The following is a 72,089-nucleotide window of genomic DNA, read 5'->3' as shown; positions in this document are numbered from 1 at the left end:
GAGGGCTTCTGCTCACATAGTCAATATGGCCTTGATGGTTGAGATTATGAGAGAAGTAAAGGAGCCAACTGACTTAGAAGAAGCACTTACAGATCCATCATGGAAGACTTCTATGCAGGCGGAGTATGACAGCATAATGAAGAATGACACTTGGGAGCTAGTGGATCGACCAGCAAAACAGAAGGTTATTGGCACCAAGTGGATCTAGAAGGTAAAGTACGAGGTTGATGGTACCTTAGAATAGTACAAAGCTAGACTGGTTGCCCAAGGATTTTCACAAGTTGAAGGGTTTGATTTTCAAGAGTCATTTGCCCCAACTGCCAGAATGACCACTATTCGCACGGTACTTGCAGTGGTTGCCCACAAGAAGTGGCAAGTGTACCAAATGGATGTTAAGTCAGCGTTCTTAAATGGTGACCTCAAGGAGGAGGTGTACGTGGCTCAGCCACCAGGGTTTGAGGCCCCCCATTTTGAGAACAAAGTGTGTAAACTGAAGAAGGCATTGTATGGGCTGAAACAAGCCCCCAGAGCATGGTACCAGCGGATAGATAGGTTCTTTTTAAACCTAAACTTCAAAAGATATGCCTCAGATGCTAACTTGTATGTTTACAGGGATGGTAAAAAGTCTGTAGTGATTGTCCTATATGTGGACGACCTTCTTATTACAGGTGACTATGAAGATATGATCAACCAAACTCGAAAGGCTTTGAGTTCTGAGTTTGAAATGACAGACTTGGGCTTGCTACACTATTGTTTGGGAATTGAAGTCTGGCAAGATCCAGGAAAGATCTTCATCTCTCAGAAGAAGTATGCATGGGAGATCTTGAAGGCATTTGGCATGACCGAGTGCAAGAAGATAGCTACACCTATGGAGGTGAATGCAAAGTTATCAGTCGAGGATACATCAGCACTAGCAGACATTGGGAGGTATAGGAGGTTGGTCGGCAGTCTGATCTACTTATGTAACACCAGACCAGATATCAGTTTTGCTGTTGGTGTTTTGAGCATGTTCTCAAACAAACCTCATGAGAGTCATTGGAAGGCTGGGATGCGAGTGCTCAGATACTTGAAGAAAACTCTTGACTATGGTATCACATACAGTTTCGGAACTTCTATTGTGGGGAACTGTGACTCAGATTGGGCAGGAGACATTGATTCCAAGAAGTCAGTTTCTGGTTATTGTTTCTCTTTGGGTTCAAGAATTTTCTCTTGGATTAGTAAGAAGCAACCAACAGTGGCATTGTCTTCTACCGAAGCAAAGTACAAGGCAGCTTGTTTTGCTGCATGTGAGGCTGTATGGTTGAGAAGGATTCTATGGCATATGGGAGTGCAGGATGAAGAACCAACTGTGCTGAGATGTGACAATCAGAGTTGCATCGCCATTGTCAAAAATCCTCTGTTTCATGCACACACCAAACATATAGAGATCCAGTATCACTATGTGCGTGATTTGATGGAGGATGGGATAGTGGAATTGGTCTATTGTCCAAGAGAGGAGAATGGAGCAGATATCTTCACCAAAGCACTTACGAAGGATCTTCTTTAAGTTCATCTTTAGAGACTCGGCATTGGGCCGAGGAGATAGTTCACCTATGGGTGGACATTGAGGGGGGGTGTTAGATATGATCAATGCCCCACCCTCATTAGGTGCTACCAATGATCCATGGTACTCAAAGTTGTAAGGCCCCCATTATGAGGAGAAGCCAAATGTGAGCCCAGACATTGGTTGAGTCCTGATTTGTATATCAGATGAGGTCTATGTGACCGGATGGCAAAAAGGTGACTGTTGTGGGTCTAATCTTTGGGTTAGACGGAGTGGTTAAGCTAGTAGCAACTCGAGGCGCATTGCATCGAGTTGTGGTGTAAGGGAGTTAAAAGGAGCCCCTGGCTGGGGGGTCCCAGGGGGCCAGCGGCCCCCCTGGCGGGGGTCCGGGGGCGGCGCCCCCGGCCTGATGGTAAAGGAAATATTCCCTGGCCGACTAGTGGAGGCTCATATGGTAGGTCAGTCAATAGGCCGCGGCCAACAGGCCGACCTAACGACCTTCGCGGGCTATAAAAGCTAAACCCCTTTATAGCCATCTCTCACTCATCTTTCACCCAGTCAGAGTTGTTGTTCCAGCCAGCCTTAAGCTCTTCACCTATCTTCTATCTAGATCCCCATCTAAGCTTCACATAGTGGAAGCGCACGGGTGGATAGAGCCATCTTTGTATCAGTTGTTTGGAGTTAAAGAATTTACTGATTCTCCTCTTATCTGTTATGTACTCTCTATCTCTTTCTCAGATTCTGTTCGTTGCGCCGTGTAATATTTTACAGCTTCTGGGTAGAGGTTTGACTCTTTCAAGAGAGTCGTATCCTCATCTAATGTCCCACTAGAACCAGTGTCCTCCTTCTAAACAGATGACTCATTCGTCTGTTTAGCTTGCTAGAAGGGTATCAAAGCTTTGTTTGCTTTTGTTTGAGTGGTGACCTCGTCAGGACTCAAGGCTTCATCTTCAGAGGATGTGTCGCTAGAGGCCGTGGCTTTGAGAGCTTGGGCTTCTATTGATAAGGGGCATCATCATCATCTTTTCTTTTGACTGAACAGTGAGGACAACAAGAGCCACTGGTGAACTTAATTTTTATGCTTTTAATCCATTGCTTATACAGATTCTGCATACTTTGTGGTCCATTGATCAACCCAAATGGAACCATGGTCGTTCCATCCAGTACCCTGAGATATTCGGCCTCTGAGGTCTCTGTAGGGACATCAACTAAATCATCCTCTATCAGAGGGAATTCCTCATCTGCACTTTCATAGCCTACTTCATTTTTTTCCTCATCATTTTCATCCTCATTCTCTAGAAGCTCTGTCTCTGCTTCTGTAGAGGCTCTATAGGAGAAGAACAGATCTTCCGCCTCTACATCTACTTCTACTTCTATCACTAGTTCTGACTCTAGTTCTGTCTCTGGCTCTGGCTCTATATTTGTTACTGTCTCTGTAACTGTCTATGTATCCGCTCTGTCTCTGTTCTGTAGCCTCTCTGTATCTGCTTTGTCTCTATACTGACTCTACTCTGTAACTGTACTGTCTTTGTACTGACTCTGCTCTGTCTCTGTGACTATCATGTAACAGGGAGAACAGTACATCCATACTTCTATTTCACTGTCAGAGGTGATTTCAGAAGTTAATTCTAGTTGAGGTAGGAGGTATTCTCCCATGGACAAGGATTTTACATCCCATGGCAGTTGGCTTACAATGCCCACTGTTAGGGACTGTGCCTCTATTTTCTTAGGAAATATTTGCTTAATAGCTTCTTCATCTCCTAATGTACCATCTGTTGCCTCGTTAGAGGAGACAGTTATGACTTCAATGGACGTGGATCCATTGCCTTTTTGCGATCCATACAGCTTTAACACCGCTTTATTGGGCCCTCTTCCTAGGGTTAGGGTTCCTTTGAACCAGTCCGTCCTGGCTCTTACTTCAAAAACCCAAGGTCTTCCCAATAGCAGAGGGTATGAAGTCCCATAAGAATTTGGTTTGACCACCAAATATGTCAGCCAATAGTCTCTTCCTGCAAGGGTTGTTTTTACATATGGGAGGATGCCCAACGGTTTGACTCTACTTTGGTCTGCCAATCTGATAAGCCACTGTGTAGGTTGAATTCCTTGCAACCCTAAGTCCTTCATTGTGACATCCATCATTATGTTTACTGATGAGCCTCCATCAATCAATACATCTGAAATGAATCATCCTTCTATCCATACACTAATCTCTGGGGTTCTAGGATCTAGGAAGGCATTAGCCACATCTACTTCCTTTACAGGCTCCGGGGCCTTATTGGTCTTGGCTGGTGTTGAAGGAGTGATTCTTAGTCCACGCCTTCTTGTCAAGATGCTTTTGAATCTCTTTCGGCAACTGGGAGACAGCATCAACAACTGCCGGAATGTTAAGTTTGGTTTAAAGTTGTCTAAGTCCTTGACCAAGTCATAATCTTTAATAGGATCCACAGGCTTCTCCACCTGGCTGGGGAATGGGGCTACACCCATTTTCATCTTTCCTTTTTCTACTAACAATTGCTGCATTGGAACTTCTTCTATTTCTGAAAGTGCTTCTGTATCATCTATCTCTTAGGCCTCTGGTCCTGTCTCTGGGACTGTCTCTGTAGCCTTTTGTGGAACTGTAGTACTCTATACTTTACTGTTCTATTCTATACTACTCTGTCCCTCTGTAGGTAGGTTGAACTTCACAGTCTTGGCAAGAGAGTCATTTCCATTCTGAACCACTAGTTCCTTCTTCTTGGTGTGCGTAACAATGGCAACTTCCAACTCTACCAAATTGGAAGCAGGTTCTTGTACCTTCTATTGGCTATCAGTGGCATTGGCCTTTACACTGGCTGGACTGGGATAGTCCTTTGTAGTGTGGCCTTCTCCTTTGCATCGACTGCATAAGGGCTTGTAATCCACAGATCGTCTAGGGTTTGGACAATTTGGGGCGATATGTCCCTTTTCTCCACACCTATAACATTCCACCTCTGATCCCTAACCACCGCCAGACTGTCGTCCTTTGTAACTTTGAGAGGGAAACCTCCTTAGACAAAAATTAGGACCAAACTCTCTAGGCTTGGATCCAATATCCTGTGTTGTCATTTTGGATTCTAGCAAGTTGAATCTTGCATTTTCATCCTTCTGTCTCCGTTCATGCGTCTCTTTCAGAGAGCAAATATCCTCTGTATGGTTCTTCTGCAAACAGTAGGAACAGAAGGCTCCAGGAATGGTTAGTTTTCGGGTACATTCAGTGGCTAAATGTCCCGCTTGATGACACTTTCTGCACCATATATTAGAGCGCATCACATCTCTTCCAGCTCCCGCAGGAGTGGATATATTGGCGGTATTCACTTTCAGTGTCTGTAGCTGCTCTGTAAATCACATCTAGAAGCTCCTTCTTAATACTTGCAACTAAGTTGGATAAGTAGTCCTTCAGATTTTCACCTCTTGAAGTGCTTGTAGTAGGGTTTTGGGAAGAGTTTGTAATTACTGCATAAACTGGTTGGGTCAATCTAGAAGGTCCTCTGTTATGGCTCTGATTCAGAGCTCCTGTTGTGACTTGGGGTTGTTGATTTCAGTTGGTAGGATTCCACTGTTGTTGAGTCGCCATTGGAGGAATTGTTTGAGGCCACTGTTATTGTGGTTGAACAATCATTTGAGGCACTGTTGTTTGCGGTGACCACACTGGATTAGGTGCATTATACTGCGACATTGTTTGCATCTGGGGATAGGGGTAGGGAACTGTCCCTGGGACTGCATTTGGTGGGTATACCATTCCACGTATATGAGGAGGTAAGACTCCTCTTCCTGGAGTCATTGATAGCCTTGCTTCAACTTCGTCATACAATCTTGCACCTTCCACTGTAGCTTGCAGATTGACTGGTCTTCTCAATTCCACGGACTTACAAACTTCTGGTTGTAGGCCCTTGAGAAACACTTCTTTCTGGATACCTTCGTCCAAATGATGGTTAGTCCATCTCTTCAGGATGGATTCCATTCGCAAGACATAAGCTTCTACTCTTTCTCTAGAGAGCTAACTTAGGTTCACGAACTCCTCTCGCATTCGCTCTTCAAAACCTTCACGCTTGAATTTAGTGAGGAAGGCCAACTTCAGGTTGTCCCATGTGCCAAAAGTTCCTACTGCTTGTCTCTCATACCACTGAAACGCCGCGCCCTTGAAAGTAGTGGGGAATATTACTAACCAATGCTCAGGGGTTCTGGCATTGTTAGCCACACATACTACCATGAACTCTGCTACATGAAGATCAGGGTCTTCATTGTACTCTCCCTTAAAGACTGGTAATGGGACTGCATTTGCTGGCTTGTCATCAATATTTCCAGGACGAATCTAACTAGGAAGGGGACCTTGAGTCGCCATGGGGACTTCTATAAAGAGTGCTTTTAGGGCGTCAAAGGAGGCTTCTACTCTGCAAGCTCATTCTCAGCTTTGATTTTTGCCTTCTCTCTTCTCATATACCTCTGGACTCGTTCCAATGCTTGCCTCTTTATTGTGTCATTCATCAGGGGTTGACTTCAACCAGTTGGTCTGGACTCAATAGGATAGTGTTAGAGGGGCTTGAGTCTCTGATAGATTCTCTGGCCAATATCTCCTCTACTTCCTTCTTCTCAACATCTCTGAATTCAGCTTTCAAACCACTATAAAGGGGAAGATATTCTGTTTTGAAAGTATCAAAACTCATTCTTCTTAGGATCGTTGTTGCGTCATTATAATAATGCCAGTTTCTAAGGGTTTCAACAGTGTATGTTGTGAAAAAAACTATGTCTACAAACTTCCAGTGGGTTGCTAATTGGACAAACAGAAGATTATCAGTGCACCAAGCATCCCATGTATCTTGCTGTTGAGCATCCACAAACAAATTCCAACTCATTTCCTTCTTGTCTTCGTGAACCTCTACAGACCACGACTCTTGAAGCTTCTTCACAATCTCCCACTTGATGATGTCTGGAAACTTCTCAATGAATGCCAAATCTTCCATGGATGGTCATTCTCTCTGTTTCTGCTCTTCAGTTTGTTCCCAAACAGTTTGCCACTAAGATGCAAGTTTATGCTGCTTCAACAGGAAGAGGAAATAGTCCACCACATAGAGCATGCATCATGATGGTAATATGTTTCCGACATTGTGGGATGAACTTCTTGTGGAAAGTGGTATTGATAATGAGAAATTCCAACTCTTTAGTGGAAGAAGGAACTTTACAAACATCCATTGAAATCTTCTCTTCTTGGCAATGCTATTTCCTTCATTTTCAGCCTCTTCTAGTGCTTGTTGATGGCAAGTTTCCCCGGCTGTGCACCAAAAACATGGAGCCCCAAGAGGAACACCAAGGAAAAGGGAATTCTCTTGCAAGAAAATATATCTTGTAACATCAACAAGCTTTTATTTCATTCTTTTGATCATCAAAACAAAGAAAACAACAATTCTTCACATAGCATCATAGTAGATATCTCCCACGGATTTGATAGAATCAACCATATTCTTCAATATCTTCACAAAATCCATCAATATAACAAAGAACACAAAAGAATACACCATCTTTGAATGGAAATCAATCACATATTATTCATCTTCAATATCTTCATAATTCTCTTTCTCAATCTCTCATATACAGTTACATTGTTTTGATAGAATTGACTATCTCTGAATCTCTCTCTCTCTCTCTATCAATAGTACATCGTCTCCTCACTACAATGCTCTCTTAATAACCCTCAATAATCCTTCTTAGGTCGTGGATGTACCTCCCAAGAGGTATGTCTGATATGAACAGTCACCAGAGCCACTACAGTATCTTTTCACAGCTCACTACTGTCACTGTCACTTAGTCTTCTCTTCAGTCTTCAGCAGCTGTTTCTTCCACTTGTTTTAGCTCTTTTGAACTTAGATTCATCCTTTCCAAAGGTTAGAAAACTTTTCCAAAGTCACACATACATTCTACAGAACACTTACAGAAGGTCTACAGAACAGTCACAGTACAACACCAGAACAGCTACAGTACAGTTACAGTATAGAGACAAAGACTCTACAGAGGGTCTATAGAAGGTCATCAAAACCTCATAACTCATACTCAAACCATTCCAAACTCTCAAAAACTATTCAATAATTTTTCACAAGATCTCAATATTCATCAATCATCAATCCATGCTTCATACAAAAGACAAGCAGAACAAAACAGAAGCTATACAGAACCAATCAGAACCTATCAGAACATCATAGAACCTCATATCTCCACTGAGAATCATCATGAACTTCTAAAACATAATCAATATCATCCAAAACACTCTCAAATACTTCCACTAACAATCATACATCACTCTAAATCCATAAAAAATCAATCATTCAGACCTCAAAAACAACAAAAATCAGTCAAAAAATCAGTCTTTTTCCACTCTCAACACCTTATGACCATGAATGGCCCTTCCCACTTGAACACAAGTTTAGCATCCTTTCTGTTATCAAAGCAGTTATCATAGCATAGCACAAGTGATCCTTCCCTTATGTGTTTGCTAGCCAGCTTCTTATTAAATGTCTTCCTCCTCTCTTCAGCTTGCATGGAATAGTATTGGACTGCTGCTTCTCTGTCTAACTCCAGCCTCTCTAGATCCAAGATCCTTTCCTCTAACTTATTATCTTGATTCTTCTCTCGACTGGTTACTAAAACACACAAACTGGCCAATTCCACCTCTATAAGAAGCAAAGCCTCTTGGCCATAGATAAGGTGAAATGGAGTATAGTCAAGTGAGATTCTGAATGAAGTCCTGTAGGCCCAAAGAGCTGCACTCAATTTTTTATCCCAGTTCTTGGGGTGCATGTGTACTTGCTTGGTAATTATCTTAAAAATCAGCCCATTCACTTTTTTGACCAAACCATTACATTGTGGGTAGTAGGGAATTGAATGCTTGTGCTTGATTTTTAGCCTTTCCATTAGCTCCCCTACTAGGTTGGCCCTAAAACTAGGACCCCGATCAGAGATAATTTCCAAAGGTGTGCCAAACTTGCAACAAATATTTTCAAATACAAATTTTCCCACTTCTTGGGCTCTGATCCTACTAGTTGGCTGAAGCCTCTGCCCACCTCGTCATGTAGTCCCACTTCTTGGGCTGTGCCAAACCTGCAACAAATATTTTCAAACACAAATTTTCCCATTTCTTGGGCTGTGATCCTACTTTGCTGAAGCCTCTGCCCACCTCGTCATGTAGTCCACACCCATTATGATGTATTCCTTGCCAGACTGAGTTCATGGGAGTGGCCCTATTGCATCAATCCCGCATTTCTCAAATGGGCCATATGTAGTTATGGGATTTTGTTCCTCATGCACTAGCTTCCTTGGTCCGGCCTTTTGGCAATCGTCACAAGTGCGGCACCAATGTTGCACATCTCGATGTAGACTAGGCCACACAAAATCGGCATGGAGAATCTTCTTGCAGGTTATTTCTTGAGCAAAATGTCCCCCACAAACCCCCTCATGGCAGCTCTTAATCATACCCATAATCTCATTTGTTGTTGGCACCCTTCTAAGCACTGCATCCTTTCCTTTGCAATACAACACATCATTTATCAAGCGCTATTTAGTGGCCTTAGTAGCCACCCACCTTTTCTCACTCTTACTCATATGTGTAGGTGCCTCACCATGCTCTAGAAAATAAAGCACATCTTCTAGTTGAAACTTACCTTGAAGCAAGGGAAGCTTTACTGCAATGATGCTCACCATTACCTCTTTCAAATTTTCAGCTGCTAGAGCATCTGCATTGCCATTTGTGCACCTTGGCACAAAATAGATTTGGGCTTTCTGTAGCTTTCTCATTAGAGTTTTAGCTTCTCTCATTTTCACTACTAAGTTATCATTTTTACAAGCCTAGATTCCTTTCATTTGCTTAACAATTAGCATAGAATCCCCAAAAACATTAAGTCGAGTGACACCATGTGAGAGACACCACCTCAAACGTAAAAGCAAGGCTTGATATTTTGTCTCATTGTTAGAATGGACATCCTCCAAGCTGATACCTTCTCCATAAAATTTTTCACCTTCGAGACTGAACACCACTATTCCTGCTGCCGCTCTACCTTTAATACGCTTCTAGGCCCCATTGAAGTAGAGGGCATGGGCATTCTCCACCCGTGGCGGCTCCTCAAAAGGAGGTGTCTCCTCTTTTACCTTTCCCTTCTCTTTTTCCTTCTTTTGATGGCATCTATGGGTCAAAAAATCAGCTAGGCAAGCTTGAGTAGAATCCTCCACCTTGAAGGTGTAGTCAAACTCTTGGAGTTGTATCACCCACTTAGCGATTCTGGCTAAAACATCCATGTGCTATAAGGCATATGGAAAATGCTCTTCTGTCGTGATCACTGTGAACAGCCTAGGGAGAAGATAAGGACGAAACTTTCTTACAGCAAACATTAGAGACAAAACCATCACCTCCACCATCTTGTACCCTCATTCTGATGCTGTCATTACTCTGCTAGAAAAGTAAAACGGTCTCATTAGGCCAGTTTTAGTATCCCTTTGTATTAGTGCTGCCCCTAGAGCATCTTCCCCAAAACTCGGGTTGACAAAAAACTCTTGATCCCAGCAAGGCTATAAAATTATAGGAAGGGTGCTAAGAGCCTTCTTCACCTCGTGAAAGCACCATTTGCTTTCGTCACTCCACAAGAGCTCCTCAAAGTGGGTCAACAATTGCAGTGGAAATACTAATTGGGAGAGGAGATGAATGAACCGTTCCATATATTGCACCTTTTGAATGAAAGAGGTTAGTTGCTTCACAGAAGATGGTGATGGCACTGCCAATAGGGCCTTAACTTTGTTTGGATCTGCTTCAATGCCCCTCTCACTTACGACATGCCCTAACAAAGTTACACTGCTTTCGCCAATGCGACACTTCTCATGGTTGAACTACCCCCCCATTTGTGTGAGGCGGTTGGAAGCTTCATCCACCTTCCCTAGATGTAGAGCCTTAGAAATATAAATATAAAAATCATCAATAAAGACCCTGATGGATTTCCCAAAATATGGCTGGAAGACATAGTTCATGAATCGTTGGAAGGTAGCTGGGGCATTTGTTAATCCAAATGGCATTACTTTGTAAGCAAAACACCCCCAAGGCGTAATAAAGGTAGTCTTCTGTTGATCCTCCTCAGCTATTCGGATCTGGAAATAACCTGAATACCCATCACAAATAGTGTATCTCTCATGCCCAGCCACCTCGTTGAGTATTTCATCCTGAAAGGGAAGATGAAAGTAATCTCTCTTTGTTGCAGCATTTAGTGGCTTGTAGTCCACACAAATCCTCCATTTTCCATTATTCTTGGGTGTTACCACTACAGATGAAACCCACTCTGAGTCCCCTATTGGATAGATGAAACATGCCTTCAAAAGTTGCTGCACCTCAACGAGTAGAGCGTTTTGTTGAACTACTCCCAACCGTTGTAGTCGCTGCACCACTGGCCTTGCTCCCTCTTTTAGATTAATGTGATGTTGTACTGCTGTCACACCTGTGATGTGTTCATAATCAAAAATAAAAAGTGCAGAGTGTTTTATCACCACTTCCATGTAGGCTGTCTTCTCCTCAACTGATAGATCCTTAGCCAACATTTTTTCTAACCCCTCCTTCTCAACCTTTGGAAGCTGTTGCGAAATTTCACTACTAGAAGGCCCTTTTAATGTAATCCCCATCACTTCTAGAGAGCTTTCTTCCTCCTCATTGGAAGACTCTCCCTCTGTCATAGATGACCAACCCTCGCTGGAACTCCATTCATCAGCGGTAGTCTCTAACACAAGATCCTCCTGTCGGCCCTCCTTCATGTTGTAGATAGTGCTCTTCTATTTTTTCTACAGCCCCTTCTGTGGCCTTAGCTCTAAAGCCCCTGTCTCCCAATCTTGTTTGGCTTTCATTCCCATTAGCCATGGTCGCCCGAGAATGAGTAGATAGCCATCCCCCTTCACTGGCATCACATACATGTCAAGCTCCAATTGCACTCCACACACCTTTACCTTGACTTTCTTTATAACTCCCAAACAATTTACTACTACATTGTTAGCCATTTTGGCCCCAAATTTAGTAGTTTCATTTACCTCTAATCCCAAACAATGCATCAAATTTTCCGTCATGACACAAATCTCTGCAGCTCCATCCACATATGTCTTTGACACTCTCTGCCCATTGATTTTGGCTTCCACTAGAGGCACAATATCTTTCATCTTTCTAGCCTGGATTGCATTCACATGTCTATTCGTCAAGGATCTAATGCTTACCATCTTTGACCATTGTCGCCACACTGTTGGAGATAGATGTAGTAATTGTGGCCATGAAATTTTTGGCCCTTGATCCCTCACATCAGCAAGCAAATCATAAGCTCTAGAACCCAGGGAAAAATCATCTGGCTCAATGTGTTGGCATGAGCGAGCCCTCCTCTTTTTACTGCTCCATGTCTTTGCAGCCTTTGAAGACTTTGCCTCCTCTTCTATATTTTCAACCTCTTTTGGTGGTGTAGGCTCCATTCTCTCAATTCTATGGGCTTTCTTCATCGGCATTGCTTCAACCTCTACTACTTTGGCCTTCCCTTTGACATCACTCTCATCTAAACTAATTATCCTAACATCATGATTCTTTGACGATTGGACAGGCAAGGGCGGCACCTTTGCGAGTGGTCGAGGATGCTGGAGAACTTAAACCTACGGTGGAGGCCCTGGATTTAGTGGAACAAGCCTCTCCCTAGGTGGTGTCACTTGTTGTCCCCTCCTTCTTGGATGGAACCCATTTCCTGGAAAACGCTTGGGATGAGGGCAAAAGTACATACCATGGCCAGTCTCCCTACAATTATAGCAAGCATACTCTCTTTCTTGTCTCCTTGGACCTCGATTGCCTTCATTTATGAGGGGAGAGGGTGGTACTCCTTGCACCAAATTTAATGAAAGGCTTTCAAGTTGATTAGTAATGCGTTGTAGGAGCTCTTGCTGTGGCATCTCCGGTTCACGTGGGGCCTCTGCTATTTCTCTAGGCCTTGGCATGGTTGATAAAACCTGTATGGGCTCAACTCCTCCCTTCAACTGGGCTTGATATTTCAATTTTCTATCTTTCTCCCTCACATAAGTGACTGATTCTTTATAGGATATGGGAAATTTTCCTTTGACCTTCTCCCTTAGTAGAGGGTGGATTCCGGCTAGAAAACAATCTTTCTTAAGGAAATCAGGTACTCTTTCTCCCTCGACTAAGGAGGCTGTCCATTTATCCCACAATTTTATAAACATGCCTTCATAGGCTTGGTACTCCCTTGGTAAGGTTTGGCGAAGATCTAAGAGTTGTCTCCAAATATCTTCAGGTGGCTCTGTATCTTGGTACTTGTGCATGAATGTGGTCTTGAGATCCTCCCAATTACCCCTTGTAGCCTCTGGGAGAGCTTGATACCACACTCGAGCATCACTCTTTGAACTAAAGAGAAGGCCCGTACTTTGGTCTGTGACTAGGAATGCCATCTCTAAGTCATCCAAAAAGTCTAGAGCTTTCTCCCCTTTGTGCCCAAAAAAGCTTGGAAATGCCATGTTGCCTTAGTAGAGTACAAAGATGAACACATCTAGCCTTATATTGTATTTTATGAGGGGAAGGATGAATGGGTTCACAGATGCATTGATTTCAGCAAGACGTCTAGGCTTCTAATAATGCCTTGGAATCTAAGCTTTGTGCTAGCTACAATATGCACAGTTTGCATAGCAAGTGGAACTCGTGGTGATTCATGAGAAACTATTATAATAAAATAAATATATGTACATTGAAGGATGCATTGTAGTCTAACATTGGGAAGATTATAGGTTGTGGTGATACAAGAATCTCCCTTAATCTTTCAGCCCCAAAGTAGATGACAAGACATTGCTGGAAGAAAATCTTCCTACTGATGCATACATTAACTTGGATGTTTTGTATAGAGTGGAAGGTGTAGAAATTCGGGCCATTATTATTATTCATAAGTGGATACTACTTAAGAGAGTAGAAGGAATTCACTTTCTTGAATTATGAAGGATTTTCCCCACAGTGTTTCTTTCTGGAACCCACCAACTTTGCTATATAGAGGATTTGCTCACTAGTGATTGTTATTGCCTTAGTGTGTCCATCCTCGGCAACATAAATTTCATAAGGTGTCATGGTCACCTTTTCAACCACACCTAACCTTCGAACTAGCAACAGTTGAAGGTATTCTCCATACTTTGCACCTCTACAAAACTCCACACCGTTCATGCATAGTTGTCCTCCTTTGATGTTGATTAGGCCACGGGGAGAGAGGGATTTGATGATTTGGAGACGAGGACCTCTCGGAAGGGCCTTCACTTTGTTTGCAAAACACTCACCACAATTATGAGAAGCTAGAAATTGATGGCCATATGATTTTTTCCATTGTGAGAGAATGGAATTTCTAAGGTGAACACCTTTTACCCGCATACGTGCCGTCATCTGATAGGCATATTTCCTTTCTTGGGCTTCCTTAGGAGACCATTGTGGGAGTTGTGGACTTCGACCAGCTTCAAAAAGAGTTGGTAAAGGCATTGGAGAAAAGCCATTTGGAGCACTTGTTGTAGAGGATGCACCACTATGTGTTGTGTCGTCCCGCATAAGGAGGTAGAGAATTGTGGATGAGAATGTCCTCAGTGGGCGCACAAAAAATGAGGGCTGAAATGATGAATGGGTTGCTTCTCACCCATCCAACCTCCAATCCTCACTAAGAGAACTAAAGAGAAGCACCACCTAGCCAAAGGGAGGATGGGCTAGGATATCCCTTTTCTCAAAGAGAATCAAAAGAACTAAGACACAAATTTACAAGAGAGAATATTTGTACTAGACACCATATTAGAATATGAGAGAGAGAGATGAGAGGAGAGGGAGACAAGAGGAGAAGAGGTAGAGGAAGCTTGCCATTATGCTACATGGAATGAGAAGATAAGAAGATAGGGAGATAAGAGGAGAAGAGGTAGAGGAAGCTTTCCATTATGCTACATAATAAAAGAACTCACTCATAGCTCACCTCAAAGAGATGGACTAGCATGAGGGTATTCTAGAGTGCTCTCATGTGCTTGTCATTGTCCATTCTCCCCCCTTTTCCATTTTCCATGGGCTCTTTATATAACCTCCATGAGAGATTAGATTAAGCTAATCTTCTTGATTAACATAATCCTAGATGATGTATGGCATCTTTGAAAATATGGAGAATACTGGATGGGACAAGTCCCCACCTTGGTCATCATGCAAGAAGCCAAGGGTGGTGGTAGACAAAATAGAGAAAGGGAGCTAGATTACAAGCGATAGGTGCCCAAAGCACATTATTATAATATATTTTTAAGAATGATAGAATGAAAAGTTGGTGTGGTGAAAGAGAGAAGAAAATTGCATGTAGCAAGCAGTCTATGCCTTCGTAGCTTCAAATCGGTAAAGAATATGAAAAAAGTTTCTTCTGCAACTTTGTAGACCAGGTCGAAACCGATCGGGTAACGCGATAATTTTCTTGAAATTTTCTTTTCCTTGGGAGTTATTGAGATTATAAAAAATGGCTTCCAAAAGCTGCTTTGACTTTAGTCCCCCATATATATATATAAATACATATAAGCATGTGACAGAAGGGGCCCATGCTTATAAGCTTTTGTGTAAGATCCAAATGACACCATGATGTGGATATTGACTTGTGTGCTAGGGTGAGGTGTCCTCTAATGATGGTGATAGATTCCAAATCTCAGTGATGCAGGCGGAACCCATGTGTAGCTGGAGGTTAGTCCTTTGAAAAATCTATGCACTCTCAACTCTTAGGTGTAATCCATTTCCATCTTCACTAAGATAACCATCCCTTTTACCCTTTACATTGACATCACTCCTAAGAACTTGTTCCTTCCATTTGCTAGAGTTATCATAATCGAGAAGCAATGTAGCATACCTAGTGCTTGAAGAGTAAACCCAAAGTGATATGGTAAAGTTCTTGATAGGGATTTTGGCCAAATTTTGTGGTAGAAATCCAGGTTGTAAAAAACCCGGATCACATGGTAGGTATGACTTCTCTCTAATCTACAATGTGAATATCTCATCTCCTAAATAATACCTAATCTTCTTTGAAAGGGGCCTCCACCCACCATCAATAGTAGGGTTCCTCAGAGATTTCTCCTCATGCCCAGATCTCGCTTTCATTAGCAATGGTAATTATCTCCATCTTTTACAAATACCACTAAAACAAAATCCCATTGTAGAGGAAGAGCAATTACTACTGTCAGGGAGGGGTTTTAACCAAAAGGTCGTATCCACTAGGGATCAGAGAGAGAAGAAAGTAGAGAATAGAAGAGAAAAATAATAGTAGACAAGAGGTACAAAATTTTAAGACAAATCTCAATGAATCAAAGAACTATATATTGATAGAATCTGAGAAGATGAACAAAATCCTTATCTAGGACTACTCGGAAGAAATCTTTAAGCATTAGATATCCTAGAGCTCCCTGGTAGACCAAAAACGTGCACCAAACATTACCTTCTTCTTTGTTGCTCAGATCGCAAATATGATGGCTTTGCTACTTCGAAAGGGGGTGAAACTATAGGACACCTGCTTAGAATTCTCGCAGATCACTCCTTCGTCTTTGCCACTCAAAGTGATGTTTTTTGCCTGTCAACTACGATCACATGCTACACGATTTTACAAGATCTTCTTTTTGCATGAGATCTCCCAAAAATGACTAAATTTTTACTTTTTCTTTGCATGTCACTCTATTCTAGAAGTTTTCTATACCTTTTTAGGATATTTACAAGAAATAATATCCAAAATATCAACAATAGACTAAACTTGTCCAAAAATCCCGTATTTTGAAACTAACCATACTATGGGCACTAGCACTAATGACTAAGATGACATTGATTCTCTAGATTCATAAGAAAGCCAAATGATGACGCACTCGAAAGTTTTTCACACTGTGTCCACATAGTGGCACAACATTCACCCTCTCTGAACCTGCACATCCTCTGGTATGTGCCACTAATGCACTGCCCGGATCAAACACCCATAGCATCAACTTGTCACTCATCATGCATATAAGAAGGCTTCCCCCTTGATCATCGATCAAAATACTCAACATCTATACAACTTTTGAGCCACACCTAGTACATCCTCTAGGGTCATAAGACCTTGGGTGTGCATTATACACTTAGAGGCTATGGAATCTCTATATACAAGCTATCAATGCACCCATCAACAAATGCATAGCAACATGCCTACTCTTTCAGAGTCAAGCGCATGGAAATTTTCTTATACTGACAATTGTGTGTATCACACTAAACATAAAATGTGCATCACTTGCATCCAACACATTCTCACCATCACCAAGAATAGTGAAGTACTCCATATCTTGAAGCATCTTAGAGTTTCCTATCAAGGACTTTGACAAAGCATCTAAAACATTTTGCAATTGTGGTGCATTACATCTAACATACTCTAAAGGCATATCCTCGAGCTCATGAACTATATTAGAAATGATAAATGCATCTTGCAAATCATGTGCATCCAACACTTCATCAATCTTCCTCTGAGTCCTTGCATCAAGTAGAACATGAGCTTCATAAACCTCTTCAGATGCATTAAGAAAATCTACAAATGCAATGATTGGCTCTTCCACTATAAGATCTTCCAAGGCATTTGTGGCTATCTCATTATCAGACTGCAACTTATATCCTAGATGTTTGCCCTCTTGCTTACTATCCTATTCCTGCTCCTGCCAACCTCTTCCATAATATGCTTACCTAGATCATTTGCCATAGCTCCTCCTTGAATAGCACTGCCACTCCTCTTTACCCATGATTACTGTGTTATGTGTGTCTCTCCTTCTTACAATCTGACTCCCACCTACAGCCTATCACCCATGGAAGTGTAGTATTTAGTCCCTCATGTGTCTCTGAGTAGAAACTATATCTCTCCCTCTAAATGCCTCCTCAAAAGCTCCCACATCCAGTCTAAGGGCTTCATTACAGTTCCAAACTACCACTGCAATTTTGCATTTTTTGTTGCAACTAACTCCTGGTAGGCCCATCAAATGAATGCTTTGGACTGATCTCTTCACACACACACACACACACACACACACACACACAAAGAGTGCAAATGAGGGAGAGAGAAATTGCTTGCAATCATACCAAATGATGTTGCACTAAGCTTCTAATTGCAAGGATACAGTTACATAATATGAATACTCACGTATGTAGAAATTTAGAATTCAGAGTGGTAAGTGTATGTATTATTTATGACCATGTGACACACACACACACACACACACACACACACACACACACAGAGAAGAGGATGTGTGTGCAAAGGGTGTGCATCTATGCTATAGAGGCACCTTTGACATCGCTACTTGCATGCAAGTAGCATGGTGTAGTGTATATATTACAAGAAGCAAGCTACAAATTTGTAAGATGAAGTTAGTAAAGAATTTGTTTTAACAGAGACGTAGACTGAGGGAGGGGGGATATGTGGACTATACACCCTTGCTTTATAGGAATCTTGATGTGCACCCACACTTACATTATGGCTCTTTAATGTTTTTACCTTTTTCTTGCAAACATGCATTATGTTGTTGTGAGAAAGAATGAGAGAGCGTATTGTGTTGTTTATGTGTTGTGAGGGGGGATATGTGGACTATACACCCTTGCTTTATAGGAATCTTGACGTGCACCCACACTTACATTATGGCTCTTTAATGTTTTTACCTTTTGCTTGCAAACATGCATTATGTTGTTGTGAGAAAGAATGAGAGTGCGTATTGTGTTGTTTGTGTTGTGAGTATGTTCAAAATTTGGGGTATAGTTAACAAGGAAGGTGTTTAGAGAGAGAAGGGAGGAAAAGGAGAGAGTGACAGAGAGGCAAAGAGGATAAAGAAGGAGGGAGGTGAGGGGAGTATACATGCTTGAAAAGTAATTATTTTGAGAAAAAGTTTTTACTTGGCAAACTGGGAAGCAAGTGAGGCATAGCCTCATGAGTTTTGTAAATGATTCACACCGTGTGACCACGCTAGCTAGTATCATTTAATATAAAATCTTTCACGTCTAATAGGGATAACAATGCAATGTGAATATTGGATGACGTACCTATTTTTTGAGCGAACAAGCTTCAAGGTAAGAAGCATGGGCCGTGGCACCTTGCCTGGGATTAATGCATGTTGTGTGTACATGAAAGCACCTATTTTATCTTGTTCAAATGCTTTGCGCAAATGTCCATCCAACATCTGAAATACTAGTCACGAAAAACATTTTTGATAATAGATATCCAACCTCTAACTCAAAATTTTGGAGAGACTTTTGAATTAAATTACATGTATGTACCATTTTTATAACTAAAAATATTCAAAGATTTAAACCTTATTCTTTAAAATGTCAAGGGTTCTTGAAAGTTTTGCAATTCACTTTACAATGCCTCTGTTTTGGTGAACGCTGGTCCGGATTCCGGAAGTTTTGGTAAACGCTGGTCCGGATTCCGGAATAGTGAAATTTGACGCCAACGCGAAGGCCCGGTTAGAACTTCGCAGAAGTATGCGAAGTGAAAGCACGTAGGACTTTCATGAACGACCTGCAAGTTGTCGTTTCCCTTTCGAACCAACCAACCAAGAACTCACAAGTGGCAACGAACGCGTCAGCTCTACGTACTGAAGATGGGCGTTGCGCATTATACGCACAGGGTAACGTCATTCACGCGCGCTCCCTCCACGACTTTGATGATTGGGGGACGGCGGGGGACGACGGAGTCAATCTTCGGGAAGTTAAGTCTCCCTCTTCTCTCTCTTTTTCTCTCTCGTACTGATTTCTCAGAACACACACCTCTGATCTCTCTCTCGCACTGATTTCTCTGAAACCCCCCCCCCCCCCCCCCCCCCTCTCTCTCTCTGGTTGTGTGTTCCTCATCGATGACCTTCTCACTATTGTGGCGCTTGTTTTTCTCGATCAATTTCTGTTGCCTCGTCACGACGTTGTATTGGTCAATTCCCATGATTCCCTCAGCGTACGCGGCAGATGAACAACAGAGTACCAGCAGCAGCCGGTGCAGCTCCCTGATGGAGGGGGCCGGGCAGTTATATCCGCCAGGGCGCGGGACGGCAGAGGAGGCGGACCTGAAGGTGCTGGTGCCGCTCATCGACACATTCCCGCAGTTCGTGAACTGCTCCGACCCGGCCCACGTCACGGGCTGGTGCGTGGAGGTCTTCGAGAGGGCCCTCTCTCTCCTTCCCCGTCCCCCAGGCAAGCCCTCCTTCACCCTCAACTACACCTGCCTCCCCCTCTCCAACGTCCATCCCACCGGCGCCCACAACACCACCTACGACTACATGATTGAGATGCTCAACCTCGAGGTTAGCGGTCTCTCTTCTGCAACCATGAGCTCTTACGCCAATTATGCTTCATATAGTTTACAATGAAGGTCTTATGGTTTGTTTACAATGATGTTGTATCCACAACACTCAGTCAAGTACATTGGCAACCATCCTTTGCCTTCTTATTTGATCATTCTTGATTACCTCTTCACACGAAAGGCATGGTCTCATTATATAGTACGTTTCCTTTCGATCTTTTTAGCTTCATAATTTTGGTGTTAAAGTTGTTTTAATGAAATAGTCTAAGTTTCACAAATAGCATGGATTCTTGGCATTGGAAGTAGAGGTATCATCCGAGTATTTGCCATTATGCCCACGTTTTGAGTATTCGAAGTTCACATATTTATAAGATTAAAACTACATTACCTTGTAGTATTTGCAAGGTTAATGTTGAGATCTCAATCTTTACCCATCATTGAGCATGGTTTGAATGGGTTCCATAGTCCAAAGGCATTCAAATTATGAGTGAGTTGGAGGGATTCATCATGGCTCAACTAGAGAATTTCCACTCAATGAGACCAAGCCATATTGGTCATACTGTCTGATGAGCATTCATTCATCATCATTCTCACAAAAGATTCTTCCTCCAATTCCATTAGCTGAAACTCTCTCAGCTCAACATCCTTCAAGTTCAAAGAAGTAGGTTGCAACTTTTACTATTGTTGAAGTACCCTTGCTAGCTTAATTTTCACCCTCCTTCAATCAATTTAGTGGGGTGTTGCCTTGGACTTAGCACTTTCTTGCTTCACTCTTTGGCCACACTTGTAGCTTCAATTGTGGATGAGTTGTGGATGCATCCTCTTCCTCTTCCTTTAGGTTTTACTTTGATTGTCCTTGTTTCTTGGTGATCCTTTTTTCCTTAGTCTTCTCTCTCTCTTTTATATTTTTCTTATATTGTCTTCTTGGCCATCTTTGCCTAAGTCTGTCTCTTTTTTAGTTTCTTTCTTTATTTTGCCAAGTCTATCTACATACATCCTATTCATGGCATCTAAATCTAGCTTTAAATTTCCTACCTCTTCTTTCATCTTCTCCTTTTCTAACTTCTTCTATTTCATCTTCTCCCTTTGGCTTCCTAACATGCAACAATAAATCTTCTAGGTTGGCGCCTTTTCCTTTGTCTACTTTTTCTTTCTCCTTTCTAACTCTTTTCCTTTTCTCTCATCTCTTGGCCTAGTGTATTGGTCATCCTTTCACTTTTTTTAAAATCTTCTTTCCACATGTCTTTATCTCACTCTCTATCTTTTTCTTCCCAAGCTTCTTTTACATTCCTATCTCTTTCTCATCCTCTTTTTTATTTTCTTTTACCTCTTTGTTTTTTTCCATTCTCATCTTTAAATTATTCTCAACTATGGATCCATATGGCAAGTTTCTTTTCCTATATCTCCCTATGTTTTGAATAACATATGCTTGAATTCTTCTTTTGGCTTCTAGTAAATTGAACTTGGGTTGGTTAGTTGATTGTTGGGAATTTGGCTATTCCTAAATCTAGTTGCAGTTATCCTCTCCCTTGATCACTTTTTCTCCCTCCTTTATGTTATCTACTTCTCTATGTTGGTTGATTGGTTGCTAGCATTTAGGTTGCTCCTATGTCTAGTTGCACTTGTCCCCAACATTCTTCCCTTTATCTCCTTCTTAGTTATTATCATTGTTCAATTGTAGCTTTACTTGGCTTCATTGCCTTTCCACAATACATTCTTTCTCCTTATCTCCAATCTCTTCTTTCACTTTGACCAATTTGGGGGTTACACCTCCACATAATGTATCTCTGGCTCTAGGTATAGGATCCTTCACCCAATGTATTATCGATCTTCTATTATCTTATTGTAGCCCAATATCTTTACCTACTTCATCATCTCTATCAAATGTGCCCCATCCCTCAAAGAAGGGAGCCACCATTGTTTGGCCCTCCCTCTCTTTAGATTGAGGTTGTTCTTGCATTTGGTTATTGAATTCATACTCTTTCTTCTTCTCACATTCCTTTACCTTCCACTTCTCCAAATACTGTTTTCTCTTGGAGTTAGGGGTAAGGACTCATCCGCTCATTTGTATCTCTCTTCTTCATTCTTATACTCTAGCTTTTGATGCCCTATCTCCATGGTGGCTTCTATGACTAGCTTGAAGTCTCTTGGGGTTGTTCCTTGTCCCATTTCTCATTCCAGTATCTTCTTGTGGATATCAATAGTCTCCTTCTATTGTAGTAGCTTACTTTCAAGTTTCTAGCTTTGATTTTCTATTGAGCTTCCCCTAGTGAGTTTCTTCTTAACACCTTCTTTGATGCTTTAGGTCATTATCACATTCCTTCATACTCTCCTCTACTATCTTGAGTCAAATCCCCTATCTTAAGTAATATGATTTTGAGGCAAAGCTGCTTTGATCCGTATTGTTATATAACTTCATGAGGGATTCTTTGATACTAATTGTATATAGTAGAAGGGCATACGATATTATCAATAAGGGAACTTTATTATTCAAGAGAAAGGCACAACATATAGCTACATCACCAAACAATAATCTTGAGAGACCACACATTTAATAGTTGAGCATGGAGCATTGAGATCATATGTAGGATGCCTCATTTGAGTGCATTGCTACCTCCACTTGAGATATTTTAGCTCCAATGTCAAAGCATGTTTACAAATCCCTAACTAGCTGTGGAGAGTGTCCTTAAGAGGGTTTAGGGGCAAGTTTTACATGTTTTAATTTTTATCAAAAGTTTGGAAATGGCTAGGTGAGTATGGCATTGAAATTACTTTTGCAATACCACCCACAATTTTAGAAAAGCTATCATTATACCTCTAACCTAGTGATGTGACATTTGTTTAATAAATCATTGATTGTCACCTAGATTCCCATCACATTCCTTGTTCTTATTGTATCAATTCCTAATGTATGTTCTATTTTTGCATGCCACATGGGTGGCCCCTGTATCAAACTCATTGCTCATTTTGTTTGTATATCCTCTCTGAAAAATAAAGTCAATATATTCATTTTGCAAATGGAAGGACCAAGAGCTCTGCCCACACCAAAACACACACACCCAACATGCCATTGCCCCTTAACCTCCACACGCATGCACACAAGAAAAAGAAAACATAATTGAAGTCTCAATACTAAAATGATTTACTGATCATTATGAAAGATATATGTAATTTTGAACCATATACAATCATGACCTATATCTATGCAATATAATAATGCAACTAAAATTGTGAATTACATATGTCAAATGATCAACATTGAAAGTTATCATTAACATGTCTGCTCTAGGGATACGATGTTGCAGTTGGCGATATCACAGTAGGAGCTAAACGACTCAAGATGGCTGACTTTACACAACCGTTTATGCCATCTGGGATAGTGATCTTTTCAAAGAGACTTGATGATAACCAAGCACCTTCATCATGGTGGTTGTTTCTTACTCCTTTTAGTGCTACAACATGGTATACTATCATTGGAGCCTTCATAATTACAGGGATCATACTTGCTATGGTTGAACGTCATGCCCATTTTAAGGATGATCATGGGATCACCATCCTTGAACAATTTCGAGAACTTAGCGAGTGAGCTTTCCCCCACTCTTTTTAATGGAAAAAGGTGTTTTCCATGTTTAAGAAAATAGGAAACATAGTGATTTGTAATGTTTGTTTTTCATTTCTTGATTTGGATTCCATGGTAGGATTTAAATTAGGACAAGAGGGTTGCTTTTCTTAAGATTGGATCAATCATGCAAATGTGTGTAACCCAAATTTGCAAATTTGGATCTTTCTTAGGGTCTATAGCTTCTAAACACGTGACATAGCAAAGGCATAATTATAGCCGATGTATTGATACAACCAATATTCTAACAATAGTTTTAGTGAACCAAAATAATACATACCATCTTTTAAAAACATATACAATCCGTTTCTTTGCCTTGACTAATATACCTTTCTATCTTTGCCTTTGGTGCCTTCCTAGGAAGATCCTCTTTGACCTAATAAATCCATGTGTAACCATGAAGGTTTTGTAAAGGGAGTTTGAGATGTTCCTAGTAATCTTATGTGGACTTGTTGACAAAAAGTCTCAATTTGTCAAATATGTATAGTGTGGCATGGTTTTTGAACAATTTATGCCTACTATTTGTGGTACATTCGACCTCTCTTTTAGACCGTGTTGTTAATCAATATATTAGTTTATATGCTCTATATTAGGCCATATACTTATTAGCATTACTCTATAACTACAATAGATTTTTGGAAGACTTTTTTAAAAAAATGCTTTTATAAAGAATGTTGCTTAATCATTTTTAAAGCTATATTAATATGGGTATATTTTACAGATTAGTCACAAAAGGACTGATCTTTCTCGAAAGTAAGTGCAGACTGCAAATCAAATTTTGTCTTATATTTTACATTTTTGTCAAATGGAGATGATCTGACACGAGGTTTTTGATAGGGGAACCTATACAAAGTGGCATAGGAAGACTTCTAGTGGTGGCATGGTTATTCTTTGATCTTCTTTTAAGCCAAATCTACAATGCTGGTTTGAATTCTTACTTGACAGCAAGACAACTCTCCCCAACCACACTAGATATCAACTATCTAAAGACAAGTACTATGAAAATTGGACATTGGAGTGGTTCCATTGTTAGAGATTATTTGATAGAACGCTTTGAAATTCCAGATGAAAAGCTCATTGCATTCAACACTCTCGATCAATATAAGGGGAACCTCACAAAGGGAGTTGCTATTATTGATGAGTTCCCTTATGTCAACCTCATGCTCTCCAACATTTCTACTCCTTGTGACTACATGATCTCGAATCCACCTCTTACAAGTGAAGGCTTTGGTCTGGTAATCTCTTCTTCATTGAAAATTTCCAAATCACTATCTTCTTAATAAAGTTAACAATTTTTCCACAGCTTGTTCTATTAACTTCAAAACTAAGCAAGTATAAGGGGCCCAAGATTGAGTTAGATAACTAAATGTGAGAAATAACCCCATAATTATGCATGATCTTCTACAACTTTTTTACCCAGCATGACCCCTCAACCTAGTCGAAGGGACACCAAAAGATCACATTTAAGGGGCCTATGATTGATTTAGATAATTGCATGTGAGAAATAACCCCATAATTATACATGATCTTCTATGACTTTTCTAGCCACGAAAACCCCCCCTGGCGCACCCCCCCCCCCAAAACACAAAGGGACACCAAAAGATCATTATGTTCACAATAGAAATGGGTGACATGTTTTCCAACACAATGAGCATAAATTAACGAGCAATCAATTGGAGTAGATCTTGGGTCTAAGATTTCCATGTTTTATCAAGACAAATGAGCACTTGTCAATATTCGATAGAATTTCCAATCATTTTTCATATGTACGCATCGTTTGTCATGGCCACTAAGTATGAACATGCTTGTGCGAATAAAGCATATACTTTAAAAGTTGTGTACTCACATCAAATTTTCTATATTAAGAAAACCTCCTTGTGTCTTTTAGCCTCATACTTACTATTTATTAAAACCAATTAAATAAAAATTATTGCTTTTCCCTTAGATTTTTATATTCAAATTCTTACTTTGGTTTGGTTTCTTGGTTTGTGAGCTAGGTGCTTCAGAAGAACTCTCCTTGGACTCATCAACTCTCCATTGCTATTCTAAATCTCTCTGAGAGTGGGTGCCTTGAGGAGTTGTTAAAGAATATGAGTGGATCTCAATGCAATGATCCTCAAGGATATCCCACACAAATTCGCCTTACTAGCACACTATTACTTTTTGTTCCTCTCATAGCAATCCATATTACTTGTGTTTTCATACATTCAATAAAGCCACATAAATGCATTTGGATCATAGGATCATACTTGTCACATGCATTATCTCAACGCCATTCTCTTAAAAATTCATCTCGTTACTTTTCATCTAGAACAATATTTGATTCATCTAGTGATATTGAATAGAAACAACTCTCACCCCTAACTTTGTTAAACTTGTACCTATTTTGTAAATTTATTAGCCAAGGTTCCCCTTCTTTCTTATTTTTGTATTCTTCATTGAGCATATACATTGTAATGGACACAACAATTGTTATTTAATATTTATGCCCGCAATTCTCTTTAATTTTGTGCAAATCCTTCCTTATCTATAAATTTCTTTTTTCAATTTCCCCAACAAGAGAACTTCACCTTGCATGCATTTTTTCTAGTTTGTGTATACTTTACTTGAGACATACTTTACAATGAATTACATGACAATTTTTTCTATATTTCGCAAGAAGAACCTCTTTTTCTTCAAACAATTCTAAATCTTCGTCCAAGTAGAGAGGTGAAAATCTCCTAAAGTTATGTGATCTTATGTTTTTGTTTCCAAGTTTGATACTTTCACACAAGACCAACAGTGTGGCTATAAAAACAAGACAACAACATGTTTGTCCTCTACTTTGATGTGGTGCCAATATAGAGGTAGATCCCTTTGGTAAACTTAGTATGTGGTTTCAAATATAGAGTTTGCCACCAATGAAAGTATATCCAAAGTATTAATTTAACTAATCGATTCAGTCTCATGGTTTGTGATTGAGTGGAGCAATCACTTAATGTCAGATGAATATATATTGAAAGTGGATTTTTAATAGCCAATAAACTAAAAATATATTAATGTGTCAAAATGAAAGTGGATTTGTACTATGATGAAGCCTAGGTAAGTTTCTTCTTATGACTTTGTAGTATTCAATGCAATTTGATTGCACTTAGCCAATATAAGACCTCCCACTCTTACATAAAGTGTTGGGATATTTTTTAGCAAGGACTCATGTCACCTTCTATGTTAAGAGGACTAATGTGTACCAACAATTCCCAAAGGATAGAAAATGATAAACCATCTCCCACCTCCAAGATTAGAATGGGCTACTTTAGATGAGTTTGTATAATCATGGTTTCATCCTCCAACACTGTCATGTTTTGATATAGTATCACCTACCTGTGGCACGGTTTCAAACACAACTCTATGCTTTTATATGGCTTCACACCTCCAATCACAAGATCTCTCTCACCCTTGGGGGTCACCCATAAGTATGAAAGAGTAGCATATGCGCTCCAAAATGTAAGAGAAAATGTGTGTTTCACTTGAGAAATTCAAAGGTAAGTGATTGTGATTTAGGTATTGAATGCACATGATACAAATAAATTACATCATCGCTGGCCAATTGGGAAGTCATGATAATGTAGGATTTTCTTGGAGCTCTACATGTATTTGTGGCCGGGGAGCTACGATGCTATCGGTATTTATCGTGTTGAAGCTGGCCAAATTAGGCTGCCATCGCCATATCTCGGAAGCTGCAGTCTGACGAAGAGGACAACTAACAAAGAGCTTGAAAAGCTATTATCGTGATTATGGTGGTTGTCTCTTGTTGGATAACAGTAGCTATAGTACCAAGATTACGGAGGTGTGTCGACGATAGCTAATCACTGTGCATTATTGCTGTAGCAAGCTTCAAGGCGCTGATCCGCCATTAACAAGGAGCTTTGAACACTATCCCATATAGTGAAAAAAGAGAAATTTTCTAGATACTTCTCAAAGTATATAGAAAAAGTCTCAACTAGTAAAAGTGGAACACTTTACAAGATAGTGATATAGTAAAAGATTTCTATATAGAAAATTTTTAAAATTCTAGTTGATGATGTAGTAAATTATTCCTAGATGAGAAAACTAGTTGGAATCATAGATATAGTAAATTTTTCCTATATAAGAAAACTAGTCGAAACCATTTATACAACAAAATATTCTTGTACAGAATCAACAATTTGAACAAAACTATAATATAAGTTAATTAGTAGAATAAATATGATAATTTTTACTCATATATGGGAAAAACCATCCAACTCATAGATAGGCAAGTAATACCAGTCAAGGATAGAAAAGGTTGGCCAAAATGTTTTTATTGAAATAATTTTGATCAAGTCAAAAAATAATCCACGAAATTCAAGTCACATTAGGGTCATTTAGAATATTGCAATTTGTAAAGCTAAAGAAGCCACACTTGGAGAATTGTCGAGAAACCTATATAAACAAGTGGTTGGTAAAAGCACATCACCTGTACTCTCAAGCTTCTTCTCAAATGGCAAATAGATTAGCAACAATCATACAATTAACAATCAAGAATCACAATTTAGAAACCTCCTTAACCCTAGGCTCTCCTCACTCATGAGGGCAATCCTTGCTCAACAATTACAGTTTCCAACACAAGCAACAACACTTATTTCTTTTCTTTTTCAGATTATGGATAGGTGTACCACTCTTCAAACATTTAACATTCAGTATACCTTTTACCAAAGTAGCTTTCTCAGTCACGCTTTGTTGTGATTGGTTTCTACACCTTGAGCTTCTCTTGAATTTGAATTGAAGGCATTCCAACTACCCTATTTACCTCCCATTCTATTGATAAAGCTAGAGCATGTTCTGCTGATTTCATACATCTCACATATTAGATAGTGGCTTTGATAAGGATGGATGACATCTTGATGCCAGGAGGCATATTTCACGGTGGATTCCGTGCCACGGTGGATTCCGTGAGGTTTTACGGTGGATTCCGTAAACTTTGATGACCGGGGCTCATACACAAAGTGGATTCTTTGTGCGAGAAGTTGATGGGGACGCCTGTCATTTTCGGGCGTTTCATTAATTTAGTGTGTACATGGGTGATTCCATAGCGGGTGATTCTGCAAAATGCATATTAAATTAATAAACGTTTATGAGTTTAGAGTGCGCACTCGTAATAAATTAAGGTTAGGATTTATTTCTAACCAGTTGATTTACTTATGTAGCTGAAGACTGCTAGGTATTCACTTTTGTCGGTTTAATTGTATTATTCTACTAACGATTGTGAATGCTTCAATTGATGTGTAGAGATAGCAGTAGTGGCGGAGGAAAGCATTGGAGGATAGCGAGTATTCGATTTATGGATTATATTTTGATGGGCGCATACCTTAGGCATGGCGCCTATATTTTGTCACGCCTATTTATTAAGGCGTCGGATATTTATTATTATTTTGTATGCGCATGGGCGCACGATTATGTTATTTCTATTTGGACATTGTATTGGGCATGCCAGACTCTTTGGGCACCGTCCATTAGCTTTATTCCTATTTTTGTGTTTAAGCAAACTCAAAAGCTAAAAGCTTGCTATTTTGTAATTTGGGTTATTATTTGAGCTTGAAGATGAATAATACATAAAATACATACTTTGTGGAGCGCTCACACAAGGCATGGGGAGAGATTGCACCCAATTGGTCCCTTGCTCTTGTCGTTCATGCTTTTTACCTTGTAATTTGTGCAAAAAGTAGAGTTCTATTGTTCTTGGGACCTTCCGGCATTCACTATGCGAGCGTACAGCATCCGATCTGCGCACCAGTGGTATCAGAGCGAAGCTGAGATCAAGAGCTTCCAATCGCTACCCATCTTGTGCGAAGGCGGAGCTCCTAGAATGATCGGGCTCTACGGTCAATCTCGTCGCGAACCGTCGATACAGGCAGATTTCTGGCGATCAAGAACCCCTGTTTCCATCATCGGATCGTGAAGGACCGGTCTGCAGAGGCGGAGGACCACTCCTATATCTTCTTCATCAAGTCGTGGTTACACAGAGATAAGTCATAAATCTCCATACCTTCAAGCTTCAAAATTTAAAGCTTAAGAAGCTTAGCTTAAGCTTTAAGAAGCTTAAAGCTTCCAATTTTTTTTCCTGAGGTATCAGAAGACGTCGCGGAATTTTCGGCACTGAAAAAAATAAACGCCTCCCCCCCCCCCTCCCCCCCCCCCCCACGAATTTCGCCGTTGACAGTAGCCTCAGGCTACTAAGCTTAATCACATAAGCTCCTTAATCAAACAAGTCCTCACAAAATCCAGGTCACACACAACCAATCAAGTTCAGCAAGTCTCTCAAGTCTAAATCCTACAAGTCAGATAAATCGACTAAGTTCTGTAAGTCTGGACTCTGAAAGTCACATAAGTCTGGTACTCTGCAAGTCAGACAAGTCAATTGGAGTCAAAACTGACTTCTGTCTAAAACTCATAGAAGGGTTGTTCTTGCGCAGAAACTCCGAACTGCAAAGTTGTTCATTGGAAGGTACTCTACCCATACACAGGTTTCCTGAAGCATTTTTAGCATACGAAGAAGGATAAAACACAGATTTTTCGAAGATTGTGAAAGCCATACCAAAAAATACATAAGCCTTGTATTCCCGAACTTGAGCTACGCTCATCCCGCTAACTTGATTTTGAGTGAGAAAGGTCTTTTGAGTTTTGCAGGATGACGGAACCACATATGGATGACCTTGTGGCTGAAGGCGACCTACCTGAACCTACGATGGAGCAAAAGCTGGATTTAATCATGATGCAATTGGATGAAGAACGAAGGGCTAGGCAAGCATTGCAAGTTCAACTGGCAAATTTACAAAGAGCGTCTATCGATAAAGAAGAACCTCAATCTGAAGATCTTATCCGACGTACCATTGACGCAACTCTCGAAGCTCAAACCATTCGCAAGGAATCAAAGATAAGTAAAAGAAGTTTCAAATTCCGTACTTTCAATGGCATACGAGAAGGAAAAACTGTTCTTGCATTCATTAGTTAGTTTGACGACTATTTCCACGAGGAAACCTATGCAGAAAAAGATAAAATCAAGTGTGTCACTAATCATTTAGTGGACAGAGCATCTCTTTGGTGGACTGTTGTACGCAACAGTATAGATTGTCCCACTACCTGGGAGAATTTCAAGAAAAAGTTCATGCAGAATTTCCTTCCTCCGCAATTTCATGAGAAAGCTATAAAGCAATGGGATCTTCTTCAGCAACGGGATCGTGAGCCTATTCCTCAGTACACAGAGTGTTTTTGGAATGCACTACTCCAGTTATGCATGCTTGAAGACGTACCTGAAGAGACACACAAGCGCAAGTACATGTTTGGACTCCTTGGGCATTACTACGCTGAAGTTAACATGTTCAAGCCTGCTACTCTTGAAGACACAATTTCATTAGCTCACGACACTGAAGACAAGCTGCGAGGTAGAGACAGACGTCCACAGCAATTCCAAGCCAATGGTAACTATGGATCTAAGCAATTCAATTCCAATTTTAGAAGATTTAATCAAGGTCGTTTCTCTTCATCATCTTTCTGTAAAAATTGGGCAAAACCACCTGCATTACCATCCAATGTCAATCAAAATTCCAAGCCTATTCCACAGCCAAATCCTAATGTCCCTAGACTTCCTGCTATTGCAAACAATGTAACCAAAGCCAAGCCAATAGTATGTTATAAATGCCACCAGCCTGGACATCTAGCAGCAAATTGCCATTCGAAGAAGCCACCTGCCCATATCAACTACCTTGGAGCAATGGACGAAGAGGAACATGAAGATATGCCTGATTTCACAGAAGATGAGGGCGACACTACTACTCCTTTGGATACTTTACCAGGTATGCCAACTCCACATTCTTTATTGACTATGAAATGTTTGGTGCATGGAAAGGAAAATATTATTTTGCATGATGACGGTAGCACTCATGATTTTATTTCAGCAAAGCTAGTAAAAGAATTGAAGTTAGAGACTGTACCTACGCATTATCGTATTAAAGCAGCATTCTTAGGCACTAGGTATAATGGTACACAGGAAGTGCATGACTTAGAGATTCAAATTGGTCAATACACTGAAAGAAGAAATTTCCTAGTTGTTCCATTACAGTCGAGTGACATTATTTTAGGTATGCATTGGTGTCATCAGCATAACCCAGATATAGATTATTCCACACATTCAATGACTATTACTTTTCAAGAAAAACCTATTACATTATATGGTATGCATGCATCTAATGTTTTTCCACTGCTTTCACATACTCAAGCTAAACGTGCATTACGCAAGAGTAGTAAATCCTATCTCATTTGGGTGAATGAACTGCAAGTCAAAGAAAATCATATGCACCCTAGGCATAAAGAATTTCTTGCACATTTTAAAGACTGTTTTGCCGAAGACCTACCACCTGGTTTACCTCCTTCACGTCCAGAAGACCATAAGATAGATTTGATTCCTAGTACACAACCACCTTGCAAAGCACCATATAGGCATAACCAGATAGAGCAAAAAGAAATTCAGAGTCAAGTTGAGGAATTACTAAATAGAGGATTGATTAGACCTAGTAGTTCTCCATTTGGTGCACCTGTTCTGTTAGTCAAGAAAAAGAATAATACCTATCGTATGTGCATTGACTATCGAGCTTTAAATAAGATCACTGTAAAGAATAGGTATCCCATTCCTAGAGTTGATGACCTTATGGACAAACTGCAAGGATCTGCTATATTTAGTAAAATAGACCTTAAGTCTGGTTATCATCAGGTGAGACTAGATAAGTCAGACATATTCAAGACTGCATTTAGAACACAGTTTGGTCATTACGAATTTTTAGTGATGCCATTTGGATTGACTAATGCACCTGCTACATTTAGTAGAATGATGAACCGTATATTTTTGAAATATCAGTATTGTGTAATTGTCTTCTTTGATGATATTTTGGTGTTTAGTCAAAATGAGAAAGAACATTATGAGCATTTGTCATTGGTTTTCCAGTTATTAAAAGATAATCAACTGTATGCAAATCCTGAAAAGAGTGAATTCTTTAAAACAGAAATTGAGTATTTAGGTCATTTTGTATCATCTGATGGAATTAAAATTGACCCTAAGAAAATAGATGCAATATTGAATTGGCCCGTACCTAAAAATATGCATGAGTTACGCTCATTCCTTGGTCTTGCTAGTTTCTATAGGAAGTTTGTACGTAAATTTTCATTACTTGCTTTACCACTGAGACTAAACTTCTGAAGAAAGGAATTGTCTATCATTGGTCCGAAAATCAACAGAAATCCTTTGATTTATTGAAACATGCATTAACCCATGCCCCTGTCCTACAGTTGCCTGATTTTAATAGACCATTCTTTTTAGTAGTAACTGATGCTAGTGGATCAGGAATAGGAGCTGTACTTATGCAGGATAATCATCCTATAGCCTATTCTAGTTGTAAGCTGAAACCCTTTGAACTGAAATATTCCACATATGACAAAGAACTATTAACTGTTGTACAAGCATTAAGACAGTGGAAACACTACTTAATGGCTTCAGAATTTACGATTAAGACCGATCAGAAAAGTATTAGACATTTACTTAGCCAACCACAAATCTCTGACCGCCATATCAAATGGGCATCCTTTATTCAAAGTTTTCATCCTATCATTCAATACCAACCCGGAAAAGAAAATGTAGTGGCTGATGCATTAAGTAGAAGACCTTCCATTCATAATATTTCTACTATATCTTTTGATTCTTTGATTGCTATGAAAGATACTTATCATCAGGATATTACTTTTCATGCTGATTGGAATAAATTAGTTCAAAATAACTTGATTCCTATTGATTCATTGTCATATAATGATGGATTTATGTTTTATGAAAAGAGATTGTGTGTTACAATTCCATTCCGATCTTTTGTTTTGAATGAAATTCATTGTCCCCCATATCAAGGTCATAGAGGTATCATATCTACTTTACGTACATTAACTGAAGATTTTTATTGGCCGCATATGGACACTAATGTATCTAACTTTGTTTCTGAATGTTTGATTTGTCAAAGAGTTAAGAGACATCATGGTAAACAGTATGGATTACTTATGCCTTTGTCTATTCCATCTAGACCATGGGAACAAATTTCTATGGATTTTATTACTAGTTTACCTAATACTAAATCTAACCATGATATGATTTGGACAGTAGTAGATAGGTTTAGTAAACAAGCATATTTCATTCCATGTAAGAAAACTTTAACAACATCACATGCAGCACAATTGTTTTTGAAAACTGTTTTTACTAACCATGGATTACCAAAAGTTATTATTTCTAATCGTGATTCTAGATTTTGTAACAACTTTTGGATTACTCTGTTTGCTAAACTTGGCACAAAGATTGATTTCTCATCTGCATTTCATCCTGAAACTAATGGACAAACAGAAGCCATTAACAGTACTATATTAGATCTTTTACGTGCTTATACTATTTCTAAACCTCAGACATGGGATACACATTTGCATTTATTACAGTTTGCGTATAACAATACACCGCACACATCTACAAAGAAAGCACCGTTTGAAGTGATTTATGGCTATAGATTATCTACACCTATTGCATCTTTGTCAAATAGAATTCAGAGTGCTGATGATATTGCTAGTATGCACAATACTATTTTTGATGAGGTTAAAACCATGATTACCAAAGCCCAGCAATCATATACCAAACAAGCCAATAAGAAAAGACAAGCAATGAATTTCAAAGTTGATGATTATGTTTGGTTGAGAATAGAAAAACGTAGATTACAAAGTGTAGATAGACACCTAGTTGTGAAATTAGCCCCTAGATTCTATGGACCATTTAGGGTCATTCATAAAATTAATGACAATGCATTCAAGTTAGAATTACCACCTCACTGGAAAATTCACAACACATTTCACATTAGTTTATTAAGACCCTTTAGAGGTCAATTACCTGTACATCCTGTTTATGAAAACCCACCTTTGTTAGAGGAAGAGACTGAAATACTTGAACCTGAAGCTATTATAGATACTGATTTTATGACCACTAGAACTGGCCGAAGATATTCTACATATCTAGTTAAATTTAAGAACCATCCTGTAGAAGAAGCACAATGGATGCATGCTAGAGACTTAAATGCTTTCCCCACTCTGTTAGCTCCACATTGAGCTAATAGCAATTGAGGTCAATTGCTATCCCACCCCGGGGGTATGATGCCAGGAGGCATATTTCACGGTGGATTCCGTGCCATGGTGGATTTCGTGAAGTTTTACGGTGGATTCCGTAAACTTTGATGACCGGGGCTCATACACAAAGTGGATTCTTTGCATGAGAAGTTGATGGGGACGCCTGTCCTTTTCGGGCGTTTCATTAATTTAGTGTGTACATGGGTGATTCCATAGCGGGTGATTCCACAAAATGCATATTAAATTAATAAACGTTTATGAGTTTAGAATGCGCATTTGTAATAAATTAAGGTTAGGATTTATTTCTAACCAGTTGATTTATTTATGTAGCTGAAGACTGCTAGGTATTCACTTTTGTCGGTTTAATTATATTATTCTACTAACGATTGTGAATGCTTCAGTTGATGTGTAGAGATAGCAGCAATGGCGGAGGAAAGCATTGGAGGATAGCGAGTATTCGATTTATGGATTATATTTTGATGGGCGCATACCTTAGGCATGGCGCCTATATTTTGTCCTGCCTATTTATTAAGGCGTCGGATATTTATTATTATTTTGTATGCGCATGGGCGCACGATTATGTTATTTCTATTTGGACATTGTATTGGGCGTGCCAGACTCTTTGGGCACCGTCCATTAGCTTTATTCCTATTTTTGTGTTAAAGCAAACTCAAAAGCTAAAAGGTTGCTATTTTGTAATTTGGGCTATTATTTGAGCTTGAAGATGAATAATACATAAAATACATGCTTTGTGGAGCGCTCACATAAGGCATGGGGGGAGATTGCACCCAATTGGTCTCTTGCTCTTGTCGTTCATGCTTTTTACCTTGTAATTTGTGCAAAAAGTAGAGTTCTATTGTTCTTGGGGACCTTCTGGCATTCACTACGCGAGCGTACAGCATTCGATCTGCGCACCACATCTATCAAGTGATCTCACTAAACATGTTACCAGATCTACATTGCAATATAGTGGTAATTAGCATTTTAATATTTCATGAGATCCAGACACAACCAATAGACCCAATTGGAGAAACTTGGACAATCAATAGTTTTGACATCCATTGACTTGGCTTCTAGCAATCAACAATTACATTTAAAGCTCAATAATGCTCACAAGACATCTACACACCTTAAGGGCTGTATAAATTTTTAGTGATGCTATTTAGAATTTTCAATCCTTCAAACACTTTCCACTAGCAACACAATTTTTCATCATTTAATACAAAAAAACTCTTACTCATTTGGCTTGATGGTATATTGATTCACACCAAGACTTGGAATGAGCATCTTCAAGCACTTCATGAAAGGTGAGAAGGATCGAAGCTTGCACGCGAGCTATGGCGGGAGAGTAAGAGCAAGAAAGAGAGAGACAAGAAATTGGAACTCCAACGGTCACAATGTGTGACCGGGCCTTCCTTTATTCAAACTGTCACTAAAAGAATAAAGAATAAAGTGACGTAACGGGGGCCTGCCACTTACAATGTGCAGTGGCGGGTACTGTCAGTGTAGTAATACACGGGGCGGCACGGCGGAGGCGCCTTTACCCCCAACAACCTCCCACTTAAAGGCGAATCTGCCCTAGTGAGAGAGAAAAAGAAAAAGGAAAAGACAGTACAAATGTACAAAGGTACAAGGGATGAGGAAAGGCAACATCTCATCCAATGCCCATCAATCTCCTGAGGAAGGCAAAGCGCTCAATAGTGAGGCTTTTCGTGAGCAGATCTGCAGGATTCTCGTCAGTGGAGATCTTGACAAGGTCAACAGACTTGTCCTCCACAACACCACGTATGAAGTGATACCTCACCTCAATGTGTTTTGTCTTCACATGGAAGACCGGATTCTTAGCCAACTGAATGGCACTCATAGAATCTGAATGCAGTGTAGGTATAGCATCAATTCCAAGGTCAGCAACTAGACGGCCTAGCCATATGGCCTCCTTGCAATCCTCAGTGGCTGCAACATACTCGGCCTCAGTGGTAGACAAAGCCATACACTTCTGAACCCTGGACATCCAAGAGACAGCCCCTCCAGCATAGGTGAATACATAGCCAGAAGTGGACTTCCTACTATCTGCATGTCCTGCATAATCGGAGTCAGTGTACCCCACGACCCCTGTATCCTGGCTACCATAGCAAATACACATATCTGCTGTGCCCTTGAGGTACCTCATGATACCCTTCACGGCATCCCAATGTCTGCTGCCAGGTGTAGCCATATAGCGTGCCACAACACCAACTGCATGCGCAACATCTGGACGAGTGGCTATCATGGCATACATCAAACTACCCATGGCTGAAGCATAAGGGATCTTGGCCATCTCGGCCCTCTGCTCATCTGTCTGCGGACAATCGGCCTGTGATACCTTCACATAAGAAGGTAATGGACAGCCAATAGGCTTTACGTCCTGCATGCGGAAGCGCTCAAGGACTTTATGAATGTACTCCCGCTGTGAGAGATACAAAAGCCCTTGATGCGTATCGTGCTTAATGCGCATTCCAAGTATATGTGAGGCCTGTCCCAAATCCTTCATCTCAAAGCTCTTCTTCAGCTGAGATTTAAGAGCATCTAGCTCATCATGAGCTTTCCCTGCTATCAGCATATCATCAACATAGAGTACCAAGATAAGCAAACTGCCATCATAAAGACACGGATCCATAGCACTCTTGCTGTAGCCCTGTGACTGCATAAAGGCATCAAACTTATGATACCATTCCCTAGGTACCTGCTTCAAGCCATACAAGCTCTTCTTCAACTTGCACACTAGGTGCTCCCTGCCAGGTTCTACAAAGCCCTTAGGCTGATCCATATAGATCTCATCATGCAAGTCCCCATGTAGAAAAGCCGTCTTGACATCCATCTGATATAGATCTAGATCAAGCTGTGCAACCAAAGCCAAGACTAAGCGCAGGGTGGTCATCTTAACCACAGGAGAGAAGATCTCATCAAAGTCCACACCATGTTCCTGCTTAAAACCCTTTGCTACCAATCTAGCCTTGTATGCCGGCTTGGGGTGTCCAGGGGTACTTTTCAGCTTGTATACCCACTTGCATGGCAAAGCCTTCTTGCCCTTAGGCAAGGCAACCAAATCCCAAGTCTCATTCTTATGCAGGGAGTCTATCTCAGACTGCATAGCCCTCTCCCAGGAGTGACTGTCACCCCTACGCATAGCCTCATCATAAGTGAAAGGCTCTCCTGCATCTGTAACCAAAACATAATGCATAGAGGGCTGAAATTTGTCAGGTGGACGTCTGTCTCTAGCAGACCGTCTCACCGCAGGCTCTGCTGCCTGTCTAACTGCCTGTCCAACACCCTGGCCCTGTGGAGAAACTGTTGTAGGCTGTACTACTGGCTGTGCTGGAGTTCTAGGCTCCTCCTGAAAGATCACTCTACGGATCTCAACCACCTTCTCAGGCTGCCTGTGCATCTTGTCTTCATGGAAGACGACATCATGGCTGCGTATCCGCGCCTGCGGATCCCATAGGCGATAGCCCATCTCCCCTGACTCACCATAGCCAAGGAATATACATTTAATGCTCTTTGGATCCAATTTACTCCTCTTGTCCTTGGGCACATGGCAGAATGCCTCACATCCAAAGACACGGAGATGCGCATAAGAGGGTGGCTTACCAGCCCAAAATTCCTCTACAACCTAGGAATCCAATCCACTGGAAGGCGATCGGTTTATGACATGCACTGCCGTACTAACTGCCTTAGTCCAAAAACTCTAGGGTAGGCCTGCATGGCTAAGCATAGAGTGCACACGCTCCTGAATAGTCCTGTTCATGCACTCAGCCAAACCATTCTGGGGTGGGGTGTAAGGGGCGGTCAACTGACGCTTAATACCCCTGTCATCACAAAACTGCTCAAAAGCATGTGAGACATATTCTCCCCCATTGTCAGTCCTAAGGCATTTTAGCCTATACCCAGTCTGGTTCTCAACAAGAGCAAGCCAACGCTGAAAGACTACCAAGACATGCTTTATGGGATAAGCCCACACTTTCCTAGAAAAATCATCAATGAAGGTAACAAAGTACTTCGCGCCACCCATAGACATGCAAGGCATAGGCCCACAAACATCGGAATGCACCAATGCCAAGGGCTCAGTCATGCGTGGCCTACCCGATTTCTTATGCATAGACCTATTCTGCTTACCATAAAGACAATGATCACACGAGTCAAAACATGCATAATCCAAAGGCGGAAGATACTGCAAACCAGATAACATTTTCATTCCCTTCAAAGACATGTGCCCTAAACGAGCATGCCAAAGTGATACATGTGGGATAGAACCCACTGCCAAAACATGGTCAACTGAGGACCCAGATACAACAAGAGGATAGAGGCTGCCAGCCTTGGTGCCTGTAGCAAGCACAAGTCTACCACGAGTAATCTTCCAGGCAGAATCCCCAAAACATACATGAAATCCTACATCATCCAGCTGTCCTGCAGACATAAGATTGCGCGTAAGCGCAGGTACATGACGTACATCCCTAAGCAAAAATGAACTGCCAGTGGAAAAGTGCAACTGAATATCACCCATGCCCACAATGTCAAGAGACATGTCGTCTCCAAGTCTGACTGAACCAGATATAGTGCGGTAAGAGTGGAACCACTCACGGTAAGGCGTCACATGGAAGGATGCTCCTGAATCCAATAACCAGCACTGTGCATACATACTAGATGTCTCAGTCAAGTGTGAAGCATCAGAAGAACTAGCTGCAAGTATAAACTCATCACCACCATCGGACTCCTCAGTCTGCGTGACATTAATTTCCTCAATCTTGACGCTGGACTTCGCAGGTACTATGCTGCGATCAGAGGACTTCTCGTGCACTTTATCTTTCCCCTTATCCTTGCGCTTCTCATTGCGCAACTCATGACACTGTGGTCTAATATGGCCCTTTTTCCCACAATGATGACAAGTGACATTTGCATTGCGCCCACGCGACTTACTACGCGACTTGCCACGAGATTTAGACCGACCCTTCTGCGAGTCACGGCCACGGTTATTACCACGATCATTCCTGTCATTCCTGCCTCTAACTGTCAAAGCATGACTACCACGAGAGGCATCCAAGTTTTTGCAATTCACCTCTTCCTGAAGAAGAGCACTCTCAACATCTGCCAATTTTAGAGTAGCACTAGAGGCACAAAGAGCAGTGTGGAATACATCCCATGCTTCATTCAGAGTCCCAAGCAAGAAAAGAGGAGTTACTTCCTCTCCAAAGGTGATATCCTGCAAAGTCAGGTTTTTCAGTATAGCATGGAACTGGCTCAAGTGAGCAGACATAGTCGCATTATCCTTCATGCGCAGATCCATAAGCTGCTTCAACCAGTACATCTGACTCGCCGGACTTTTCTTATCATAGAGATTCTTGATCTTATTCCATAGATCCCATGCACTCTGTGCTTCCTCAAATACATTATAATGTACCTGTTCAGTGAGAGACAATACAATCGTGGACTTGCATAGCTCATCAAGTTCAAGCCAGTCATCATTGTCCATAGTTTCAGGCAGCTCCCCACTCAACCGAAGTGGCTTAATCTGAGATTTCTGCACCAAGACCTGCCAAATTTGACTCTTCCAATAAGAGTAGTTGGTACCATCCAACTTTGTAATGTTAAAGATGGCACTATCATGCGAAGATGACGCCATTATGCAGGCTGGAAATGCCCAAACAGTCCAAAACTGCTTGCTGTTTTACTGCAGAAACTGCCCAAAAATGACCAAAACGAGGTCCAAAGGGCGAGGCAAACAATGCTAGGTCCAAAGCCGGCATGAAACGGACATAAGCAAGGCCAATGACAGTGAAAAGAACATGAGCTCAACACCGAAGCATGTCAAAATAACATCTACCAGTGAAAGGTACACCCCCAGACACTCTAGGCAAAGTGTTCCTGTAACTGCCAAAACCTGGCACAAATAGGTGTCCGCTCAAAGAGAAAGATCCAAATATGAGACTCAGCTCATAAGCATCCTGTGGACCAAGAGTACATCAATGCACATCCATAAAGATCGGAGTATGATCCCAAAGTCTCAATGCGTATATAGCTGCTCAAGACATAAACTGCTCCAAATACATGTAAGTGCTCCAATAGCATGCAACTGTCAAAGGTCAAGCAAGCATGTAAAATGCTCCCACTGGCACAAAAGGCGTACAAAGCGAGCTCAGAAGCTCAAACAACCCAAGAGAAAGCACCAGTGATAAGTGACCCTGTCAATGCATCAAGCACATCCAAGAGAGCATGACATACATGAAGCACCAATCGTATTAACCATGAAGCAATACATAAGCCCAAATAAGCTCTCGATCAACTCAATGACATCCAAATAGCAACCAAGATCAGCGATCAAGTAAGCCGGGAATGCTCAAATACATCCAAATCCAAGCTCCAAATGTCGGTATGGCATACACGAACCAAATAGCATATGTCACGAACCAAAGCATGTAATGCAAAAGCCTAACTGTCAAGCAGAGACATGAGGCATAGGCGGTCCACGAGCATGCCAAGTCGGTCCAAATGCCAGTGAAGACGGAGCTAATGCGAAGCTCAAAAGCATCCCATAATCTCATACATATGCTCCAAGTCGTCCCCAAATGTCAGAGACATCATGCCAAAGCTCAAAGCATACATCCGGTATCGGTAGGTAAGTGCCAAAGCATGTAAAGTACCTTCAGCCCACTGTTATTCCAGCATGTATTTACTGTTCTAAACAGTAGATTTCAGCCCCGAATTCAAGCCAAAATCATGGTCAAACCAAATGCATACATCCCCAATACATCCGAGTAGGAAGTAGACCGCATACGAGCATCAAATAGCTCCAATGGAATGAGGCATAAGCAACAAATGTCAGTGTCAGGGGTGCTGCCCTGTTTCCAGCACTGTTATGCAGTGAATGACAGTTTCAAAACTGAGAATGATCAGCTCCCAACCTCAATGTCAAGCCAAAGCATCAAAATGACATCCAAAAATGGCTCAAATGCCCTCCAAATAGGCCAATGATGAGTGCTCCATGAGCAACAAAGCATTCAGCTGTAAAACGTGGAGGTCAAAGTCTGAAAATGGGTGCCATATTCAGCGTGTTGAGGCCTGGAGTGCTGCTACCAATCACATGGAGTTATGATGGTTGGGGGGCTCAATGATGGGCCAAGGTAGGCACATACCAAGCCATGAAGGCCCAATGCAAAGGGGAGGGAAGATATGAGCTATGGAGCTCAAGAAGAGTGGCTGCCCTTTGTTCCTGCCCTGTTTCAAACTGAGAATACACTCAAATGCCTGCAAATGCTGAAGCAATACCTCAAGGGCAAGGCCCTGATGAAGGACACTTCGCAGGAGAAGCGACAGCCAGGAAGGCTCTATTAGCAGGATACTGGTGGCCGACCCTTCACCCTGGATTTATTGCTTTTGGGGGTCTCTTCCGTGCGCCTTCAGGCCATTGCATACATCCCTACCATGTATTTATTTTGTGAGCTTTATTTATTTTAATTCCCTCTTGATCACAAATTAATTGTTAAAATGAACTATTTATTCACCGATATTTTCCACACGCATTCGCGCTAAACACACAATTTCATAATTTAAAAATCAACAAGCCATTCACTTTGCATGCGCTACGTGTGCTTAAGAGGTACTTTAATTTGTAATTAAAAATGAACTAGTCGTCACAAGAGCACACGCTGGCAAAAAAGCACTCCACATCACTCTTAATTTTTAATTAAGGAATTTGCATTTAGAGACCCAGTTTGGGCATCGTAGTCCGGGTTGCGCTAAAGCACCGTTCCAAATTAATAATTTGTAATTAAAATTTTAAGAAAGAACTGCCATTTTCTTATTAAGGTTTATCACCTCATAAAATGTCACCTATTGTTAATAATTTATTACAATGAACCCTTCATTAAAGCGATTCCCCCTCACTGCACTTCTTTTCCCCCTTTTTAATAAACTCACTTCGTGGGATGGGTGCGTAAACGTCTATTAGTTGACACTGATGGTCCAAGTTATGGTTCAGTCTTGGTGAACATCTTTTATGGTAGTTTGATTTGTCCATGTGTTACGATTACGGGTACGGTGTGTAGTTTTTTTTTTCCCTTTATTGCCTGATACGAGGATTTGGGTGCTTGCATGTTGCATCACATGAAGCTTTCGGTTGCATATGTGTAGAGGTCATGCCAAAATTTTTCAAGCCTGTGTATTGTCTGGGGTGGTACTTGGGTTAGTTACATCTATGTTTGTATGAGTGTCCTTCTTTTTGGATTGATTCATTTTTGATAGCCCTTTGGTTGTTTTGCAGGCATTCTTTGCGACTGTCTGTGTTGTGGTGTGTGTGTTTACCATCTGAATGGCACCTCACGCTCCTTCCCCTATCTAGTATGTCCCACTAGTCAGTAGGGATTACTCTTCCCTACTCACTTTTGAGCCTCTCACAAAGGCGGGACTCGCGACTTTCGTGGCTACCTCCTTTCCATTGATTCCAGAAGATCCATCCATGTGTGATGAGTTCTTGGTCTCATACAGCAAGAAGTCGGGACTGGTCCATGGTACTTCCATGACTTTGATGCCTCGAGGCTTGGGGAAGTTTCTGTCTCTTCCCTACAAAGGTGAACCCTTTGTTACAGCTCACCAGCTATTCTCTAACGATGAGATTTTGAAGCTGTTACAAAAACAGACCAAGGAAATTCTGGATGTCAAGAAGGTGATCAACACTTCAGGAGTCTCCTTTTCCATGATCACCGATCCTGTGTGGAAGTTGGTCTGCCAGTTCCTCCAAGACAGGTTTATGCCTGCAAAAACACCATCCCATTACTTGTCAAAAGAGCTCTTTACAACTTCACGAATGGTGTTAAAGGAGTAGCTATTGATTGGAGCACTTACCTACTCACAAAGATGGATCAATATTTCGTTAAAGTAACCAGGGGAAATGTTACCAAAGTCACCTATGGATTCTACCTGCCTGCTTTCTTGACCTACTCAGGTTTACAGAAGAGTGTGCCTCCACCTCCTCCATCTGATCCAGTATCCCCTCCACCTTCAGATGAGTCAGAACCAATTGATATAGAGGATCTGGATTCTTCTCCTCCCCTGGTCATACAGCACAAACGCTTGAAGCGGGTAGCAGATAAAGCTCCTTCAGTTCTTCCTTCAGTGACAATTCCTACTACATTTGGCAGTGATCTCCCTGCTTATCTCACATGTAACAACCTGTTCAGAGCACATAGAGAAGGTTCCTTGGACATATCAGTACCTTCACTAAACAGTCTAGTATCGGGAGATGCCATTCCATTCCTATGTAAAGACATTCAGAGTTCAATTGAACTGTCAGTGACAGCCTGTATTCAAAAGCTTTATGCTTCCTTTTATGAAGAACTGATGCAGTCTAAAGACCAGTTGTATAAGGCAACATCCAAGTTAGCCTCTGCTAAGGATACCCTAGCAGATCTCTTTAAGCAGATGGAGCAACAAACCCAACTGATTGAAATCCAAAGAGATGAGATATCTTCTTTGAAGATTCAGTTTAACAGAGGCTCAATCAGAGGTCACTAGAATCTCAGAGGAGAAGGAGAGGATATCCAAAGAAGCGCACGAGTTTCAAACTCTCATAGATGTAAACTCTCAGCCTTACAGACTGCTAATGACACAGTGAAATCACAAGCTTCCCAAATCAAGCAATTGCAAGACCAGTTGGCAAAGTCACGGTTTGTTTCTCCAAGCCCTAGTGTTCCCTTGATCCCTTCTCTCTCACAACAGGACTTGGCAGTTCTCCATAGACAGGCTACCTTGTGTCCTCTATTCCAAGATAAAGTGGGACGATTGCAGTCCAGGATGGATCTGCTATGGTCTACATTTGAACATTTCCAATGTTCCAGAGTTACTCCTCAAAAGTGGCTACTTGCCCTGATAATTCCTGGCACTCAATGATTGATTCTGTGGTCCTGAATCAACGATAGAACACAGCTTCTACCTATGTACAGAGCACTAACCAACTGAGGGTGGATCTCTTAGCTCACCTTTCCAAAAATAATCCATTTGATTCCACCTTTTTTTATGCCTATCAGAGAAGATCTATCTTAGATCCCTCTGTTCCTAGCCTACTGTATTATCAACAAATGGCTCACCGTTATGATACCTATCTTTCCCTCTATCAAACCAATTCCACAGCAATCTTACCCCTTCTTTTTCAACCTCAATCTTTTCCTCAAATTCCCATATTTACATATTGCTCTTTTATCGAAGATAGAGTATTTTTCCCTTCTCCACCATGTCCTTCTCCATCCATTCATGTACCTTCTACCTTTCCTATTTATCAATTAACACCTTTCCTAAGTGATTCCTTAAAAATTTCAGCCACTCCTTCTTTAACCTATTCCTCCTTTTATGATTTTTCCTATCCATCTCTTCATCCAATTTTACTTATTCCACTTCCATCTCCTGCTACTTCTATCTCTCAACCCCCTCAGTTGGTTAGTGAATAAGAAGGGTTTAATTAGTAGATTCCCAGAAGAAGAGGATGGAGCTCGAGTGATTCTCTTACGGGACCTCAGATAAACTGGCCAATTATTCCAGGAGATTGGACAACTGCTAGTCAAGCATACCAGAACTACCTTCATTGTGCTCACCAATATTCACAATCTCTAGGTCCTTCGATGAGATTGACAGCTCATTTTGCTTGGTATCTAGCATACATGCATAGGCATTCCCATAATGATCAAAAGGCCATTCCAAAACTTTATATGAATGTCAATGTGAACATTGACTCCCACCAGTTGGATGTCTTGTATTTTCATGGCCTATGTCTCCCTAGCAGATACCTTGTCTTGCTCGAAAGGATGTGCTGCTTGTAGTTCTTTCAAAATCCTCCCAAGATATTTGTAGATGAATCCTTCTCCATGGATTGCTTCTGAAACCACCAAGCTTTTAAAAGGGATCATCTTCATTGATGCCTTTTCAATGTATTTTGGAAGATTCTTAATGATATATCTTTAGTGTTTGTGTATGTGTTGTCTTAATTGTATGTGATGAGTTCGTGTTGATTGCGAATACTTGTTCGAGAGCTCTTTTCAAAAGATTGTTGGTGGATGGAAAGCCTATGGTGGAAAGATGAAGAGAATCTCTTATATCTTTTAAACATTTTGATTATGTTTTAGAAGTTCATGATGATTCTCAGTGGAGATATGAGGTTCTATGATGTTCTGATAGGTTCTGATTGGTTTTGTATACCTTCTGTATAGCTTCTGTTTTGTTCAGATTGTCTTTTGTATGAAGCATGGATTGATGATTGATGAAGATTGAGATATTGTAAAAGCTTATTGAATAGTTTTTGAGAGTTTGGGATGGTTTGAGTATGAGTTATGAGGTTTTGATGACCTTCTGTAGACCCTCTGTAGAGTCTCTGTCTCTGCTCTGTCTCTGTACTGTAACTATACTGTAGCTGTTCTGGTGCTGTACTGTGACTGTTCTGTAGACCTTCTGTAAGTGTTTTGTAGAATGTATGTGTGACTTTGGGAAAGTTTTTTAACCTTTGGAAAGGATGAATCTAAGTTCAAAAGAGCTAAAATAAGTGGAAGAAACAGCTGCTGAAGACTAAAGAGAAGACTAAGTAACAGTGACAGTAGTGAGCTGTGAAAAGACACTGTAGTGGCTCTGGTGACTCTTCATATCAGACATACCTCTTGGGAGGTGTATCCACGACCTAAGAATGATTATTGAGGTTTATTAATAGAGCACTATAGTGAGGAGATGATGTACTATTGATAGAGAGAGAGAGAGAGAGTCAGAGATAGTCAATTCTATCAAAACAGTGTAACTGTATATGAGAGATTGAGAGAGAGAATTATGAAGATATTGAAGATGAATAATATGTGATTGATTTCCATTCAAATATGGTGTATTCTTTTGTGTTCTTTGTTATATTGATGGATTTTGTGAAGATATTGAAGAATATGATTGATTCTATCAAATCCGTGGGAGATATCTACTATGATGCTATGTGAAGAATTGCTGTTTTCTTTGTTTTGATGATCAAAAGAATGAAATAAAAGCTTGTTGATGTTACAAGATAGATTTTCTTGCAAGAGAATTCCCTTTTCCTTGGTGTTCCTCTTGGGTCTCCATAAGGAGATATCCAAACGGCAACTATTGCTAGGTGACATGGATGGGAAGGTTCACAAGACAAGGGTAAATGGATGGCGCACTGAAGCCTTATTTTCAAATAAATATGAACACTTTGGAGCAGTCATTCAATAAAGAGCCACCAATGAGGGGGTGCAGTTCTCCTTGCTCTATTGGACCATCATTAGCAAGCTAGAGGCATGAATGCCTCTAGCCTAAGGGGAGGGCTAATGATCTGGGTTTTTTACAACCCGGATTTCTACCACAAAATTTGGCCAAAGCCCCTATCAAGAGCTTTACCATATCACTTTGGGTTTACTCTTCAAGCTCTAGGTATGCTGAATTGCTTCTCGATTATGATAACTCTGGCAAATGGAGGGAACAAGTTCTTAGGAGGGATGTCAATGTAAAGGGTAAAAGGGATGGTTATCTTAGTGAAGATGGAAATGGATTACACCTAGAGTTGAGTGAGTGCATAGATTTTTCAAAGGACTAGCCTCCAACTACACATGGGTTCCGCCTGCATCACTGAGATTTGGAATCTATCACCATCATTAGAGGACACCTCACCCTAGTACACAAGTCAATATCCACATCATGGTGTCATTTGGATCGTACAAAAAAGCTTACAAGCATGGACCCCTTCTGTCACATGCTTATATGTATTTATATATATATGGGGGACTAAAGTCAAAGCAGCTTTTGGAAGCCGTTTTTTATAATCTCAATAACTCCCAAGGAAAAGTGAATTTTAAAAAAAATTTACGCAGCCCGATCGGTTTCGACCTGGTCTACAAAATTGCAGAAGAAATCTTTTTCATATTCTTCACCGATTTGAAGCTACGAAGGCGTAGACTACTGGCTACATGCAATTTTCTTCTCTCTTTCACCACACCAAATTTTCATTCTATCCTTTTTGAAAATATATTATAATAATGTGCTTTGGGCACCCACCACTTGTAATGTAGCTCCCTTTCTCTATTTTGTCTACCATCACCCTTGGCTTCTTGCATGATGACCAAGGTGGGGACTTGTCCCATCCACTATTCTCCATATTTTCAAAGATGCCATACATCATCTAGGATTATGTTAATAAAGAAGATTAGCTTAATCTAATCTCTCATGGAGGCTATATAAAGATCCCATGGAGAATGGAAAAGGGGGGAGAATGGACAATGACAAGCACATGAGAGCACTCTAGAATACCCTCATGCTAGTCCATCTCTTTGAGATGAGCTATGAGTGAGTTCTTTTATTATGTAGCATAATGCAAAGCTTTCTCTACCTCTTCTCCTCTTATCTCCCTCTCTTCTCATCTTCTCATTCCATGTAGCATAATGGCAAGCTTCCTCTACCTCTTCTCCTCTTGTCTCCCTTTCCTCTCATCTCTCTCTCTCTCATATTCTAATATGGTGTCTAGTACATATATTCTCTCTTGTAAATTTGTGTCTTGGTTCTTTTGATTCTCTTTGAGAAAAGGGATGTCCTAGCCCATCCTCGCTTTGGCTAGGTGGTGCCTCTCTTTAGTTCTCTTAGTGAGGATTGAAGGTTGGATGGGTGAGAGGAAACCCATTCATCATTTCAGCCCTCACCATGCATCTCTCAATTGAAGTTAACTTCGATTCTCTGCGGGTAGGGCCTGTAGGTAGGATCATCCCTCTCATGTGGTAAGGTGCTATACAAAGCCATAAAGGCCTCTAAGTAAGAGTCCCAGATGTTTCTATGCCACTTAGGTTGATCCTAATACCCTTCCACTCTTTGGGGCACCTCCACTGCCTTGTATTCCCAATAATTTGTAGGCTTTTTTTGCCACCTCGTGGAGTGTCTCATTCTTTCCTCCAACAATCTCCTTCCTAGCCTTTTCGAGAGCTTTATTACATCCTCCACCACCCTTGGAGATAGTACATTGTCTAGCATTCGAGGGAAGGTGAAGAAGACTTCAAAAGGGTGCCTGCAAATTTTCCATTTCTCCCACACCGCAAGTTCTTGGCCCCAATTTATAGGGTCACACTCCACTCCTTGAGGCGTGGCCAATTGTGGAACTTGCAATAGTGGGTTCGTTCAAAGCTTTTTGCATGCTAGTTCTACTTGCTCTCTTCGTTTGTGTCTCATCTCCACCATTATTTCAGGTGGTATGGCTTCCTCCCCTTGCTCTTCTAGTTATCCTTGTGGCTTGGAGAGATCAGTCATAAATATTTGTATGTATAATGTGGGTTCAACATAAGGGAGTTTTAAAATATTATTTTTTCACGTGCATTCAGGGCCTCTATATCACCTAGGAAAGAATGATGGAGATGAGACTCAGAAAGCCATATCACCTAGGAATTCATAGATAAGGATATTTATAAATCGGCCTTGAATGCACATGATATAAAGGGTATATAAATAGTGAATTCCCTAAGGCTTGTGGTTGTAGAGGAGGGATCGGTTCATACATTTGTTATTCCTCCTCCTAGTCACGCTCAAAGTCAGGCCCCTCTTCATGGATTGGCTCTGTTGGCTCTTGTGGGAGATGCTCTGCTTGTTGCTTTGGCTCCCCAAACCCTAGAAATTCGAGTTCTTGTGTGGTTAATCTAGTTGAGATTAAATGGGCTCTTTACTCCTCCACTCCTAAGCCAATGATAGGTTTGGGTGCCTTGGCATGGAGGCCATGTTGAAGTGCTCTCTTTGTCAACTCTAACTTCCTTTTGACTTCCTCAAGGGTCTCTTCTTCTCTTGACTACGTTACATTTAGCACCGTGTTTAAAAAGTTTTTTTGTTGCTCCAACATCCCCATCTTTACAACTACAAATTTGCTCTCTTCCATGTGGCATTCACTCTCGGAATGGGCTAGTTCGATAAGCTAAGTCTTTGATTCTATCCTCATTTTTGGTTGCCCATTCTTTTACCTTCTCTTTCATCTACTCCAAACCTTGATTCTAATATTAGGCTAGAGTGGCAATTATTTGCACCTACTCCTGCCATAATGTATTCATTTGTTCTTTTTCTAGGTTCTGACACTCTACTTGCTCCTTTAGGATTGCCTGTTCATAGGGAGATACTTGAAGTTGGTTATGTAGCTCTACCAACTTCTTTGTGGCCTCTTCATCTTTTTGTGTTTTTGTCGCATGCAGATCTTTTGTTGCATCTAGTTATTTTTTTGCTTCCTCTCTTTGCCACTTTAACTCCTTGTTTCCAGCTCTAGGCGTCTACTTTCCCTAGAGTTGAGAGCACACATTTCCTTTAGAGTCATACAGTTGTCTCTTTCTTCATCATACAAATCCTTTAAGCTTTCTTCACCTTGCCCTACCTTTAACGCCTCGTTCCATGGAATCATCTCCTTGTTTATGATGGTCATTACCCTTGCTTTTTCTATATTGTAGGTTGCAAATATATTCTTTTCTTCTTCTAGCTCTACAAGCACAACCTTTTTCTCTCCAGTCATCTTGTTGAGTTGGCTCTAAAATTCTTCTACCAACATGTCATATTCTTCTGTGTTGTGTATGGTTGAGGGCATCGAAGTGGTTGATACTTCCAAGTGGGGTTTCTTCAGCCCTTGGCATGATTCAACATCAAGTTCTGGTGGCCTCTTATTCTTACAAGGGGGGACTCCTTCATTTGGTGCAAGCACAAGTTCTTGCACTTTTCTCACTAAATATTGCTCCCAAGCCATGATATTACTTTCATTGACCACCCCTTCGGTGGTTCCTTGTGTTGGGCTGTAGAAGGGCTTCCTAGATTAAATCTATAAGTACCCCTCCAAACCCTATGGTTGATGCCTTAGATACTGATTTTTTCCTTTTTGACTCCACTGTTGTAGACTCCGCTGTTGAGCCAGAGAGTCTCCCTCTACTGCCCTTGGGCGTTGTTCCCAGCACCTTTGCTGACGCTTGTGTTGTTTTTCAAACATAGGCATTCCAGTTTACATCATCCAATGCATTTTCTATGAGGCTTTCTAGCAATGGCAGTCCTATTATATTCATGAGGGTGTTGTTGGGGTAAAAGGCCCTTGGGCTTTCCCATGTACACTGACCACCCATATTCTTTATTCATATATATATATGAAAGTGCAATAAGGCTATCATAACATTGTTGACAACACCTACATTGTGTGTGCTCTTCTCTCCCTTATCTCCTGCATCCCTTTCAATTGATATCAGAGCCACTCCTTCGCGAACTCTTCCCAGCATCTACATGAGCTATGAGATCTTGTTCTCTCTCATTTATTTGATTCCACATAGGTACAGCATGGTTTACAGGTTAGGGTAGCCATTGATGAGCTTTATCCTTGAAGATTGAAGCTTCCCCCCTTGAACTTGGCTTGTTGAGGCTTGGTTTGGAGGCTTCTATTGGCTTCCTAGAGTCCCCTTTGTGGCTCCCTTGCACCCCCTCTTCATAAAAAACGTGATCACCCCCCTCCCTATAGTTTGCACCAATTTTGGGCTCTTGAAAGCAACTCGTGATTCTCTTCCTTCAGCTCCCCTCCTTGTTGGCACTCTTTGACACTTCAAAATGGCTTCATGAGAGCCCCCGACACTTGGCATTTTCTCTTGGCACTTGGAATTTGACTTGGCATTGACTTGTGGGCTGATTTACTTTAGTCCAGGAGTGATCACAGATAGTTTACAGCAGTGCTATATTAGCATTTTATGTTTGGGCCACATTGGCATCGACATTGGTCGCCCAATTGGTCCCGAATGCTCTCGGAATGATGTGGGAATGTATGCCTATCATGTGAGATGATTTTGGAGCTGATCTTGCTCAGCCATTGACTATTTTACATAGTGCATAGGCAGCCCAAAATAGGGCATCCCCTTGTCATTACATTTTATGCTCAAGCTACATGGTCATTTGATGCCCGATTACGCCCGGTTGGTGCCTACATGTCTGGGAATGTATGCCTATGAGTTGGCACTTGATTTGAGCTTGGTTTGAGCATTATTTTACTTAGTTTTGGACTATTATTTGCTGCTAGAAACTTCAAGGCTGAAGCTATTTATGCTATAGTTGAGTTATGCCTATTGGTCACAAGGTGCTCCTGGCTACTCGATATGATGTCATGATGTATTTGGACTATGCCAAATGTCTTGTTTATGCTTCAGAATGCTTTTGAGCTGATATTAGAGCTTGATTTGGGCTTGACTATCACTTATTTGTAGCTGGCATTTCATCTATGACATGGTTTATGCCTAGGCTACCCAGTACGTGTTAAGATGTCTTGGTGAATGCTTTATGCTTTGGCTATGGATGGCAATTGTTTGAGCTCGTCTTGACATTCATTTGAGTATTCCCTTGAGCAGTTGGACATTGATTTGGATTTTTCCATTACGACTTGGCTTTTTTTGTTACGACCTTGGATGCTATATGGGATTTGATGCTCTGATTATGGATCTAGGCTATTACTTGGATACACTTACAGGTATTGAGTAGTGAACTCCTCCCTTGTTTTTGCAATTGCCTATTGAGCTATGATTGCTCGTTTGCATTTGACATGCAGGATACTTACTTATCAGTGGACTTGGATAGTGCTTGGGATTTATAGTTATAGCCAGCATACTTCTCTGTTGTATGGCATCTATGCTATTTGGGCAGCTATTGCCCATGTATGTCAAGGAGTAGTTGATCTTTATGGCCACCCGTGTATGCACATGATCTGTTGCTATGTATTTTACAGAGCCTCTTACCTGGATGCTTTTAGATAGATATTTGGGCTTTTATTAGAGCTTGATTCTTACATGTTTATTTGCCACATGCTGTTCTTGGCTGGACATGTATGTCAGTACATGGTATGAGACACTGAAAAGTTATGTATACTCCAATGTTTCAGGGATACTTATGCATTTATGGTTCCGATGCATGCTTATGATTTTATGGCTGCGAGCTATAGTGGTTAGATATGTCATGCTTTTGTCTGCTAGGCTTGTATATGTGAGAGCTTGTGCATCCGTGGTTGATGCCTTTGTGTTCTCCCCTTCTGGTTTGGATGAGTCCCCTTTGCAGTATGCTATGACGTCTTCCAGCTCTTCTAGTCATACAGACACTCCTCTTGATGAGCATGTTCCCTCTTATGAGAGTTCCCCTAATTCTTTGAGCTCCTTGAATATATTGGGCAGCCCTACTAATGCTATTACAAAGAAATTGTCCTCTTCTAGAGGTTTTACATGTTCTGTTTGCTTTCATTGTGGAAAGACAGGGCATGTGAAGCGTAAATGCTTCAAGTGGATTAGAGAGCAGAAAAGATTGCGCCGCACTAGACATGAGAGCAAAGTCAGTGATACAGTGGGTGAGACCACTATTGATAATGGTATGGTGCATGTAGTTACCCATGATGATGTAGCTGAGCTCAGACTCCTGGCATCGTGCTACCTTACAAATTACTTGCTCAATGATACGGCCTATACCTTTGATTGGTTTTTAGACAATATGGCATCTTGTCATGTTACTCCGCATAGAGCTTGGTTCTCTTCTTACAGGGAGATTGACGGATGTATTTCTTTGGGCCTTGACTAGGATTGTCATGTTATTAGTATAGGGGATATACACTTGGCTTTGCCAAATGGTTCTTCTCTTATGCTCCATGATGTCTTGCATATACCTATGCTCAGTAAGAGCCGGATCTATGTTAGTCAGTTGCATGGTGCAAGATATTATGTCTCTTCATGGAAAATCTGTCGTGGTTGGTATTGGCAAGAGGTGCTAGATATGGCCATGATTATGTAGTGCATGTCTCTCATGTGGGAGATTCTATGGTTGCAATTATGCAGATACCACATGCATTGTAGTGGCATTGTCACCTAGGCCATGTACGACACATTGAGATGGATGTTTTATGTGATATGGGCTTATTGCCTGCTCTTCCCCATGCTACTTTCCCTCATTGTACTCATGGTCCATGCAGAGCCTCTTTGTTTTATGGCGATCATGTGAGGCATGCTCCTCTAGATCTAGTCCATGTTGCAATATATGGATCTATGCCTTCCCAGTCACTTGGTGGAGCGTCGTATTTTGTGACCTTCATGGATCATGCTACCCACTGTGTTTGGGCTTAGCCTTTTGTATGGATTGAGGATGTTGTTGCTATGCTTGACAGGTTTATGGATTCTGCTAGTAGCAGGCCTAAATGCTTGCAGATGGATTATGAGAGTCATGCTATCTCTCCCAACTTATGGATCTATTGTCAAGAATATGGCATTGATTTCTTATGCCCACAGTATAAGGTTGCTTCTATGCTTACCATAGCTAGGTTGTCTTATGGCTTTTGGGCTGAGGCCCTTATGATGGAAGTCTACTTGGTTAATCAGACGTCGTGTTTCTCTTTGGATATTATTACTCCGCATGAGGCATGGAGTGGCATGAGACCCTCCTATGATCACTTGAGGATGTTTGGCTGCCAGGCATCTGTCAGTATGCCACATGAGCCTATGTCACGGAGATGCCTACTCCTTGGTTATGGAGATGGTGACTTTACGGCTTACAAGTTTTGAGATTTAGATGCCCAACAGGTTCTACACAACCATCATGCTGTCTTTTATGAGATGCAGACACCTCTCAGGCCTCTTGATGCGCGTTCAATGTGCTTTATGGCTAATTCTACAGCCGTACGTCAGTCTTCCGCTTTGCTGAGGCCGCATACTGTCTTGAGACCATGTTTGACTTGTGTTCGGAATGCTGGCCCTCTTTTGATGATTGACCTTGGAGAGTCTGTATGCTCTCTGTTGTCTTTTATGCGCTGCGTTGATGCTTGTGCCACTCTGATGCTTTATAGCTGTGCACTTATGAGTTGTGTTGCTTGCTTCATGGGAAGCAGTCATGGATTGGTCCATTTTCTAGAGCTATGGGATCACTTCTCTCCTGGATGTCATGGAGTTAGGAATGCTTGACTCTTCTTGTGAGGAGGTTCCCACCACTTATTGCATAGCTTGCTTTTTGATTGGGCGTTGGGCGAGATGTCATGATTCCTCACCCTGTCTCTTTTGCTTTGTTTTGTTTTTCACTCCCTCGCCCATTGGCCTTTTAGTGGGAGGTTGTTGGGGTAAAAGGTCCTTGGGCCTGCCTGTGTACATTGACCACCCATATTCTTTATTCATATATATAAGAAAGTGCAATAAGGCTATCATAACATTGTGGACATCACCTACATTGTGTGTGCTCTTCTCTCCCGCATCTCTTGCATCCCTTTCAGGTGTTATAACTTTGACTTGAGAAGAGGTTGTGTACCATCTTTGCCTGTAGTCTACTGATGGTGGGTTCGAGGACATCAACCAAGCGGATCTCATCATTTGTATAGAATTTCTTCTTGTCCATTCCCAACATCCCATAGATATCTCTCTTGGGCCATCTCTTTCATTTGTCAACTAGTCCCAAGGCCTTCTCCACCATTTTTGAGCTAAGTTCCACTTCCACCTTTCTCATGGCATCGCCCTGTCATTGTTTTTGTGCCACTGTTCTTTTGGGCATCTAAGGTCCTTATGAACTTAGTGCATTTGCCATGGTCGATGTCCTGCTCCACTTTCTCTAGAAACTTGGCAAGGTTGCATTGTTCTATTATTCACCTGATTTCCTCTTCAAATGTCACAAACTCCCCTAAACTATGGATGCTACAATATTTCAGTTGATTAAACGCATGTATCTCCATGGCTAAGCTGTATATTTTGTGTTTCTCCTCTGAGAATGGAAGCATGTTGGTTTTATCCTACTGTCTTGCCATTTGGGTTCATGCCACCACACGATAACCCATCATTAGTTCTCCTTAAAGGACATTTCTTGCACGAAAGATAAAGTGATTAGAAATTGATGAAATGCATAAATCACAAAATGAGAATTCCATATTAATCAACCCATACATTTTACACAAGCACTTAATGGAACATTTTTACTAAAAGAAGAATAAAATTTTATTTTTTGAAGTTTAGTTCCTATTTTTATTTTTATTCACCTTCCACTTTACCCTCTCCCCCTTCGAAATGATGAAAAACCTTCCTAAGATTATGGAAGTAAAGGTTGAAGGGTCTTTGCTACATCTGTGGTGTGCCTTACTTTTCAAGGGCCAAGAGTAAAACTTGGGGTTATACTCTAGGGTCGCATAATAGTCCATATCTAGTGGAAGAATGCCCACTTGTGTAATATAAGTTAATACATTGTCCAAGAGGTCACCTGAGTTGATTATTTGACTTGCAATGCAGAGTTCCTCCTTGGTTAGAATTCTATCCAAGTATTGATGTAGTATGATATTATCTTCTAATGGCCAATTTTGTGTCATAGCTAATATTCGAAATGAGGTTGGGGCCACATATGTCTAGTCATACTTGGAAGTCTTGATGGCATGTCATTGATCCATATTGTTCATGATTTGATAACCATCTTGAGCCCATGAAATGTGCAAAGTTTACCACTTCTGTAAGAAATTGGACTCAGACTCATCTAGTTATTAGAGCTCAGCAAGTTCCTGTGGTGGCATGGGAATTTTTCTCTTCTTGTAGGAGGTGATTAAGCCTTGGCTTGAGGCATGTTCTTGTGAGATTTCATTGGTTACAATCATATTTTCTACAATGGTAGAGGTCTTATGTATTATCGCCAAATGGATAAGGGGAAAATTTTTCTTCTTTAAATTAACTATCCCCTCCTTCTCCCCCAGCCGACGTCATGCTGGAGGAGAGGGAGGAAAGCCACGAGGAATGAGCAGCACGCTGGAGCTCATGATGGAGCCAAAGCCATGCGTGCTACCGCGTAGGGAAGGGAGGAACCTCTCCCTCCCCCTATTTAAATCACTGCTGGGCATCGTGAGGGGGATAGTGTGCCGCGCCTGCTGTTGCTGTGAGGATAGAACTCGCCATGCTCCCCCATAAAAGGGTTTTCACCTAAATGTTTTTTTTCTCCCCGTGTCCTTAAAATCCCTCTAAAGGGCTCCCTAAGGCCTTTCTTCTTTCCCCTCCTCGAAATTCCCCCTTGAACCCCCATTAGGCCCCTTTTTCTGTGTAAAATGAGCCCTACTCGTAGAGGGTTTTCAAAATACCCCCTTTTCAGATTTTAGACCCCTTTCCCTGGTTCTTTCCTCCTCCACACACCCATCCCTTCAAAGAGTCTCCATGAAGGGAAGCAAAAGAAACTTTTAAAGGACGGTGGAACTTAAGAAGGAAAATCGCAAAGGAAGCCACGGTGGAATTTCAAAAAGGAGTCGTAAAGCTTCTTCCACTACGGAAAGACTACAATTGCGATGCCTCCTAAGAAAGTCCAAGGCATAGCCGCGCGGGAGGGTCATCTCCTAGCATCCACGTGGATATCTCACCCCAAGCCCAGGTTTTCCTTCCAAATTTTTATTTGGTATTGTTGTAATTCAATCATGCAAGGTTATTTGTTGGAAATAGGATATATTTTTGTTCTAAATACTCACAACGGAGGAACTTAGTCATTAATACTTTCAATAAAACAAGCAAAATAAAGGAAGCATAAATGCATTTCTAGCAAATAGCTTTATGCATTGAAATGAATTAAAAATTAGATTGATGTCCATTAAAATAGTATACTTCGTTTAAGCCTGGAAGTATAAACTGCATATCGCACTATTGATCCATATCCTCTTTGCAATAAATCATCATGGAAAGTGCAAGGCATGAAATGATTCTTACGATGCATAACTCTAGGAAATTATCATTTGTCAACTGCATAAATTACCAAGAAAAAGGTTGCTTGTTTAACATGAATTTTGTTCGCAAAGTTATAGGAAGATTAGTTGGAATTAACCTTGACCTTAATCGATAAGTTAAAGTTAAAAATTTTTTTTACGCATAGACAACGAGTGATGTGTTTATGAAATGATAACGTAACTATCTTCAAGAGTTAAACAAATTAGCATAAACCTAAACACCTAAACCGCGGAGTACTCGTTGGAATGAGTTAAATTCCAAGAAATTCACTAGGAATTAATACGTAACCTAATCGTTATGTATTGCTAAAATTGAAACTCCTATACCCTAAATACTTGCCCACTTTCGCCGAAATGTAGGGACAGTGCAACATATTTGGAAGGTGAACTAGGTTTTGTCCCTAAGAATCTTACAAGATGGAACTTGGAACCCTAGGTCTAACGATGTCAGCCTAATGTAATCAGGAATAGATTGTTTCGTGACTCCGTTCAATGAGTAGAATAAGTCTCATAGTTTGATGTGACACTTGCGCAGCAAGTGCGAAGTCATATGATCTTGTGATTGGATCACAAGGGAATGGCCAAATTCTCACAATGAGGTTGGCAGGTCCTTACACAAGTTATCTTGCAAGAGGATGAATAATCATCCTAATTTAGTATCTTTCTTGAGTAAAGAAGATTGATTGGAAACTAAAGACAAGCCGATAAACTGAAATAACCAATGAGCTTAAGGTTTGACCAAGTCGGGTTAATAGGGTATGCCCTAACCCAGGATATAGGGGATCTTGCCAAGTTGCAAGTCATCCCAGATCGAGTGCTGGACGCATTCGAAAGAAAGGATTCATTCCTTAGCAGTTTGCTAACAAAAACGATCAATGGAAATGTTTGTGCTTGCTACAGATTTTAGAGCACTGTTTGGATTTGTTTGATCAATGAATTAAAAGATAAATGGATATTTATACTTTAGGTTGAAGGCCTGAAGGGAGAGGCAGCTTCAGTTACCGTTGATTGCCTGCCTGACCCTAACCAAGGGGGTTGTTAACCACGCCAGGAAAGTGGACTGAACCTGTTGCGAGAAGTCTCTCCATTGAGCGCTACTTGGAGCAGGAGGATGCTTGGGTGCTAGGGGGGCTCTGGCCATAAATCCCTCACCTTTCAGGCCCTGCACAAGAGGTTAACATGACTCGGGATTGGATCTCGAGGCCCGCATACTAGTCTACGGGCAGAAACTTGGATTGGTAATCCCTATGGATTGCTGGATAGCCTTTGGGCGGATTGTGGATAAGCCTACAGGCTGGACTCTTTGTATTTCAAAGATAAATATGATAACTTGTTTAATAAGGAACTTGTCTGATATTGTTTTTTCTATGTCAAGTGATAAGATTACATGAAAGAACCAGTGCCTAACAGGCTAATTAATGAAGCTGATTGTTACATATCCAACTAATGTGTTAGGTAATTAAATAACTAAACAACCCGAGGAAAGTGCGGAGGATGGGCCATAGGTCCGTCCTATGGATGGGTGGTCCCAGTTGGCCGAGAACTTTTCTCAAATCACGAGGGATAGCAGGAAGATCGTCAAAGAACATGAACAACAAAAGCGTTGACCTAGAGTTATGATTGAACCCGATTTACGCTATTTTAGGGGAATGAAATGGGACTATGCCTTATGGCAAAGAGGTTGAGTTTTGCATCCCTCTCGTTTCCCATTCTCCTTGAACCAAGTGCAGTGGGAATCCGCTTTGGACCTAGCGTTTCTGCATAAAGTAGTTCACTTGGGTTTGACGCTAGTTGCCGTTAGGAAATGACCAATAAGGAAAATCCAAATTCAGGTCGATCCTAAGTGGGAATGGCCGGAATACTTCCGCTACATGGCAGACACAGAAAGCCCTAGACCGCAAACCCCGTAACATTCCATGGGAGTACCGGGCAGAGCTTTCTAGACATCCTTTTTGATGGACTGCTAAGATGTGTCCTGAAGATACAAGTGGACACGTTATAGTTGGTATCAGAGCCAACCAACAAGGAATTGCTTTTATGAAATCTTAATAAAATCAAGTAAAGAAAATATTGCTGTCCAAATATTTCCTTACTTCCAATGCTGTCTTGCAGAACTATGAAGCATGGAACAAGTTCTTGGTGTTCCGCGTCATGTTTATGACTGCAATGCATTCTCCGCATTATCGACAAAGGGTTGAGATGATGAACATCTTGGAGCAAATCTATAATCCATCGCCTTTGTACATGGAACGAAGATGGATGGGTGCCTCAGGAATCTACTATATAGCCGCCCATCGGTTTGCTTATCTACAAACCAACCTAAAGAGGATCAAGTGGTTGGAAGACCTGAAAGTCGTGAAGCTGTTCATTTTTGTGGAAGCTCACATAAACTCAACTTTATATATTCGAGGTTGGAGAGTTGAGATGAACTCATATGTATATGAGGAAGTAACCCGTGTAATCCTCACCGATAGGATTAAAGTGTTAGGGCGCCATGAAAAGAATGGGTTCCAAAGGAAAGGATACCCTGAACTTCCAATGATTTACCAATTCCTGAAGATCCATGACCCAAAACCATACTATTATACAGTTCCCGTAGATAAATGTAATACAACGTTGTTCTCCCGAAACTAAATGTAACAGTTGGCTTATCATCGCAAGAAATGTTGTATTCCGAAAGGGCTATGCCCATATAAATACAAATAAGACTTCTTTTTATCAATGTTTGATTATGCATTAGAATTGATAAAAAGTTAAGTGGTTAGATTGCCTGGGTGATAGCAAAATTGAAGATGTAATATAAATCAATAACGTTTATTGTATAATGACGTTAAGAAACCTTTATCTATGTACAGGTTCCTAGTTAGCCTCCTACATTAAGTACTGCTGTAATCCAAGAGAAGAAGTTTCTTCTCAAGTAGATTAAGCCGCCCGAGTTTAACGAGAGAGGAAGGTCCGTCCAAGAAGCTGATGCTAAAATTTGGATTAAATCCATGGAGGATTACTTCGAAGCAGCCGGCACTGCACCCGCCAATCAGGCTATGCTCGCCAAGCTAAAGCTCACCAAAAAAGCCAAGCTTTGGTGGAAGCAATGGTGCAGGGATCAAGGGATCGCGGAGGGATCCGTTACCTGGGAGAAGCTTAAGAAAGCTGTGCAAGGAAGATACTTATCACCTGCATACCGCACGCAGAAAATGAAATGAGTTCTACGAGCTAAAACAGCTGGGACTCACTCTTGACGCATACTATTCTAAATTTGTCTCACTTCTTAAGTATGAACCACAGATGGACATGACACAACAGGTGTCCAAATTTTGTGCAGTTTTAAATCCACAGTAAACACCCGTCTCGAATCTATGCGTCCATCAGATCTTCAGGATGCACTCATTCGAGCTGCGCCTATAATTCAGGAGGTGCAGTCTAGACCAAGGGGTAACAAAGCTTGATCTTATAATGACCCGATCAGAGGAGCATTCAGACCTCAAATGAAGAGAGTTCAAGGTCATAATCAGGGACAAAGAAAGAAAGCAAGGACTAACAATGTCAACAACTTTGTTCCTACTCAAAGCAATGGCCGAAACCTCTGTTGTTTCCACTGCAACGAAGCTGGTCACTTCAAGAGGCAATGCCCCAATCTTGGTGGAGGACATCGCCAAATACCTTTCCAAGGAATGGGCCGTGGTCAAGGAGCCGCTACCCGAGGCAGAGGAAGAACCGCCTACGTTGCCAATAGGCAATTGTGCGAAGAAGAAGAAGAAGAAGATCCAACCATGGAAGCAGAGTTTGAAAGGGCGACAGTCCATGCCACTCTACACAAGAAAGGCCCGAATCGCTAATTCTCGATGATTCAGACACCGTCGGGGACTATCAAGGTAAAAGTTTCAAGACCTTGATTGATTGTGACAGTACACATTCCTTTATCTCACCAGCTTGTGTAAAAAGATTAGGAATAGCCACAATAGAAGCACCTACCTTGCTTGTGAAATTTCGTGAGGTTACTTGTACTAGGCAAACTTCTAAGGTGGAATTCTATCTGGGAGGAAAGAAGACTTTAGTCAAATTCAGAGTCATGAATTTAGGTATCCATGAGTGTCTACTTGGAATGGACTGGCTTAAGCCTAATGATGCCCACATTCATTGTGGAAAGGGTTAAGTTTCCTTTCGAAACTTTGAAAGGGAATTAGTCACAACTCAAGGTGAGGCTGGAGTGCCAAGAATTCAATTGGCCAAAGTATCTCGGATCATAAAAGGAGTCAGAAAAGGATTACCTGTCTACTTGATCAAACTCAACAAGTTAGATCAGAAGCAAGAGTCTAATGAAGGACCTTCTTGGCTAAAGGAATACGCGGATGTATTCCCTCAAGAGTTGACAGAACTCCCACCTCAAAGAGAAGTGGGTCATGAGATTAAGTTAGTACCAAAAGCTGCACCAATTGCAAAGAGACCTTATAGAATGTCTATACCGGAAGCAATTGAGCTAAAGGAACAACTCAAGCAACTGCTAGAACATGGCTACATCCATCCTAGCAGTTCACCATGGGGAGCTCCAGTACTATTCCACAAAAAGAAAGATGGAACACTTCGACTATGTATTGATTACTGAGGGTTGAATCAATCAACTGTAAAAAAACAAGTACCCTATTCCTAGAATAGATGAGCTTCTTGATCGTCTTCTGGATGCAAAGATCTTATCCAAGATTGATCTCAGGTTTGTCTTGTCAACGTATCAAAGACGAACATGTCAAGATGCTAGGGAAGCTGCAACCACTTGTTGACATTCCCCAAATGAAATGGGAATTCATCAGTATGGATTTTGTTATAGGCCTACCCCAAGTCCAGGGAGGATACAACTCCATCATGGTTGTGGTGGACATGCTTACTAAGGTTGCACACCTTATTCCAGTAAAGACAAATTATAAAGCCTCAGACATTGCAAGATTGTTTATCAAGGAGATATTCAAGATACATGGGTTACCCAGAAGAATCATTAGTGATCGTGATTCTCTCTTCACATCACACTTCTGGAGAGCTATCTTTGAAGCCATTGGGACTCAAATCTGCTTTAACACCGCTTACCATCCCCAAACGGATGGCCAAATAGAGCGAGTAAATCAAGGCATGGAGGACATGCTTAGGGCATATTGTTGTCGTGAGCCGAAGAGGTGGATTCAATACTTGCCTTTGGTTGAATTTGCCTACAATGCTTCTTACCAACAAAGCATTCAAATGACCCCTTTCCAAGCATTGTATGGTCATGACTGTCGAAGTCCCCTAAACTTCTCAGATCCAACCTTAAGGGTTGAAGCTTCAAGGCAGATTTTGGAAGAGATGGATGACCAAATAAAGTCAATAAGACAAGACATCCAAGCGGCCAAGGATATACAGAAGGCATACGCGGATTTGAAGCGTCAAGATAGAATCTTCAAAGATGGAGACATGGTCTTCATTCGCGTATGCCATAAGAAGAGTTCCCTATCCTTAGGAGATTGCAAAAAGCTAAGTCCAAGGTATTGTGGGCGGTACAAGATCCTCAAATGCCTAGGACCTAATGCTTATAAATTGCAACTCCCCGAGAACCAAAAGTTCACAATGTATTCCATATCAGCCTATTGAAGAAGTATGTATCTAATCCTAGCCATGTACTTGATGACCAACAAGTTGTAATGCCTAGTCAAGGAGTCCTTGAACTAAGGCCTGAGAGGATCTTAGATGTTAGGGAGAGACAATTGAGATCCAGAACCTTGAGAGAATGCCTCATCCAGTGGAAATATTATCCCGAAGAGGATGCCACTTGGATAGATGAAGGCACTCTCAACCATCAATATCCCCAATTTATCTCGAGATGGGGACATCTCGATTCCTCCAAGGGGGAGAGAATGTATTATCGCCAAACGGATAAGGGAAAAAATTTTCTTCTTTAAATTCATTATCCCCTTCTTCTCCCCAAGTCGATGTCGCGCTGGAGGAGAGGGAGGAAAGCCACGAGGAATGAGCAGCACCCTAGAGCTCATGATGGAGCCAAAGCCATGCGTGCTCCCGCATAGGGGAGGGAGGAATCTCTCCCTCCCCCTATTTAAATCACTGTTGGGCATCGTGAGGGGGATAGTGTGCCGCACCTGTTGTTGCTGTGAGGACAGAATTCACCATGCTACTGACGGAATCATGAGGGCTGGGAGAGAGCCAACTGCGATCTTCCCCTAAGCCAAGGAGGAGATGCCTGATCTACGCCAACCGCCGCTGCCGCCTGATGTAAAATATTACACGGCGCAGCGAACAGAATCTGAGAAAGAGATAGAGAGTACACAACAGATAAGAGGAGAATCAGTAAATTCTTTAACTCCAAACAACTGATACAAAGATGGCTCTGTCCACCCGTGCACTTCCACTGTGTGAAGCTTAGATGGCGATCTAGACAGAAGATAGGTGAAGAGTTTAAGGCTAGCTGGAACAACAACTCTAACTGGGTGAAAGATGAGTGAGTGATGGCTGCGAAGGGGTTTAGCTTTTATAGCCCGCGAAGGTCATTAGGTCGGCCTGCTGACCGACCTACCATATGAGCCTCCACTAGTCGGCCAGGGAATATTCCAGGGAATATTCCCTTTACCACAATAGGGGCCCCTTTTAACTCCCTTACCACGCAACTCAATGCAATGTGCCTCGAGTTGCTACCAGCTTAACCACTCCGTCTAACCCAAAGATTAGACCCACAACAGTCACCTTTTTGCCATCCGGTCACATAGACCTCATCTGATATACAAGTCAGGACTCAACCAATGTCTGGGCTCACATTTGGCTTCTCCTCATAATGGGGGCCTTACAACTTTGAGCACCATGGATCATTGGTAGCATCTAATGAGGGTGGGGCATTGATCATATCTAACACCCCCCCTCAATGTCCACCCATAGGTGAACTATCTCCTCGGCCCAATGCCGAGTCTCTGAAGATGAACTTGAAGCAGATCCTTCGTAAGTGCTTTGGTGAAGATATCTGCTCCATTCTCCTCTGTTGGACAGTAGACCAATTCCACTATCCCATCCTCCATCAAATCACGCACATAATGATACTGGATCTCTATATGTTTGGTGCATGCATGAAACACTGGATTTTTGGCAATGGCGATGCAACTCTGATTGTCACATCTCAGCACAGTTGGTTCTTCATCCTGCACTCCCATATGCCATAGAATCCTTCTCAACCATATGGCCTCACATGCAACAAAACAAGCTGCCTTGTACTCTGCTTCGGTAGAAGACAATGCCACTGTTGGTTGCTTCTTACTAATCCAAGAGAAAATTCCTGAACCCAAAGAGAAACAATAACCAGAAACTGACTTCCTGGAATCAATGTCTCCTGCCCAATCTGAGTCACAGTTTCCCACAAGAGAAGTTTCGAAACTGTATGTGATACCATAGTCAAGAGTTTTCTTCAAGTACCTGAGCACCCGCATCCCAGCCTTCCAATGACTCTCATGAGGTTTATTTGAGAACCTGCTCAAAACACCAACAGCAAAACTGATATCTGGTCTGGTGTTACCCAAGTAGATCAGACTGCCGACCAACCTCCTATACCTCCCAATGTCTGCTAATGCTGATGTATCCTCGACGGATAACTTTGCATTCACCTCCATAGGTGTAGCTATCTCCTTGCACTCGGTCATGCCAAATGCCTTCAAGATCTCCCATGCATACTTTTTCTGAGAGATGAAGATCTTTCCTGGCTCTTGCCAGACTTCAATCCCCAAACAATAGTGCAGCAAGCCCAAGTCTGTCATTTCAAACTCAGAACTCAAAGCCTTTCGAGTTTGGTTGATCATATCTTCATAGTCACCTGTAATAAGAAGGTCGTCCACATATAGGACAATCACTACAGACTTTTTACAATCCCTGTAAACATACAAGTTAGCATCTGAGGCACATCTTTTGAAGTTTAGGTTTAAAAAGAACCTATCTATCTGTTGGTACCATGCTCTGGGGGCTTGTTTCAGCCCATACAATGCCTTCTTCAGTTTACACACTTTGTTCTCAGAATGGGGGGCCTCAAACCCTGGTGGCTGAGCCACGTACACCTCCTCCTTCAGGTCACCATTTAAGAACACTAACTTAACATCCATTTGGTACACTGGCCACTTCTTGTGGGCAACCATTGCAAGTACTGTGCGAATAGTGGTCATTCTGGCAGTTGGGGCAAATGACTCTTGAAAATCAAACCCTTCAACTTGTGAAAATCCTTGGGCAACCAGTCTAGCTTTGTACTTTTCTAAGGTACCATCAGCCTTGTACTTTACCTTCCAGATCCACTTGGTGCCAATAACCTTCCGCTTTGCTGGTCGATCCACTAGCTCCCAAGTGTCATTCTTCATTATGCTGTCATACTCCGCTTGCATAGCATCCTTCCATGATGGATCTGCAAGTGCTTCTTCTAAGTCAGTTGGCTCCTTTACTTCTCTCATAATCTCAACCATCAAGGCCATATTGACTATGTGAGCAGAAGCCCTCCTTTGCTCCTCTATTCTCTGAGACCTCCTTGGTCCGTCTGCCTTCTCCTCAACATATGCAGGCATAGGATTATTGTGGTCATAGAGCTGCTTCACCCAGCGCGGCAATGACTTTTCCGGTGGGGTGATGTCAGGTTGGTGAACTTTTTCCTCATCATCTGAAGATGATGCTTCCTCCTCCTTAAGGATAGGGATAGCTCTCCGGACAGGTTCATAGTGGACTACTTCTTCGCTTGATGATAAAGTGGAAGAACTTGCCTTCTCCTCCTCCACTGTATGCGGCTCCTCCTTGAACACCACATCATGGCTCGGGATGATCTTCTTTGCCTCTTGGTCATATAATTTGTAAGCCTTCTGCTCATCACTATAACCCAAGAAGATACATTTTCTGCTTTTTGGTTGTAACTTGTTTCTCTTCTCATCTGGAACATGTGCATAACATTCACATCCAAAAATTCTGAAATGTGAGACAGATGGTTTCTTACCAGTGTAAGCCTCATGAGGTGTTTTTCCCTTGAGAGCCTTTATATAGCTCCGATTTAGAATGTAGACTGCAGTATTAACAGCTTCAGCCCAAAAATGGTTAGGCAATCCCTTGCCCTTTAGCATGCATCTTGCCATCTCCACAATGGTGCGATTCCTGCGTTCCACAACACCGTTCTGCTGAGGTGTGTGAGGCGTCGTCAATTGACGCTTGATACCTTTGCTCTTGCAAAAACCTTCAAACTCCTTTGAGTTGAACTCACCACCACCATCTGTTCTAAATTTCTTCACACTTTTCCCTGTTTCATTCTCAACAAGTATTAGCCATTCTTTAAACTTACCAAAAGCTTGAGCCTTATCACGAAGGAAGTACACCCACATCTTCCTACTGTAGTCGTCGAAAATCAACATAAAATAAGATGATCCCCCCAAGGCCTGTGTAGGCATCTTACCACACAAGTCAGCATGCACCAACTCTAGAGGAGCCTGTGCTCTATTCTTGCTTTCTTGTGGAAATGCCTTTCTCTGTTGCTTGCCCATCATACAAGCTTCACATGGTTCCTTCAATTCAGTTATTGTAGGTAGGTGAGCAACCATACCTTACTTTTGCATCTCCTTCAATACTGCAAATCCAATGTGTCCAAACCTTTCATGCCAAAGCTTACTTGTGCCCACTCCAGCAGTGGCTGTAAGAGCACTTAGCTCATACAGGTTGTTCCTTCTTTCTCCTTTGCCAACAATTGTGCCAGCACTATCAATAATTTCTGCACTTGTCTTCTTGAACCTCACTTCATGACCAAGATTAGTTATGGCAGCAACTGATAAGAGATTTCTCCTGATTTCGGGAACATACAACACATTTGAAAGCTTTTTGACTTCACCATTTGCAGCAACAAAAGAAATAGTACCTGTGCCCGCAGCAAGGCATTTAGCATCATTTCCAACCGTCACAGTGATGGATTCTTGTAGAGGCTGCATAGAACTGTATAGACCTTTCTTGTTGGTCATGTGACGGGAGGCCCCACTATCCAACACCCAAGAGTCAGTGGTAGATTCTTCTTGCGCCGAGGAGCACACTTCCTCAATGGTCGCCATGAATAATTCCAACTCTGCTTCAGCCGTATTGGCTGTCTCTTTCCCTTTACTTTTAAGGATACCATTCTTTTCATCTGCCTTCTTGACACGACAATCTGCAATTGCATGTCCTTTCTTCTTACAGTAGAAGCACTCTCCTTGAAACTTCTTCTTGCCGCCCTTCTTCTTTTTGTCACCATCATTTTTGGTGGAGGAAACACCTTTGCCTTTTGCATTGGCAGAGAATGTAGCATCTCCATTGTTGCTTCCTTCTCGGGCTTTCAGCCTCAACTCCTCCTCCATTAATAATGCACAAAACTCCTCAAAAGTCAAAGCTTGAGGTCTCACCTGAGTATTAAGGGCAGTTACTAGTCCATCTAACTTTTGTGGACAAATCCGAAGACACCTCCGAGCTAGCTCTTCGCTAGTCTTTTGTATCCCAGCGCCAGCCATCTGGTCACGCAAATTCTTAATCCGAGTGATGAATGCTTCAACCGTCTCTCCTTCAGCAAACTTCTCCGCTGCTAGTTGATTCTCCAAGTTTTCAATCCTTGTTTGGTTTCGTGTTTTATACTGACTCCTTAGTACATTCCAAGCCTCTGACGCTTTGGTTGTATGCTGAATCAGAGTCAAAACACTGTTAGAACAGCTTGTAACTAAGGCACACAATGCATCTGCATTCCTTCGTTTCCAAGCTCGTAGAAGATCTGCATTCGGAGGAATCATCACACTAGGATTTGATGGGTCGGGGGTAGGCTGTGGTTCTACGTCAGTCCCCAGCACAGTCTCTAGAAGCTCATAAGAATCAAGGATAGTTGTAATTTTGAACTTCCACAAGGTGTAGTTTGTACCATCTAACTTGCCTTCGCTGAAGGTTGGTGGAAGAATCCTCAGTGTTTGAATAGCCGGTATAGCAGCACCACCTCCTGCACCGCTTCCTGATACGCCAGAACTGCTTCTCGGAGTCGACAGCGTTTCTCTTTGCTGTTGAAGCCTTTGCCTCTTGCACGCTCTTCGATCTCTAGAGCCCCCTGGGCTCTGATACCATGTAAAATATTACACGGCGCAGCGAACAGAATCTGAGAAAGAGATAGAGAGTACACAACAGATAAGAGGAGAATCAGTAAATTCTTTAACTCCAAACAACTGATACAAAGATGGCTCTGTCCACCCGTGCGCTTCCACTATGTGAAGCTTAGATGGCGATCTAGACAGAAGATAGGTGAAGAGTTTAAGGCTAGCTGGAACAACAACTCTGACTGGGTGAAAGATGAGTGAGTGATGGCTGCGAAGGGGTTTAGCTTTTATAGCCCGCGAAGGTCATTAGGTCGGCCTGCTGACCGACCTACCATATGAGCCTCCACTAGTCGGCCAGGGAATATTCCCTTTACCATCGGGCCGGGGGCGCTGGCCCTGGACCCCCGCCAGGGGGGCCGCTGGCCCCCCTGGGACCCCCCAGCCAGGGGCCGCTTCCGCGGCCCCCAGACCCCACAATAGGGGCCCCTTTTAACTCCCTTACCACGCAACTCAATGCAATGTGCCTCGAGTTGCTACCAGCTTAACCACTCCGTCTAACCCAAAGATTAGACCCACAACAGTCACCTTTTTGCCATCCGGTCACATAGACCTCATCTGATATACAAGTCAGGACTCAACCAATGTCCGGGCTCACATTTGGCTTCTCCTCATAATGGGGGCCTTACAACTTTGAGCACCATGGATCATTGGTAGCATCTAATGAGGGTGGGGCATTGACCATAGGCCATGCTGCCCTGGTTGTCTTATACTGGGGGAGTCATTTCCTTCCTCCCCCCCCTACGTGCCTTTTTTGGAAGCCTTAGAAGCTTCCAAGGGGGGGGCTTCCTAAGCCCCCCTTCCTATGGCCTTGGAGACTTTCTCCCTCCCCCCCATAAAAGGGTTTTGACCTTAAAGGTCTTATCTCCCCGGTTTTTTTTTAAAATCTCCCTTAAGCCTCCTTCCTTTGGGCTTTGGGAACCCCTGCCCCCCTGTGTTTTCAATTTCCTTTAGCCCCCCTTCCTTTGTGGCATCTTGACACCCCCCCCATCTTAAAACCCCCCTTAGGTCCTTCCTGTGGCATCTTGAAACCCCCCTCCCCCTACAAATTCCTCTCTAAGGCTCTCTTAAGACCTTTTACCCCATAAAAGGGTTTTTACCTAAATGTTTTTTTTCTCCCCGTGTCCTTAAAATCCCTCTAAACGACTCCCTAAGGCCTTTTTTATTTCCCCTCCTCGAAATTCCCCCTTGAACCCCCATTAGACCCCTTTTTCCGGGTAAAAATGAGCCCTACTCGCGGAGGGTTTTCACAATACCCCCTTTTCGGATTCTAGACCCCTTTCTGTGGTTCTTCCCTCCTCCACACACCCATCCCTTCAAAGAGTCTCCACAAAGGGAAGCAAAAGAAACTTGTAAAGGACGGTGGAACTTAAGAAGGAAAATCGCAAAGGAAGCCACGGTGGAATTTCAAAAAGGAGTCGTAAAGCTGCTTCCATGATGGAAAGACTACAATTGCGATGCCTCCTAAGAAAGTCCAAGGTGCAGTCGCGGGAGGGTCATCTCCCAGCATCCACGTGGATATCTAACCCCAAGCCCAGGTTTTCCTTCCTAATTTTTATTTGGTATTGTTGTAATTCAATCATGCAAGGTTAATTGTTGGAAATAGGATATATTTTTGTCCTAAATACTCACGACGGAGGAACTTAGTCATTAATACTTTCAATAAAATAAGAAAAATAAAGGAAGCATAAATACATTTCTAGCAAATAGCTTTATGCATTGAAAGGAATTAAAAATTAGATTAATGTCCATTAAAATAGTATACTTCGTTTAAGCCTGGAAGTATAAACTGCATATCGCACTATTGACCCATATCCTCTTCGCAGTAAATCATCATGGAAAGTGCAAGGCATGAAATTATTCTTACGATGCATAACTCTAGGAAATTATCGTTTGTCAACTGCATAAATTACCAAGAAAAAGGTTGCTTGTTTAACATGAATTTTGTTCGCAAAGTTATAGGAAGATTAGTTGGAATTAACCTAACCTATGCCTGACCTTAATCGATAAGTTAATGTTGAAAAACTCAATTTACGCATAGACAACGAGTGATGTGTTTATGAAATGATAACGTAACTATCTTCAAGAGTTAAACAAATTAGCATAAACCTAAACACCTAAACCACGGAGTACTTGTTGGAATGAGTGAAATTCCAAGAAATTCACTAGGAATTAATACGTAACCTAATCGTTACGTATTGCTAAAACTGAAACTCCTATACCCTAAATACTTGCCCACTTTTGCCGAAATGTAGGGACAGTGCAACATATTTGGAAGGTGAACTAGGGTTTGTCCCTAAGAATCTTACAAGATGGAACTTGGAACCCTATGTCTAATGACATCAACCTAATGTAATCAGGAACAAATTGTTTCGTGACTCCGTTCAATGAGTAGAAAAAGTCTCATAGTTCGATGCGACACTTGCACAGCAAGTGCAGAGTCATATGATCTTGTGATTGGATCACAAGGGAATGGCCAAATTCTCGCAATGAGGTTGGCAGGTCCTTACGCAAGTTATCTTGTAAGAGGATGAATAATCATCCTAATTTAGTATCTTTCTTGAGTAAAGAAGATTGATTGGAAACTAAAGACCAGCCGATAAACTGAAATAACCAATGAACTTAAGGTTTGACCAAGTCGGGTTAATAGGGTACGCCCTAACCCAGGATATAGGGGATCTTGCCAAGTTGCAAGTCATCCCAGATCGAGTGCTGGACGCATTCGAAAGAAAGGATTCATTCCTTAGCAGTTTGCTAACAAAAACGATCAATGGAAATGTTTGTGCTTGCTACAGATTTTAGAGCACTGTTTGAATTTGTTTGATCAATGAATTAAAAGATAAATGGATATTTATACTTTAGGTTGAAGGCCTGAAGGGAGAGGCAGCTTCAGTTACCGTTGACTGCCTGCCTGACCCTAACCAAGTGGGTTGTTAACCGCGCTGAGAAAGTGGACCGAACCCACTCCGAGAGGTCTCTCCGTTGAGCGCTACTTGGAGTAGGAGGATGCTTCGGTGCCAGGGGGCTCTAGCCGTGAATCCCTCGCCTTCCAGGCCCTGCACAAGAGGCTAACATGACTCGGGATTGGATCTCGAGGCCTGCAAACTAGTCTACAGGTGGAAACTTGGATTGGTAATCCCTGTGGATTGCTGGATAGCCTTCGGGCAGATTGTGGATAAGCCTATGGGCTGGACTCTTTGTGTTTCAAAGATAAATATGATAACCTGTTTAATGAGGAACTTGTTTGATATTGTTTTTTCTATGTCAAGTGATAAGATTACGTGAAAGAACCAGTGCCTAACGGGCTAATTAAAGAAGCTGATTGTTACATGTCCAACTAATGTGTTAGGTAATTAAATAACTAAACACCCCGAGAAAAGTGTGGAGGATGGGCCATAGGTCCGTCCTATGGATGGGTGGTCCCGGTTGGCCGGGAGCTTTTCTCAAATCACGAGGAACAGCAGGAAGAACTTCAAAGAACACGAACAACAAAAGCGTTGACCTAGAGTTATGATTGGACCCGATTTACGCTATTTTAGGGGAA

The 72,089-nt window shown here is 41.6% G+C and overlaps 2 protein-coding genes across 6 annotated transcripts; both read left to right on the top strand.

The window, feature by feature from the left end:
• Nucleotides 1-19,399: 19,399 nt before the first annotated feature.
• LOC148039045 (glutamate receptor 3.4-like) lies at nt 19,400-29,290 on the top strand. Of its 5 annotated transcripts, XM_087674915.1 has the most exons (6): nt 19,400-19,882; nt 23,171-23,463; nt 24,222-24,253; nt 24,338-24,424; nt 24,566-24,735; nt 25,498-26,014. In XM_087674915.1, the coding sequence occupies exons 1-6, from the start codon at nt 19,442-19,444 to the stop codon at nt 25,843-25,845; spliced, it is 1,371 nt and encodes a 456-aa protein (XP_087531041.1). In that variant the 5' UTR covers nt 19,400-19,441; the 3' UTR covers nt 25,846-26,014. The 5 variants fall into 5 exon arrangements, with proteins under 5 accessions (XP_087531041.1, XP_087531044.1, XP_087531043.1 ...); XM_087674918.1 differs by lacking the exon at nt 25,498-26,014 and adding an exon at nt 28,796-29,290 and having other exon boundaries at nt 24,338-24,735; XM_087674917.1 differs by lacking the exon at nt 25,498-26,014 and adding an exon at nt 28,787-29,290 and having other exon boundaries at nt 24,338-24,735.
• A 795-nt stretch (nt 29,291-30,085) lies between these two features.
• LOC148039044 (uncharacterized) lies at nt 30,086-35,395 on the top strand. The gene is made up of 2 exons (XM_087675531.1): nt 30,086-31,350; nt 35,092-35,395. Exons 1-2 carry the CDS (start codon nt 30,663-30,665, stop codon nt 35,100-35,102), a joined length of 699 nt encoding a protein of 232 aa, XP_087531657.1. The 5' UTR covers nt 30,086-30,662; the 3' UTR covers nt 35,103-35,395.
• Nucleotides 35,396-72,089: the final 36,694 nt, after the last annotated feature.

Source organism: Lygodium microphyllum, chromosome 3, assembly GCF_053477565.2.
Source record: "Lygodium microphyllum isolate KBCC chromosome 3, Lygodium_microphyllum_v1.1.10, whole genome shotgun sequence".
Taxonomy (NCBI): domain Eukaryota; kingdom Viridiplantae; phylum Streptophyta; class Polypodiopsida; order Schizaeales; family Lygodiaceae; genus Lygodium; species Lygodium microphyllum.
The sequence above is the reverse complement of the archived record's forward strand: the minus strand, read 5'-3'. Positions and strand labels throughout refer to the sequence as shown.

Excerpts from the sequence above, each read along its gene's own strand:
- LOC148039045 (XM_087674914.1), top strand. The coding sequence starts at position 19,442 with ATGACCTTCTCACTATTGTGGCGCTTGTTTTTCTCGATCAATTTCTGT. Across the intron at positions 23,464-24,221 it reads CAATTTCGAGAACTTAGCGA|ATTAGTCACAAAAGGACTGA; the intron begins GTGAGCTTTCCC and ends TATATTTTACAG. Across the intron at positions 24,736-25,497 it reads CAAGTGAAGGCTTTGGTCTG|GTGCTTCAGAAGAACTCTCC; the intron begins GTAATCTCTTCT and ends TTTGTGAGCTAG.
- LOC148039044 (XM_087675531.1), top strand. The coding sequence starts at position 30,663 with ATGCAGAATTTCCTTCCTCCGCAATTTCATGAGAAAGCTATAAAGCAA.